Source organism: Rhamphochromis sp. 'chilingali' (assembly GCF_963969265.1).
Source record: "Rhamphochromis sp. 'chilingali' genome assembly, chromosome: 2".
Classification (NCBI taxonomy): domain Eukaryota; kingdom Metazoa; phylum Chordata; class Actinopteri; order Cichliformes; family Cichlidae; genus Rhamphochromis; species Rhamphochromis sp. 'chilingali'.
Window position 1 is genome coordinate 30,889,117 of NC_137930.1, and position 72,089 is coordinate 30,961,205.

The following is a 72,089-nucleotide window of genomic DNA, read 5'->3' on the forward strand; positions in this document are numbered from 1 at the left end:
ATATCGTATGATATTTTAGTTGTGATGTGTTCAGGATCTCTGTTACAATATTTTTAGGTTTTAGCTTCTGTGAAGGACTTTGTGATTTTTATCTTGAAAGGTGCTATATAAATAAAGTTTTACTTACTTACTTTTACTTATTCTTTTGGTTGTACTTCATGAAAGACATTGAGTGTGTATTAGGGAAGGTTAGTTACCGGAGCTGGAGAGTGAGTTATTTAGGCGAACTCTCAACAGTATTAACTGCCCTGTTACTGTAAAACCTTAATAAACCTCGGTGAAGCAAAATGTCTTGTGCTTAAGACTCTACATGAAAGTTAAAATATGTATGTTCAGTGCACATAGATATATAGTGTATATAGTTACCTAGTTATACATATCACACAAAAATCTACCACACACCTCTGTGTATATGAAACACAACCAGGTTGCCTGAGACATTTACAGACAGAGATGAGGACTGATATATTTGTCTTCTCATCTGATGACCAGATTTATTAAATACCATCTGACCATTGAGTATTTACAATAAAGGATTTGGAGTGTCAAGCTTGAGATTTCACTCATCTTGTGTTTAGCATTGGAGCATCATGGCAAAGGCACTTTTTATGGATTCAATACCATTGCAATGAAATATTAAATGTCATTTCACAATTCTATTATGAATAAGGCAGCCAAGATCAAATATTGACAGCTACTGTTTATATGCCAGTCGTCCTCTCATTGCCTTGATTAAATACACAGTATAGAGAGAAATAAGCAAAACACACTTCTATTAAGTTCAAAGACATTTATTTCTTTTGGCACCGTCAGTTTCATTCTTAACCCCGAGTAAATTGCACATCTGGTACAGTATTACAATTCATCTGAGAATGCACTGCTACTGATGCTGCTTCTAATTAACATCAGTTAGAGTAGTAACAGCACATTTTCACTAGACTAGAAACCCTACATAGCTCTTAGTAAGTTCAGCCATTAGCCTGAAAATAAGGCTGTTTTACATGAAAAGATACAAACTGAGAACACAATCAGCAGCAGTGTAAAACACCACAATTACATTTATCCACAGTGCTACAATAGGATGTAGATATTTAGCCCTCCCAGTCGGCCAGTGCAAAATTCAAGACCAGGAACGGAAGTTGCAGATACTGAAGCCAAGTAGCTTGGTCAGAGTCCAGTATTATTCAAGTTAATTTATAGGCTATTTGAGCTCAGAACATTTTTGACAAAAAAAAAAAAGTAATCAAGTTTACATAATTAAACCATTCTGTAAAATTAGAAAATGACAGAATTACAGGTAAACCTAGCAGAAGTCTGTAGTATGATACAACCGTGTTTTCCCATTTTCTTACCTTAAATGACTTGCACAAACATTTTAAAGAGTTTCTCCAAATAACATCATTGGTGTCCTACCACAGTATGTACAGTATGTGATGTAAATGTTTTGCTTTATTGTTTGAAAGGATTTCAGTTTTCCACCTTAACCTCCACAGTTCTGAGATAAAAAAAAAAAAAAAAAAAAAAAAAAAAAAATAGTCAAAACCACACACATCTAGTCAGAAAATTTGGTGGTTGCCACAATGATGTAGCTCTGAAGATGAGCTCGAGCAGAGACAGGTTAAAATAAAAATAAAACCACCAAGGTTCGCACAGCTGACAAGACGAGAGCTTTCATTAGCATATCCTCCCAGGTTTTTAACACCTTCAAAAGACACACGGTACACAAAAGGTGAGCTTTGAATCGGTAAATGGTGGCCAATGCCAAGAGAAGCTTTAAAAGCAAAGAACAGAATTTCTCTTTTTTGCATCTTCTCACCGAGAGTAGCTTAGAGAGCCCGAATCCTAATGCAGCTACATTTACAATAGACCTCATCTGCAGAGAATCTGCACAAAGTGGAAATTGGCATCTAATAAGAAAATAGTGACTTTAGCTGTGCATTATATACATTACTGTAGGTTTTACAATCCAGATTAAACATTGCATATTTGTTTTGAAAGATTGGCCTGCAAAAAAACCACTTTGAATATCAGTATTTATTTGTAAAAATCATTGGTTATGAAGAAGTAAACACAACCAAACCTGGTTGCATATATTGCCTTATTTTTATCAAAAGAATGATAAATTTGGCAAAATAAGCTTTAAGGCTTTCATCTTTAAATTGGATCCTAATAATATGGATTTTCTTTCCTTTTATTAGTCATTCTGACTCTGGAGGCAGTCTGAGCTCTCAGTGGAATGTTTAATGACCTGATGCTTAGTTTCACTGTTAAAATCGAGGTAAAGTAAGGAAGGCTGCCATTCAGAATGCAATGTTTGTTTGGGTGATTTGGCTCAGTTTGAAATCTCATGCCAAATGTTACGGTGAAATGGAGTAAGACATTTTCTTTTGCATAGCCTTTATGAGGGTCAAGAGAGTCAATGAAGATGATCAACTGTACCAATGTAAATTTGGATTGTCTACAATTTCATATAAAAATATTAAATGTCAGCACTCTGAATTATCAGCAAGTCTCTCCTCTACCAGATTTTAGTGGTTGGGAAGAAAATGTCACAGCACAAGATTTGATGGTAATGTCCATGTGCAATCATCTAGGACTCTATTTTGCCTTAGACAACTCCAGCTTCTGTAAGTAGTGTACCAGCCTCAAGTAGCAAACCCTTCATGTAGGCATTAAAAGTGTAGTACATTGTGAGGAAGTCCTGGGTGCTGAAAAAGGTGTCTGCTAAAGCAAAGCCCAGCGTGGAAGGGATGAATCCTCTGCCATACTCCACCATCCAAGTCCCGGCACTCCACTGGACTGACGTAGCCTCTCCTACAGCATGCACAATAGTGTCACCTGTGGGTAAAGAATATGAAAGAACAGGAAAAAAAAATTACTACTACCCAATAATACTACAGGAGTTTAGCTAATAACATACTGTGCTGTGAAAACTTATTTACCAACAGCCTGATTTTTTTCTCTTTTGCATATTGTTACACCTACATGTTTCAGGTACTCAAATTTTAACATTAGACAAAGATAATTAAAGTAAATTAAAATGTGGTTTAAATTATTTTATTTAAAATGGGAAGCTATCCAGAGCTACCTGGCCCGATGTGACAAAAATAAATACCCCCTCTTTAGGGCTGCACGATTAATCGTTAGAAAATCGCGATCTCGATTCATACTTATGTGCGATCTCATTTCCAAATGACAACGATTTAAAAAAAAAAAAAAAAAAAAAAAAAAAAAAGAAGGACGACGCCGATTGTGCCGCATTTTGATCCGGGACGTACTCTGCATGAAAACAAGCGCTCACTCTTCGTGCTCAACAAATGACAAGGGCGGAGCCTTATACCACGTGATACAGAAGCTGCGCCGTGTGATGCTAAAATTAGCAGGGAAAAAACAACGGAGAGCACGTCAGGGATGACGAGAAAGTGACAGGAGAAAATCCGTCCCGGTCAACCACCCAAACATCAATAACGAGAACCTTATACAGCGCTTCCCTATACCCGTCGAACTCTCGCAGGCACAAAGAAATTACGGAGGCTATTACTTATCACCTGACCAAAGATATGGCTCCCATCAACACTGTGCAAAACGAGGGATTTAGGAAAATGATCAACACCCTAGACAAACCTCTCTTATGGCGAGAACCTCTCGCCATAAGAACAGTTTCTTCCCCTCCGCTGTTGGACACATGAGCAATAAACGTACGACTGTTCCCACCACTAACACATGACCCTACGCTGTGTTCACTGCATCATTCCATGTTTTGGCACTGATCACCACTTGCACTCATGTATATATCTTTCTACGTAGCACTTTTAATTCTTATTCTTACTTTTATTTTTTCATGTCTATTTAAGCGCAATTTATGACAGTATGTTTGCACTGAAGCACCGCAGCAATTTCCTAATGTTGTAAACCTGCTCAACATTTGGCAATAAAACCCTTTCTGATTCTGATACGCTACACAGTGCCGTCCCGCAACTATTTTTCTATTGTTGCACTACCTGCTCTATACACGCAGCATCGAGCAACGGTGGAGACGGAATTTCAAGCAGTACAACATTTTGCGGCAACAACAAAACGTGAGACATTTGTTGTTTTTATGTTTATTTATTGTTTTTATGTTCAGTCTCAACTGTTATGAAGAGCAGTTAATAAGTGCAATAAATATTTATACTGGAAAAGAAAATCGTGAGAGAATCGTGATCTCAATTCTAAGCCAAAAAAAAAAAAAAAAAAAAAAAAAAAAAAAATCGTGATTCTCATTTTATGCAAAATCATGCAGCCCTACCCCTCTTGTTAAATCATAAGAGGGTAATTAACCAGTTTAATTTCAGTAGTCACACGCAGGCCTGATTTCTGCCAGACCTGATGAATCAAGAAATCACTTAAACAGAATCTGTTTCACAAAGTGAAGTCCTCTAAAAGATCTCAAAAAGCAACATATCATGCCACAATCTAAAGAAATTCAAGAACAGATGAGAAACAAAGTCATTGACATCTATTAGTGTGGAAAGGGTACAAAGCCGTTTTTAAGACTTTGGAACTCCAAAGAACGAGCCATTATCCATGAATGGAGAAAAATTGAAATCGGAATTTTCCAAGAGTAGGCAGGTTACCAAAATTACTGCAAGATGACTCGTGCCTCAATGACTATTCCCGGAGGTCACAAAAGAACCCAGAACAACATTTGGCAAAAACATCTTGATCCTCAAGCCTTTTGGGAAAATATTTTAGTGAAGTATTGAAGAAGTTTAACATTTTGGAGGGTTTACGTCCCATTACATCTGTTTAAAAAAATAAAATAACATACTGTTTCATAAAAAGAACATCATCCTAACAGTCAAACATGGTGGTGGTACTGTGATGGTCTGGGGCTGCTTTAGGAACTGAACAACTTGCCATATTTAAAATCATCATTCCTGCTCTCTATCAAAAAATCTTGAAAGAAAATGTCCAGCCAATTTGTGCAAAAACAAAACAAAAAACAAACAAACGAAAAAAAATATTATAGTTATTGAGATACATTAAAGTTTCCATTGTGTATAAATGCAAAATTGAATATTGTAATGAGTTAATGCATTACCAGGATAGTATATTTCACTCTTGGTTGTCCCCTCTTTCCACTGTCTGAAGGTTCCAGAAATGATGGTATCAGAAATCTCAGCCCAATAACGACCTGAGAGAAACAGCAAGATGCAAAGAGTCAAAATGATACAATTCAGAGTATTTATAGTTTTCTAAACATACAATTCCAATAGTCTTCTGTAAATCATGTCACAAATCAAATATTATTGTTGGGACTAAGAATGGGACTATATATCAGCATCTCCTAGATTGCAAGGATCAAGTTGTAGCCCACTGTGCAACATTGTAAGGACTTGGACTGGAATGGGGGTGCTTCAGACTGACTTCACTTTAGAGCATAAGAAGGGCAATTCATCCCTTCATATCTGACACCATACTGTAAATAACTCCAGCAGATTTCAACTTTGAGGTCAGAGTATCCTGCTCTAGAGTAACTTGTTCCCCAAAACCATTATGTCTGCAGATGTTTACGTCAACTTACACAAAAAAAACTTTTTTTGGAGCTGATCCATCTATGTACCGTAAATGTCGGGCTATAAGCCGCTACTTTTTGCACAAGCTTTGAACCCTGCGGCTTTTAGTCAGGTGCGGCTTTTCTATGGATTGTCCGTGATTTTTGTCATATCGTAAGACGATTTGTTTTGTTTGTTCCGCTGTTGTACGGCACTACGTTGCCTGGCGGAAGGATCGGGGTTCAAGAGTGGTATGTTAGTCACATGTCCGTCCGCCAGGCAACGTAGTGCCGTACGAAGTAGCGCGAAAAACAAACTTCAAAGTAGCGCTACGCGTTCAGCGGGAGTCGTGGATGATGAGCGGCGATAAACTTGCAAGTTATGCCCAAAAAGCAAGTTATGCCCAACTCCACCGGTGGATTCTGACAGCGTGGAAAAGTGTGAAAACATCCACGATCACCAACGGATTTTGAAGGGCTGGACTGCTGCATGATGGAGAGGAGGACACCGCCACGGCCCTTCTGAGGGTGTTCGACTCTGAAACTGACAATGAGGATTTCTTTGGTTTTGAAAGTGACAACGAAGGAGAGAAGAAGAGTGGATGACGAAGCCATCCCGAGCCTGTTTGTATCTGACACTGGAGAAGAGGACTTTGGTGGTTTTAGTGCGTAGGAAGAAGAGAAAGATGGTGGTGAATGACTGACTTTTCTTCTTGTTAAAGCTGTGTCACTGCACCTCAGCCTAAAAGGTAGGCCGAATCTATTTTTCTGGTGTGCTGTAGGCTACTGTTATGTACTACATGTGCAAATATGTACCCATAACTTGTTTTTCAAAATATTAATAAAAGTGATGTCTCCAAACAGCCATCTCTTTCCTGACAATTCCCTTTGTGCATATTCTCTTACATATGATAAGTCAACATTGAAACACCTGCGGCTTTTGGTCAGGTGCGGCTAATGTATGTACAAAACAGGATTTTCCCCTGATTTTAGCTTGTGCGGCTAATATTTAGGTGCGCTTTGTAGTCCGGGAAATACGGTATCTCTCTTTAACTGCTCTCCTTCCTCACCTGAGTGTCCTCCAGTGTCCACCGCAGTGCCAAACAGTATCAAGTACTCTGTGAGAGAGGCATGGAGGACACACATGGAGCCCATCCAGCCTCCAGCATTCACAAACACCCACTGCAAGTCCTCATCAGGGAGGATGTGTCCAGGATACCTAGTTCAAATATACTTTGTTAGCCATTTATTTAACGTTAAAAAACTGATTAATAATCTGAATACCAAGTGAGAGTTTTCTGTGCAAATTTACCAGTTTTGAGTTTTAGTAGGAAAATCGGAGGAAAGTACCTCAAGGTCAAAGAAATCATTATGGACAACTTTCACTTTGGCTTTATTTTAGACTACACCAATTTTTCATACAGTATTAAAAAATGAAAGTGAATAAGACATCCATACTATACCAAGAAAGAATGAAGTGAAATGAGCACATGCTGAAGAGATAAGTTGCATCATGTTGCAGCTAATAAGTAGCTTAAACAACCTAATAGTGATGGAAATTGTACAGAAGCAACCACAAGCTGCCTGATACATGCAAGCCTGCGTGTAACGGTATCGTTACCTTTTTCTCAGCTCCACCACCACTTTGGAGAAAGCTTGCTCATGGTCCTGTCCTGAGAACAGACACATTTAAAATGCACAGGACATGCAGATATGGCAGTTCAGGCAACCAAAATTAGCTTCGCTTTAAATATAAACGAAATGAAGTGGCAACTTTTTTCACATGCAAACCCAAACTCACCTGCATACTGTTTGGCCAATTTGGCGACGTCTTCTTTGTTGAACACATACTGCTTGCTGGCCAACCAATACCGCAACAACAGCACGGTCAGGACGGTGACTCCGGCGAACACCAGAAGTCTTAAAATGATTTTGAGCAGGGACATGGCTGAACAAAACGCACAGACACACACAGACAGGTTTGGCTACATGCATATAGGGAGGCGGACTGGCGTGGTGCTCCGCTCACAGCCTCTTCCTGGTCAGGTGAGGGAGGGAACTTTACGCTTAGCCAATCATGGGCCGAGTCAGTAGCGTAGGCAGCGCGCGACTCCAGGGTTGCCAGCACAATGCAAAACCGTCTTTTTCTAAAGACATTAAAATATCATATTTAAAAAAAAAACCAGTTGACCAAAGCTAAACATTTCAGGCTGCTGTATTGGGTGGTAACAGTCTAATGACCAATTATCCTTAGTTTGACGTTTTCAGTCTTATTTACTTACTTATTTGTTTAGATTTTTAGAAGTGTGCCATTGCATACCGGCTTGTGCACAGTAGCAACCTTTCGCTTGTCAACAAAACAGGAAGTAGGCCAAGGTTTGTTGTGGACCGTGTTGATTTAGCGTCATACGCTAAAGTCCAGAGAAAGCTCATGGTTCAAAAAAAGAACACCGGGGAGGAGACAGCTGTGAAACAGTGAGTTACCGACATGAGCGGGAAGCAAGACGTCAGTTTTGACCCAAAAGGTACGCATTTTTTTGTGAATTTACAAACGTTAAAAAGCTAATTTCAATCACTCACTATATCCAATGACAGACACTGGATAATGAGTAGGACTTCTTAAATTTGTCAGTTTGCCTTAATGTTTAAGCGTCAAAATGACTTCTATAATTTCCCGAGTTCTTCATTATTGTTTACCAAAAAGGTACTGCACTGGAAACAGTTAAAGCTAAAATGCATTCAGTCATGCTTCGGGGCTTGTTCACTACTCGAATTCACTGGTAGGTTATAGGAGTTTACACAAAGTCTTTAGTTATGTTGTACCCTGCACTTTTTCCCCTGTCGGCCTGACAGACATGCTGACTCTGCCAGCTGTCTTGTGACTGTAGTTCCTGTAGTTCCTGTAGTTCATGTTGTAGCTACAAAACCTGCTCCTGAATGCTTTTTGAGGTGTTTCTTATAAGTAATAGTAAATGTTTAAATCGGGAATGTCAAACTCATTGTACATCGTGGGTAAGATGCACCCAACTTTGATCTGTCACTGTAAAAAAGTTTGATACACAAATTAAACCTTGAGATATTTTAATATAAGAAAAAAGTGCAGTTTCAAATTCAAATTTTATTTGTCACACACACAACCATACACAGTATGACATGAGGTGAAATGCTTGTAGCTGTGCAATGCAATGCCCGACCATTAAATGACAGTGGTTTTACAGTATTTACAATTTACAGGTTATTACAAAATTTACAGATTTAACTTAGAAATTTACAGTAAAAAAATGTGCAAGTAGCAGAAAGAGATTATAAATTATAGGAAGTGTGCATGAAGAAAAACCAGAGTGCGTGTGGTGATGTGATGTGTGTGAGAGTCCAGTCTTATAGTGATGTGATGTGTGTGGGAGAGTCCAGTCCTACACCTGGTTCAGGGCCCGAATAGCCTGGGGGAAGAAGCTCCTCCTCATTCTCTCTGTTTTGGCCTTAAGGGAGCGGAAGCGCTTCCCAGACCTCAACAGTGAGAAGAGTCCATTGTTGGGATAGGAGAGGTCCATCATAATCTTCCTAGCTTTGGTCTTGCACCGCTTGGTGTAGATGGACAGCAGGTCAGGGAGCTCTGGTTGAATGATGCGTTCGGCTGAGCGCACCACTCTTTGCAGATCTCGTCTGTCCTGCTTGGTGCTGTTCCCAAACCAGGTGCAGATGTTTCCCGTCAGGATGCTCTCGATGGTGCAGGAGTAAAAGTTCTTGAGCACCTTCAGTGGCAGATGGAAGTCTCTAAGTCTTCTGAGGAAGAAGAGACGCTGACGGGCTTTCTTAACCAGGGTGTTGATGTGACAGGACCATGACAGGTCCTGAGTGATGTGGACACCCAGGTATCGGAAACTGTCTACTCTCTCTACTGGCGTGCCACTGATGACGAGGGGCTTGTAATTCCTCGCCTGCTTTGTAGTGAAGTCCACGATCAGCTCCTTAGTCTTGCTGACGTTTAGGAGGAGGTTATTCTCCTGGCAAAGGAAATCACCGTTTTTCTACATGGTAAATAACCTTTTCTGTAGTGATTTAAAGAAATTGTAAGAAATAAATGTGTAAAATTACTGAAAAAGTATAAAACACAAAGATTTTTGTTTTGTTTTGTTTTTTTATGGAAAATGTCCTTTTTTGTGTACCCACTGTAAAAAATACCCAGACATTTCTATTGAACAAAAAGGAACTTCCTGTTGTTTAATTTAATTTTCTATCTGTTACCTAATTCCTTTGGTGTAGCATGGCCCATAGGGGAGGTTTTTTGTTATTAAAGCTGTGAAACGTATGAAAATAAAGTTAAAAGTCCAAGATTTATGCCTTCCTTCACACTTTCCAAAACTGTCCAGTAGGTCTGCTCGATTATGGCAAAAATGATAATCACGATTATTTTCACTGAAATTGAGATCTCGATTATTTGACGATATTTATTTAACAACAACAATGTATTGAATAATGACTTTAAAGATTGTCAAAAAATAATAAAATAGTGTGCAAATACTGATAACAGTGCAAATGTTTGCAATATAAAAAATAAATGAAAAATGTAAACATCTATGTTTAGTGAACTTTGCAGTGTTGCTTTGTGGTGCCGCTACAACATTGTAGCAAAGTTTACACACTATGTCTACTTGATCCACGTCTGACTCCGCGAACCCATAATGTTTCCACACCACTGAAGTTTTTATACCTCTCTTTTCAACCAGCGGCAGTCACTCTCCTCTCCAAATAACTTCTGCTTAGCTTTCCGAGCTTCCCTCGGGTCCTCTTAATCAGTGGTCTCCAACCCCCGGGCCTCGGACCGGTACCGGTCCGTGAGTCGTTTGGTACCGGGCCGCGAGAGTTGAGGCTCAGGTGTGAAATGTATAGTTTTCAGGGTTTTTATCGGTTTTCAGCGTTATTTTGTTATCGTTTTTATCGTTTACTCTGTTTTCCTGGGTCTTTTCATGTGTGTTATGAATAATTTTTTTTTTTCTTTAGTTTTATTCTGTTGTATTTATCCGCGACACCTTAAAGGCCGGTCCATGACAATAGTGTCGGGCATAAACTGGTCCGTGGCGCAAAAAGGTTGGAGACCTATGGGCTCAAAATGTGGTCATAAATATTTTGTACTTGTAAATCAGTTTTGTACTTGTAAATCAGGATTTGTGTGTGTAAAAAAAGATTTGTGCGTGCGTAAAAAAGATTTGTGTGTGCGTAAAAAAGATTTGTGTGTGGACTTAGCCAAAAAAACCCTGCAAGTTACAAGTATGAATTTTGACCCTATTTTTCTTCCTTTCATCTGATTGGTGAATTGGTGGTCAATCACAAATGTAACAATCCAATCAGAGAACAGATGGGTTTGGCTGTCGGAGGGGCGCTTTTTTTGAACTGCAGGTCTTTGAAGGGAATAAATGCCCTTTTACATGCCAACCCAGCGTTTTCCTTCATCACCACGAAGGAAAACAGTCTGTGGTCGTCCGAGTTTGGTGATTTTTGTGTCACAGGACTACGTGTTTAATACAGGGACTTCCACAGCCTTTTCAACAGCGCTGCAGACGCAGGGGGGGGGGGCAGTGCTTTGGAAATGACAGTCTTCATTACAAAGCTTTCTTCGTTATGAATTAGCATACATGTTTTTTTTGAACATTTGAAGAACTAGCAAAAAAACCCCACAAACTCTTGTAGTTCACATAAAGTCAGAGGTAAAAACGACAAGGAGCAGGTGCATCTAGTACAGGTAGAGCTGCTGCAAAAACCCACAGAGCTCAGCAGCCAGCAACAAATTCTGGATCCTTTGCTTTTAGTTAGCAATTAGCATTAGCAGCACATCCTGCGTCCGATGTGAAAGGACTTTTATGCTGCGCACTGTGACTCACAGCAATGGTCCCGGGTCAGCCCTGACGTTGTGTTAAACTAATCCTAAAGTAATAATGTATTTCTAACCACTGACATACCACAACATTATCCTTTCAACAGCTGCTGAAAGTAAGGGGACCTAACTGCTATCGGATATTTATATAGAGATTACCCTTCAAGGACCTGCAGTTCAAAAAAGTGCCCCTCCGACAGCCAAACCCATCTGTTCTCTGATTGGATTGTTTAATTTGTGATTGACATGACATTGACCAATCAGCTTAAAGGAAGAAAAATAGGGTCAAAATTCGTACTTGTAACTTGCAGGGTTTTTTTTGGGCTAAGTCCACACACAAATCTTTTTTACACATACAAATCTTTTTTACGCACGCACAAATCTTTTTTACACATACAAATCTTTTTTACAAGTACAAAACCGATTTACAAGTACAAAATATTTATGACCACATTTTGAGCCCATAGAGACTGCTGCTCTTAATTGTTGTGACACGTGTTCGAAATGCAGAGAGGTGCGCTCGATTTGCCACACGGAGCAGCGCGAGAGTAAAGCACGAGGGAGGGGCTAATAATCGGCTCAGTCATTTTTAATGATCGTTGAAAGCCCAGATCGTAATCGTGATTAAAATCCGATTAATTGATCAGCCCCACTGTCCAGTGGGGCCAGATTGGAGTCTTTGCCAGGCCAATTTTTGCCCCCGGGCCTTATGTTTGAAGCCTGTGGTTTCAATAATGTATGTGTGTTATTACATTGTCTTGTTACATTTTATCACTTGTCTTGTGTAACTTTAGAGCACCAGCACTTGCGTTACAACCCTCTTAGGGACAGCTGGGTTCTTGTGTCCGCCCACCGCATGAAGAGACCTTGGGCAGGTCAAGTTGAAAGACCACCTGAGGAGCACATACCAAGATATGACCCAAATAACCCACTTTGTCCTGGGAACAAAAGGGCAAATGGAAAGGTGAGAAGAGGCATTGAACAGCATTCTTTGGTTCTGATCACAACAAGTAGTAAATCCACAAACAAGGCATCCATTGGAAAACATATTGATAATGTCGTGGATAGTTCATCTATTCTTCTCTCCATTTATTATTGATGTTGTAGACATTAACAATCATACATAATGCTAAATTGCGCTGTAACATTGCCAGCAGTTCCAAATAAGAGGTTTCTTCACTCCTCATTCTGCTTGGGTTTTGAAAGAAAATGTTTTTTGTCTGCTGTTTTCTAATATCTCTCCAACTGTCTGCTTTTCTCCAGGGGAATCCAGATTATGACAGTACCTTTGTGTTTGAGAATGACTTCCCCGCTCTTCAGCCTGACGCTCCAGACCCTGGTGAGTTCTAGTGCAGTCTAAATACTGTAAGGAAAAGGAGAAGTAACTGCAGTACCTTTTTAATAAAATATTTAAGCAAGTAACTGCAATTCTTTCTTTCTTGCAAACTCGACTTTCGTGTAGCTCTTTAGCTATTTGGTTATAATACTTAAATATGATAAAGTATATATTGTTGTTTTGTTCTTCAGGTTCAGACCAAGATCCATTATTTCAGTCTAAAGCTGCAAGAGGTGTCTGGTAAGAACAAATCTTAATATCTCAATCTATATGTGTATGAAATGCAGTGCTCATAATGAAATGTATAATACATAGTATAAATTAATATGCAGTTGGTAAGTTATAATTTAATCTAGGACACGATGCATCTTAATCAGTGTTCCTTTTCAAAATTATGATGCATTCAAATGTATGACTAATTAAATCTAAGCTGATGACTGCAATCAGAGCAGTCATGCTGAGGCAACTCTTAATTCGTTGTTGTCATCATCTTCATCATAATCAGCTATTAGATGACGCTAATTTTGTTCATCAACGCACTGCATGCTTCCTGTTTTCAGGACATCTTGAACTTGAGCAAAACAAAATCACCAAGCCACCGTACATACATTAGAAAGTGATGTTATTTTGTGCAACCAGCAGATGGAGATGTTTTATCAGTACTCTAGTTTGTAGCTCCTTGGTGCATGAGTGATATTTTCCTAAATCCATCCACACTGATAAATAACATGTCCTTTGGTAGCTCAAAATGCCTATTCCTGGGTGTATCTTGTATTCTACAAAGTTCAACTGAAGAATGTTTTACAACAGGAGTCAGCTCAATAAACACTGGCTGCTGGATTTATACATCTCCAGAGAAGCTTAAAAAAGACCTAAATCCTTTGTTAGTGCACACTTCTATAATACAATACACAGCATTTTCTATTTCAAAAATTCACAGATTACATTTTTCCCTCTCTGGGTACTTGGCCACACATGATTCTTGCTATGCTATGAATCAAAGATATATAATTGTCAAATTGGTTTAAGGAGCGCTTTCAGGGTAAAATATTCAAAGATGAACCTAAAACTCCAACAGGTTGTGGCATATAGGCCTTTATAAGAGACAAAATGAGTGGTTGAAAATTTTTAAGTGGTGTTTTACTAGTAGCAAACTTCAAGGTGAAAGTGGAAAATTCCACAAGTAAAACTCAACCAATAAGAGTGGACAGATGTAAGAGCCCAGAAATCAACAAAATCACCAAAAATTCACCAAAGTCAATTCAAATCAGACAAAAAAGACCACACAGATAATATAAATACATCTTCAAAGGCAAATTAAGTCTATAAGAACAAAGTAAAATTTTTCTTAAAAAATGCATTTTACTACTTTGTTATAAACTTTATTTGCCTTCGAAGGTTAAATCTAACAAGAATAAAGGGATTTAAATTTTATATGAATAGAGAGTGCTTTGGAGTTTTTTGATATTTTTGCATAAATAATATTCAGTCTGAAGGTAACATTCCCAAACAATCCTGTGCTCTGGGAATTCTTGCTTGATTCTGTCTGACAGCAGAGTTGCATAACTACTGAATAATAGATTTAATCAAAAAATATTGTGCTGGTTGAAAACTGAAGACTCTGCTTTTTTTTTTTTTTTTTTCTAAATCCCATGTGCTGGCAGATGTAGAGGCCGTCAGGTGTTGCTTACCACACTCGCAATGTGATGAAGCACAGAAACAGCAGTGACTGACTTAAAAAATATAGTACATTTTAGGGTACTTTTCTTCCTCTGTCTCAATTTAGGTGAGAGTGTGTGATTTTGCTCGCAGTGTGAGGTTGTATTCATATTTGTTCACACATCCAGCATGCTGCTGCTTTCCTTTTAGTGTATCTGTGATCAGTATATGCTTTTGTGGCCATATTAACAGAATAATAAACGTGAAAAATAAAGTAGATCTTTGTACCCTGCAGCAAAGTTCAGTGCCAATTAGAGGGGAGTGCAGAATTGGAAATGTAATTTAGGGGATCTGGGTCACGGAAGGCAATAGAAAGCTGTAGTGCAACAAAAGAAATAAGAACGTTTTTAACACTTTATCATAGTACCCCTCTCAGCACTGTGATGACAAAAAATTGGTCTCACTTTATTTTACAGATCTGACAGTGTCTTGTTTTCCTTTCTAGGAAAACTAAGTATAGCTGCCCAGGAATATTTCTAAGAAGGACTTTGAAATTTGCTAAAACTTTTAGTAAAAGCAATGTCAGTTGACACCTTACAATAATTATAGTTATTTAATGGTGTAATTTGCTGTCAGTACAGGTGTCTTTTTGTCTTAAATTTAACTTCAAGCAAAAGGAAGATTCAAGAGATAATTAGGTGTTCTGGTTTTGTTGTTGTGTCAGATTTAAGGTAACTTAAGATTATATTTCTTGAAAAAAATGTCTCTGGAAATCAACAATTTCCATCTAATTACTCATTTACTTTAAAGCTAGCTTGTGTATACAGTAATAAAACAAAAACAAAAAACCCCTCAATTTAGTTTAAGCACAGCTCTGTTAAGGTCATGCTACAGCATTTCATTTGGGTTTTTACTTTGACTGGACCATTACAACCACCTTGAGTCTTGTCTTTCATTTGCTAATGTCCTGTTATGTGACCCCTTTTCGCCCAAGCTTTAGATGTCCGACATATGCCCTCAGATTGGACTCTAGATTGCTCTGATATACAGAGGAGTTCAAGGTTAGCTCAGTGACTGCCATGTACCCGGGTCCTGTGGCTGGAAAGCAAACCGTGCTTGACAGTTGTTGTGTTGATTGTTGGTTTTTACACTTCTATATATTCCTGCTATACTGCTATATTTTTTAAAGAGAAGAGGCTTTCTCATAGCAACCCTTTCTAACAAGCCAGACTTGTTCAGTCTTTTTGTAATTCTGCTGTAATGAACATTTAACATGTAGAGTAGTCTGATAAGTACCCCTTAGGTTTTTTTTTTGCAATTTGTCTCAACATTGCACGGTCTGACCTTAGGGTGAACTTGCTGGAACATCCACTGCTGGGAACATTATTGCATTGTGTTAACAAACACCTGAATGCTTCAGGCCAGCAATCTGCCCAAACATCTGCTTTTACAGAGGTGATTACATTTGCGGAAGATCAATTAATCAAGCGTGTTTTATTAGCAGCACCTGGCTGTTACTCACCCCCTTAATTCCTATAGAAGCAATACGGATGTATTTAATTTTTCACAGGACCTCATGCATTAAAAAAAGTATTTTTGACATTTTACAACAGAGCCCAAAGTAAACTGTTTTAAAAGAGAAAGCTCACAGTTGCTTGATGTTGTGTTAGCTGCGCTACATGGTTTGATGAGCTGGTCAAACTGGTGCACAGTAAAAACTGCTGTTGGAAATATAAATAAAATAGCAAGTGCTGATATCTTCAGTGATCCTCTGACTTTTTGCTTTCTATCAGCTTCATTGTGTCAGATGTTTAATTTGTGCTGTTTGTTTACAAAAGTTGGTTAAAATGCCTAAACAACCCCCCACCCACGACCTGCTTTTTGTTTTTTTTGTTTTTTCTTTTTTTTCTTAGCTGAATAAACCTTTATTATCGTTAGGAGTCTGGCTCATTAAATGTAACATACGATGTTATAGTTGTGACAGCTATTTTGGTTGCTTAAAAAGGTTGTTTTGTTTGGTTGCACAAAGGAAGACTCTCTAAAAATAACGCAAATAGTTGTTCACAGCTGTCATAGAATTCACATTTTTATATATATATATATTTATTTATTTATTTATTTAGAACCGTAGTTTAAATCTAGACTTTAGACTTTATTGCCAGGTGAGGTAGTTTAACTTATATAGTGAACATGAAGAATACACAATTCATTAATGGCACCTTCACTTTCTCACATATCCATCAGCATTTATTTCCATTCTCTTTTTTCCTGCAGACATTTTTTAGGGTTATTACTCTGTGTTCAGTTATTTGGCTCTGTTTTTCATAGACCAATTCCATTCTGTTTCCACTGACTATTTGACTTCACTTTTTTATAATATTACCTCTTAAAAACAAGATTGAACTCAACCAGTAGTTGTAATCCATGTCTGTTTGTGACATTCATCTAAATCTAAAAGGAGCAAAATGTCAGCTTTGCTTTTATGTGCAGTAATTTTTCAACTGAACCCCAGGGCCCTGCCAATGTGAGAGTCAACAGAAAATCTAAAGTAAAGGCTATGTAGCTGTATTTGACAGGCAGTTTATGGGAAGTGCATAGCAATGACTTTTACCTTCCCCCAGATTATCACTTTGCTTTAATTAACCAGGAAATTCAAAAACAGAGCAAGGGTCTGTTTTATACTAAAACAATGACATCATTCAATTCTTATTATTCACAAGAAGAGCAACAGCAACAATGTAATGTGTCTTAAATGAATCTCTAACAACAAAAGGAACACATCACCCCAAATCCCTATAAAAAACTAGTGACATTTCCACCGTCTTATCTGCATTTAATGCTACTGTAAGTGCGTAGACTGTTGCCTGGATAGAAGATCGATTAAGCCACTATGACATTACCCTCTGGTGTGCAGGCTAAAATTTCTGAAGGCTCAAATTTGCTGTTATTATAGGCATCGTAATAGGTTTTCTTGTTTTTGTTTTTGTTTTGTTTTTCTTTTTGGTAGTGCAGTGTTAAGTTATTAATGTTAATTAATTTTGAGAAGCTGATCCTGGTTAATTAATTCAGCAAGTGTTAGATTCTGTTTCAGTCTTTTAACACCAATAACCACCTTTCCTTCCTCTTTTTCTCTCTTTTTTCATTTTTAAATGCCTTCCTCAGTAAGGTCATGTGTTTCCATCCCTGGTCAGACGTCACGCTCCCTCTCATGAAAAAAGAAGAGGTTGTAAACGTGATAGACAAGTGGGCGGAGCTTGTTGAGGAACTAGGCACTATTTACCCATGGGTTCAGGTATGCAATATTCTCACTTTCTCTGACACGCACACACACACAAACACAGTCACATTATTGATTTTATTTTTCCCAGGGCTGGATACATCTAAAATTGTAACTGCTAACCTTTTTACCCTGTCACAAATCCTTCAATTTTCTGCCGTCTCTAGTTTTTCACGTTAATATGTATTTTATTGGATCACATAAAATTTTAATGACGCCTCCGGTCAAATTCACAAATTCAAACAGCTGTTTCAAATAAAGCAGGACATGGGCAAGATGTCTAACTTCAAATGTGCCACATGCCAAATATTAAATAATATTTTTGGAAGCTTTTTTTTGTTCATTTGTAGGATGTACACTTATTTGGACCCAACTAAAAAATACACCTTTTGTTTCAGTTCAGCATTTTGTCATAATTCCTTAGATATAGAAATTCATATAACACCTAATACTCAGATACTCATACTTGGTGTCAACCAATCCAGCCCAGAAAATGCATGCTGTTTAGATAAGAACAGCTATCTAAATCCTGTGTTAACTTCTGCTGCTTTGTTGTTGTTGTTGTTGTTGTTGTTGCTGCTGTTGTTTTTAGATCTTCGAGAATAAGGGTGCTATGATGGGTTGTTCAAATCCACATCCTCACTGCCAGGTAAGCGATGCACACATTACCTGATTTGGCATATGCACTGCAGTCATGGTGATGCTTGTTAGAATGCAAATGTCATAATGAGTTGAATCGACCATTAAACTGTCTTTAACCTGCCAGCTTCCTAGCAGAAAGTCTGTGTGATGTCTGATTGTGGCCATGTGAGAATAGTCTGTCCTTCCTTCTGCATGCTCTGCGTTGGCAGCGACCTCACATTTCAGTAGTAATCTCCTCTTGTGTGCGACATGTGAGAAAGGGCAATTAAAACAATGCTGGATCTAATTTCCCACAAACTTTTCATCTTCATTGATAAATGAAATGTCCTCACAGTGAGAATAAGTGCAAGAATATATACATACACTCATTCCAGCTACTTTCATGTTGCAGCATCAAAACCTTAAATTCTCTTATCACACATTTGCAATACAAATCTGTCTCGTTGGTCCAATTTGCACATCTGAGCGACCAGTTTATGACAATGAAGATGAGAAGTGATTTAAAAAAAAAAAACCCAACAGCAAAGCTTTCATATAAAAGTTTTTGAGCCAGACAAGCCTCAGCACAGAAGCTGTTAATTGACTTTTCATCCAGAAATTATCAACAATTCTGTATTTGTGTGTCGGTCATTTCTTCCTTTATTACTTTTTCTAAAGACAAATCACACCTTACAGCTTTGCTATTTTCTTGTGCTCATATTTTCCTGCCTTTTAATAAGGCAGAACTAAAACTTGAAATAGGGAGGCATTTCCTGTCAAACTGTCACCTTACTGTGTGATGTTGAGCAAACAACAGAGACAAAATCATAGAGATGTTTTAGCTCTGATAAACACCGCTGGGTTGATTTTCCTATGTTTTTTTAAAAGCATAGTTAAAATAATGTGTTGAAAACAAAGCTGATGTCACCCTCTTAACTCTTAAGCTTTATTAAAAGGATTTCTATTGGCTTAGTTGATTAGTTTCTTCCCTTTTGGCAATCAATGAAAAATAATAAATAAAATCAATAATATGCTCATCACTACACAGATAGAAGCAAAACCATAATAGAATCTGAATCAGCTGCTATTTTCTGAAATATAGAAATGACCAACAGATGGCAGTACGCAACCTCAAAATAACAGGGTTGTAATAGAAATAATCCAAGTTTGTTGAAGATACGTATACTTTCTATACACCAAATTTCTATAATACACTTCCATTACTGTAAATAGATAAAAAGGACACATATGTATTTAGTTTTTCATGTCTGTTATAAAGATCAAGAATCAAACCTGGATCCAGTCTTTGGTGGGGCTTTTTGAAAATGTTTATTATTTATTTATTTAGGATTTTCCTGCAGACTAGATTTCCCTTGCTTTAGACATCAAAGTCCAAGAAAAGAGTGGTTTAAACGTGTGTTCGTCTATGTGTACAGCCAGGCAACCCCTCCAGGCCAACACATACGAAGGGTAGATCTAAGACTTTGAAGAATAATCAACAGAAAATGTTAATCATGTTCTGGAGGCAGCATTGCTTCTGATAACTTTGGTCTCAAAGGAAAAGAGCTTTATGTATTTTTATGTAAGTGGAGGAAGGAAAACATATGCCTCTGGAATAGTGATATAATTTTTTTTATGTAAGCAGTCCAAAGAATATAGAAAATTAATTTTGCAAAGTGCTACGAATTGACCGTGAGGACCAGATATTCATTGAGTTAATATTTATTTCCAGAGTATATATTTTATTTCAGATGTTATACTTGGAAGCTGAAGTAAAAGCCATGATGATGTTGTTATTTGCAGTAAAAGATAATACCTTTTTTTTCAGAAGTTTTATCTTGCCAGAGTAATTACATTCTTTGTTTTTCTTGTCTGTGTTCTCTTTAATTTTCTCTCTTTGAGAATTAGCAGTCTCCTGTTGGCCATTAATTAATGTACACAAAACACAGGTGTACAAATAGACCCAAAACTGCAGATGTTGGCAGGCATGTATGTATCTACACGTACCGGGAAGTATGAAGATAAACAGCATGTGCACATTTAATAAAAACACAACAAAGTCTGTTTCTTTCTGCCTTCCCAGGGTCATGCTTGAAAAAGCATGGTGCAGCCTTTAGCCAAAAGCCATTAATATGAACATAAATCTAGTTTCTACAGCAGTGATTGTGGAAAGGGTCTTATCGCAGCTTGAGGCAACATGCCAGGAAACATTAATAACTTCCAGCTGCTTAAAAGTATTACTTTATTGCATTTGTTTTATTACATGCTAAGTATTATTCATAAATCCAAACCCATGTTAATATGACAACTATTGGGCAAGGTCAGCAGAACTGACTGAAAGGGAAGAAGAAAATCTTGATTATCATCCATCTATTTCCTTCCACATACCCAATTCAGAGTTGTGAGGGCTATGGAGCCTATCCCAGGATCCTATCCAGTCTGTTGCAGGTCTAACACAGAGAGACAGACAAGCATTTGTGCTCACATTCATCCCTACAGTTAATTTAAATCACCAGTTAACCTAACATGCATGTCTTTGAACTGTGGGAGGAAGCTGGAATACTCAGAGAGAAGCCACGTAGGCACCGTGAGAACATGAAAGCTCCAGCCTGCACTCAGTAGGAACCATTTTGCATTTCCACCTAAAATTTCTGTATTCAAAGCAGGAAAGGTTGACAGGTTCAAATCTGTCACTGTGTTATCCCTGCACTACATTATGGGTAAAAAAAGAAAAAAAGTCTGAAATCAGAAAGGAATCTCCAACACAGTGTAAAGCGGTGGTGTTTAAATCACGCTGCTGTTATTTTGTATATATTTATTTATATTTCTTCATACATTCTTATATAGTTCTATATTGTGTATTTTGTTGTACAGTTATTTTATTTTCAACTTTAATTTATATATTTTATCTTATTCTCCCAGTTAAATTTACCCTTCATTCTAATTTGTGTTGTACAGTTATTTCATTTTTAACCTTAATTTATATTTTATTCCTTCCTAGTTAAATTGACCCTTTTTAATTTTTCATATTTATTTCCTATCTTATTCATAGCCTTTTCCTTTTTTGTTTTCTTTAGGTCACGAGCAGTTGTCCAAGCATTTCACTACATATCGTACTGTGTATGACTGTGTACGTGACAAATAAAATTTGAATTTGAATTGATTTTGATTTAAAGTATCAGAGGATGCCTCCGGTTATTACTCTGTTCATCATATAGTGGAATGATTTAACTGGAAAATCTACTCCTGATGCCTGACACAAATATGCTATTTTCGATTTCAGAACACTATGGAAGACCTAAAAGATTCCAATAAAATTGACAAATATTAAAAAAGACATCCCACTAGAAAGCAAGATCACCGTAGTAGAAAGAAATACCTTAAAAGAACAGACGTATGCACACAAAGCAGCCACATACCTAATCAATATTCTGGTGAAGTTTTCAGTCTTTAGAGGATGAATATACAATGCATTGTCTACTCTGCATCCACACTAATGAGCACAAGTATATGTAGGGAGGCAGTGATGTTCTTAACAAACCCCAAATTAAATACAGTGCCTCATTCAAAACCTCAGTAACAGTTGTCTTAGGCAATCATTTAACGTGCACTGTCAAGTTGAGTTATTTGGCACTGCTTTTACAGCCATTAAAATCCTATATTTTGCATGGGTAATGGAAATGTCTGGTCTGATGCTCACTATTATCCATATAAAGCTTCCCAGAATGCAGCTGAACTATAGTGTGAAACCAAAAAAATAAATTTGCATGAATATGTTGCAGCATCATTTTCTCCAGGGATGCTCACTTTCTCAATCAGAGATAATACCATTGTTTCATTTAGAGTAAACATAGCCTGGTGGGGAATGCCAGTTGGTGGTTGATGAGAGCAAAGTTTGAACAATTTGTTTGTCTCTGTTAACGATCAAGACAGTTGTTTTATTTTATTTTTCTTGCCAGGTGCAATTATCACAAGAATTTAATTTTGTGTGTACAAAGCAAAAAAAAAAAAGGTTTCACAGGACTGTGAAACCTTACTGCAAGTACACCCTTACTGCTTCCATAGGAATTAACAGGGTTATCAGCCTCCAAGTACAGATAATCAAATACTCTTGATTAATTGATCATCAGCAAGTGTGATCATGTCTATAAAATTAAATTATTATATTCAGTATTATTTATGTAGCACCAAATCACAATAACAGTCAGCTCATTGTGCTTTGTATTGCAAGGTAAACACCCCACAAAAATAGAAAGAAACCCCAACAATCAAATGATCCTCTATGAGCAAGCACTTGGAAACATTGGAAAGGAAAACTCCCTTTGAATAGGAAGACACCTCTGGGAGAACCAGTATTGGGTTTGGCTGGTCTGGAACATTAAAACAATGCCTCAATTTTCCCAGGAATGGATGTCAGATGTCAGACTGTGCAGTGCCCAGTGAAAAATTAAAAGCTACATTTCAAACTCATCTACAGGCTTCAGTTAGCATGTTAAATATTAAAATTCCCAAGGGCACAAATAGAAAAGTACCAAGCAAGCATGGCTTGTTTGGAAGACAAACAAGCCATGCTTGTTCTTAAAATAACATGACAGCACATCTTAGATTTGCAAAGTTGCATTTGTACAAACCACAAAACTTTAGATTTTTCAGTCATTGAGTTGACCACAAACTCTTCTGTATTCCAAAATATTCATGAGTCAAATGTGAGGCTGTCTGAGAGCTAAGGCTTGCCCAAAACTGGGTAATGTAACAGGGCAGTGATCCCAAGCACAGTAGAGTAGACAAAAAAAAAAATGCAGGTGTCGCAATGACAGAGATTTGTCATTTTTGCTAACTTTAAATTATTTTCCTGGAGTATTTTCACTATGTGTTTCCTTATAATTCACTTTCTTATTTACTTCCTTACTCACTAGAGAGTTTATTCACATACGTCTTAAACCTTAGAGCTCCAATTCTTGATTGGTAGTTGTCGACAAATTAAGCAAAAAGCCCAACAAATGTCAATAGATTATAATTATAAGCATTTGGCACCATATTTGAAACACAGCCTTGGTCCATTTGATTAGTGTGTGATGAGCTTAGACAGTAGCAGAACAGCAGATTTCTAATGTGTAACAACTGTTTCAACTGCAGTAGATAATTTTGAGCCCATGTGCAATAGGATCTTATGACTTGCAAGTAATTCTTTTCCAACAGAAACTTTCTAGACCCACTGAGTGCCTCAGATGAAGACCCAGGTGTCGGCCAGATTTCATTAAGAATAGACAAGAACTTTATTGGAGGCAGAGAGAAGGGTGTCACAATAGTCCAAATCTATTTTTGTGAACCAAACCGGGTTCACAAAAGGTTCTGACTGGGGAGCACATCGAGAAAATACATTCTCAGGGCCAGTCAGTGCTTTTCACATTGATAAAGCACTCAGTACCTGTCTTAATTAAGTTTTAGTGTATGGGAACTGATTTTTACTTTGTATTGAAATAAATGAAAGCCTGTGGCTGCAGGGGAAAACCCATTTATCAATATGAGAAGCCTGAAAGAAAAGAAAGTGTTTTGAAAGCTTGAATTCTGCATCTGTAAAACATTTATTGATTGAGTGATATTGATAAATCACCCTATTAAATAGCAAATGTAATGTGGTCATTTGGAATCAGGGCAGTGGGGAAAAAGTGGGTAGATTCACTTAATAACCCTTTGATTATCTAAACACACTGTAGTGTAACCGCATGCGCGCGCACACACACACACACACACACACACACACACACACACACATATATATATATTAAGTTATTCTATATTCTATGTTTTTCCATCTGTCATCTCCATCATCATCATCATGATCATAATCAGCGTTCTGCTTTCATATAGGTGTGGGCCAGCAACTTTCTTCCTAATGAGCCGGCCCTGTCAGACCGCTGTCAGAGAGCATACTATCAGAAACACGGAGAGCCAATGCTGCTGCAATATGCCAAACGGGAGGCTGAGAAAAAGGTACGGCTCACACATAAACACATTGTTTTGGTAACCTTTAAAACACGTGAACATTTTTGAAATAGTAATTTGTAATCTGTAATTTAATACATTTTAATTCACAAAATAAACAAACAAAATATATAATAATTAATTAATGATAATTAATAATGTTTCTGAATGATTAGTTACGCCATCAGTTGTTTATTCAATAATTACATTTGGGTAATTTAAAATAATTATATTATTTATTGTATATGGAATTATAACAGCAAGACTTTCTTTTGCCGTGTGTCTAAAACTGTTGGACACAGAGATGGATGAAGGTGTACTGTGGTATCTGTGCCATGGCAGGACCCCATTTTAATACAGTATGCACCCTTTAAGCAAAATTTTCCATTGTCCAGTTTTAAGGTTGTGGATGAGTAGATTTTAAGCATGGTTTGTTAAATCCTACACTGTAGTTTTGGTGCATAAACCGAACTCATTCCATTGTGTAATTTTGTAATTATCTTTTAAGAGAAGTTTAATTACCTGTCAAGTTCCTATTTAATAACAGTAGCTATTATAAAGTGTTCCCAAAGCTTGTATTTTACTCTTCCTGTGAGGTCAGGTTATTATCAGATTCAAAATTTCTAAAGTCATGAATTATGGAAAGTGTATCCAGTGTATTATCCAGAAATTGATGTCTAATGTGTGCTCCACAAGGAGACGTACAAGAGATGTGGTCTCCCAGGTCAAATATGCAACTCAAACCATAATACATGATTCCGAAGGCCTGTTTAATCAAATGATTTTCTTAATATATTACTTCAGTTATTTTTTTGATATAATGTTGATGGAAATTCCTCTGCCGTAGTGTTTTTCTCACCATGACTGCTCTCTTTATCTGTCTACTTTACTACACTTTTCTGCCATGCTGCTCTTTTTCTCTCTCTTACTTATACCTCACCATTCTCTTTTGATTTCCCATCCACATCATCTGCCTGTCTCTTGGTCAGTGAAGCGTGTGATTGGACAGCAGAGATGCTCATTAACATAATGCTGCAGCATCAATCTTCAACCTGCCAGAAGAACAGGAAAACTCAGTGTGGGTGTATTTGAGTGATCTTTCAGTCATGTGTACAGCATCAGCAGCAGTAACCACTGAAGACAGCACTGAGTACATTTAGCAGGTTGGCAAATGTCTTATTAGTGAGCATACACTTAGCAGAAACCCAGAACGAATTGGGAGTGAATTTTTACATCTCTATCTGAAACCATGGAGAACTGGCTTACTTATGCCACTTTTAATATACTTAACCTCAGGTTATATTCACAGCTAAAACCCTTTTTTTGTAAACCTGCTTCACTTTTGTTTATCCACCCATAAGCTACCCAAATACCGTATTTTTTGGACCATAAGGCACACCGGATTATAAGGCGCATTAAACGAAAAAAAAAAAATCAGATCAAATTTTACTCAACTCATTCTTCTTGCTTCCTCCACTTCCGTACCATTGATTAATCAATGTTGAATTCTCTCGCAGCTCCTCCATTCCTGTGTTGTTGCAGTATATTAATGACTAACCTTGTATTGTGGATTAATTATCTCAATTCTCCTGACTGAAGTTTGGTCTGTTTACAGCATTGGGAACTTTTATCGAGTGGAAAAAAGTTAGCGTTCGTCCTCCAGCTTCACTGTTTATGTTATGCTAACATAGCTGTGTCGCTAGCAATCACGTAGTACATCATTATATACCAGCTAGCCGAACTTCAGTAACCCTACAAACGTCACTGCTGTTTACTTTCCTTTCTACATTTATGTTGGAAGTGATAGCTGAGCTGTACGTTTTAATTTTTTCAGAAATCTCTCAGTCAGAACATGCTATATAATGTTTAGGTAGAAACTAGTGAGCTAACTTCCTGCTAACTTAATTCCGTTAAATTTAATAAATTCTGTTTTCATGGATGCCTGGATGTTAAATTTAGTTGTTACACCTGGTAAAGCAGCAACGCTGATCATTTTATTAAAGATGAAAGAATTTAGACAGTGTTTAACTCTGAGTGATGCCGCAGTGTTCGTTTGACTTTGGGACCTGAAGTTGACGGAGTTTTGGACCCAGATTACTCCACGAGGCTCCTGACTACGGTAGCCGTAATGCTCTGACAATCCATTAAGCGGTGCAGCTTCGTAGCTTACCAAAGTCATACTAAAACATTTCTTGACAGATTTTTGAGCGCCGTGTACCACATAAAATCGGTTCGAGGTCAGTAAGCACAACCAGAATTCATACATAAGGCACACCGGATTATAAGGCGCACTGTTGATTTTTGACAAAATTAAGGGATTTTAAGTGCGCCTTATAGTGCGGAAAATACAGTATGCTACCAGTTGATCTTGTTGTAATGATATTACCTAGCTGTGCCTTCAGTTTTAGACTTCCACCTGTAAGATGTTCTTGTAGTTTGATGTAAATTTACTGGGGCAACTATTCCCAATTAAAGTAATGATATCACATTACTAATATCACAAACTATATTTTCTACCAAGATGACAAGAATGACTACATTTTCATGTCTACATTAAACCTGATATTAAAACCTACAGACAATAAAGTCAGAATTCTGACTTTTTTCATAATTCTGAGAAAGAAGACAGAAAATCAGGACTTTCTAAATAAATGTCTTTCTTTGGTTAATTCCTGCCTGCATCCTGTGTAAGGATCTTGGGCCCTCTTCATCACATTTCTCACACTATGTATAACCTACACACCATGACAGTTAATTGCCTTGACTTCACTTTTTTCTATATATTAAAGAGGGGAAGCGCACAACAATAAATATACAACATTATTAAATAGTGATGATCATGGTAGTTAGTTTTTGTTTTTGTTTTTTTTGTTTGTTTTTTTACCAGAGAGTAGCCAGAGTAGCTCTTCCTTTTAAAAAGCAATGTTTGGGCAAAGTCAGACTGATGAGCACCACCTGCATACTTAATGTAAAGGCCTTGAAAGACTGATACCAATCATTTTATATAAATATTTGCAAGAAAGGAAATCATTTTTTATCCATAATGTTGAACTTTTTTATTTTACTTTTTAGTTAGGATGATTCATCAGTTAACATTTATGAACACACACATACACACGTGCACATGCACGCATAGACTCAAATAAGCCTTTTAAATATAAAAAGACCCTTAACTTCTTTTCTGTTAGTTGCTAAAGTTTCACTTTTGGTTTGTAAACTGTTCATTTTCCTGCTCATTTACCGTAAATTGTGGTCATTATTATTTTGATTAGATATTAAAAATGCAGCTGAAAATCACATACAACTAGACAGTGATATTTTTCTACTTGTAGCCTACTCTTGAATTGAAAGCGTTTTTGGTTTTTTTGTAGTTGTTTTTTTTTTTATGCCAAAAAGTATTTCAAGTTTAAGAATGGGTGAAGAGCGTTTCAGATTAACTGCAAGGAGTAAAGTAAGACGAAGGCAGACAAGCAAGTAGATGGAACGAGAGACAGAAAGAACAAAAGAAGCTTGCAGGAGTCGAGTGGAGATAGAGAGAGAGGAGTGAAGGCACAAACAGAGATGCAAAGTCACAAAGAGAGAAAGACATGCAGGTGAGAGGAAAAAAGAAAAAATCAGACAGCCTCTGATTCATTCAGGGAATGAGCTGACCTGTTCTACTGGGAGTGTGTGTCTGTGTGTGAGGGAGATAGAGAGGATAGCATTAAGGCTTTGAGAAGAGCAGAGTAGACACTTGAATCTCCTAGACAGGTACTCATGGGGACTGACCTTTATAAAATCAGTGTGAAAGTAGAAGTGTGTGTGTGCAAAAAAGCCTTGTCATCTTCTAACGTCTCTCTCCTTCTCTCCCTCTCGCTGGCTCCTTGCTCCTGTCTCTCTGACCTCGTGGTTAGGACCTTAAATTGGCACACTGCCGTGTTTAGAGGACTCTGAATTGGTCTTCGGCTCCCAGGCTCCCTCTTGACTTTGAAACAAAAACTTTCTAAGCTAATTGAATAAAACTCCTTGGGATTTGCTGTCCGTGAAGTGTCTGTTTTACGCCACCCTTCGCTTCCTCTCTGTCATTTAATAGCACCTCCTCTTCAATCTTTCCTCACCATTCTGGCTCTCAGTTTTCCATCTTCATTGTGTTTCTCTGTAATTCTGTTGAAAGTACTGAAGACAAAAGAACTTGAGTAGGCTTGAGGATAAAGAATAAAAAAACTGAGTGTTAATAGAACAAAAATAGAAGAAACTATGTAGATATATGTAGCGTAAGTGCTTTTAGGTTAAAAAAATTTTTATGGTTAAAAGCATAAAATGTGAGTCATGGTGATTTGATTAAATAATTTGCATTAAAATATTATACAGTTTTCTTTACAGTGTTGCGCTACATCATCCCTTTTAAAAGATAAATAAATAAAGCGTATGTGGTGAAACAGAAGCCATGGTCTCTGTGGTATTACTCCAGGCACTAAGTAGAATTCTATACAGCAAATTCACTTGATTAGGAGAACTGAACATTTTGTGATTCTGTTAGATTACTTTGTGTTTTCCCCCCACAGTTATTTAACAGCACATTATTCCCTGTAGATCCATTAATTATGCACTAATGCCTTTCTGGGCAAGCTTGTTCAAACCTGTGGAAGAATTATAGCTCCGACTCTTATCTGGCTAGAAGTGTGATTACTGATAATTAGGTTTATAGTAGTATTGTACAACAACTCTAGTTCTGGGGTTAGAAACACAGTGATGGGAAATGACAGAATGAGTCACAATACATTATTTTCTGTTGGTGTGGGGGATGTCTTGAATACCTGGAGGAAATCCAGGGTCCAAAATTCGGCAATCACCGCACAGAAGGTGCAACAAGGGTGAACAACATGCTGGTAGAAACATGTTCAGTATTTAAACCTTTGAACTATTGTTAATTGTTTTCTGTTAGTCTAACTCCCTTTGCTCAGGTTGGATTGTAGGTATGTTGCTAGACTCTGATAAGTTATGATTTCTGATGTGCAAATGGTTGCAAATAAAAAGAGTGAAGGAAATCAAAAATCAGGCAAACTAGGTGTACACTGAATAATTAAAGCACCTTTCAAAAACAGAATTTGCACAGTGCTTTCAGAGGCAAGTACAAGTAGAAATTTGAAAAGAAAGCCAGAGGTTATGGCCAGAAATAAAACTGTAAAATTAAACTGAGGTTAAGAGACAGAAAAACACTGCATACAAAATACACAAGACAGTCAAAAAAGATACACAAATAACAACAAAATAAAGAACAAGAAAGAGAGCGCAAACATCACATAAAAGCAAGTTTATGAAAATGTGTTTTTTGGAATTAATTTGAGACAAGTCACAGATTTTCCAAGACTTATATACTCAGGTGGGTTATTCAAAAGGATATTCTAAGCCTTGACTTTGGAAACACCAGGAGGGCAGCACTTGAGGATCTAAGGCTGTAAGATGGCTGATATCGGGGTAACACATCTGCTATGTAGCCTGGAGCCAGATCAAAACATGCTTTAAAAGTGATAAGTAAAATTTAAAAACAATCTCAAAATTACAAGAAGCCAGTATAGAGAAGGTATGTGTATTTATTTCCTTTGACAATGCATTGTGTTGAGTTGTTGATCTGTGTATTATTTTATTCTTGTCTCTTACAAACCTTATGATTATACACAGCACACTATAAAATCATTTTAGTACCATTTTGAGAGATGTGATTCACTGAGTGCTCCATTCAGCATTATCAATTTAACACAAACTTTACTTTTGCAGTTAGGCTCTGGTAAATCCTTTCTTCTATCAGTGATCCTTGGATTGTTTCTGCTCGTTGACTTGAATTCAACTTGTTCTTTTTAGGCAAGCGAAATCACACATCATACAAGCCTGTGTGCAGTGTGTCAATTAGGTGCTATGGATGATGGAAACCAAGAAGTGCAGTTGTATAGCTGATGATTTTGGCTTTCTGCCACAGTTCTTTTCAGTCTCAATACACTCACAGATCAGATTTCAGCTTTTATAAATTCACTCTTCACCTGGCAGTACTAAGCAACAGACAGGCATCTTAGCTTCATATCTTTGGTTAAAGAACCCTTTGAGGTGTTAATTTATCAGGTCTGTGCTTTGATAACAATAAGCAGTGAGTTCTGTTAGGAAATACATGCAAACAAACAGAACCTGGAAGTAAAATGCAAAGAGGAAAAACGATTGCATGTATTCTGTTGGGATTACTAGCCAAGTTGCATCAGATTCATGCTAGTGATTTAACACACACACAAGCATGTGCACACACTTATCTATTTTTGATGGATTATAATAGCAAGGTCAGGGCTTGTTTGTGCCCATTCATCAGCTTGTTAATTCTTGGCTTCAGACACATTTTGCATATAAACAATTTATGATAATTAGGCTACTTGCTGCGAACAGCCAAACCTGACTGACTCATTATATTACCATTTTGAACCCACTTTGTTACAACATGCTCTTTTCTTTTTTTTAACTTTATGGCTCCTTTTTCTAGTGTAATAAGCTAAAGGGATCAAATTACTACTTTCAACATGTGTAGGGTAATTTTAGTTTAGCAAACATAAGTGTGAATGTTCCTGTGTAGCATCGGGTATATCTTTATGTATCATGGAAATTTTCTTTTCTCTTTTTTTTCTGTTTGCATAATATAAGACAGCAAAACCCTATACAGGTATACAGTATCTGTATGACACATACCATAAAAGGTATAATTACAGTATACAATAATGTGGAAAGTTTTTTTTTGTTAGGAAAATGGGAAATGGGTGCGGCGCAAAACATGAAACAAATGGAGATGCACAATACAAGGCAAAAACTAAGTTTGTACAATTTAATGGGCTTGAAAAATCAACATTTGGTATGATCTCCTTTTATTATCCAACATAGCATGAACTGTCTTCATAGCTTCTTGAAGGACTATTGCCTGAAATGCAGCCCCAAACCATGACAGAGCCTCTATTGTATTTTACAGTCAGCTGCAGACTTTTACTGTTTACCTTTCTCAAATTTCAAATTTGGATTTATCACTCCATAAGACCTGTTGCCACTGATCTTTCTTGTCAGTTCTTGTGTAATTTGGCAAACCTCAATTTTTGTCTCCTTGTTTTTCTTGCTTACAAATAGCTTCTTGACAACCAATCTTCCAATGAGACCATTTCGATGAGGTATCAGTAGATGGGTCAGATGCACCTCTCAGGTCCTGTGTCAGGTCTTTGCTGCACGTTTTCCTATTTCTTAAGGAAATGACTTTCAGATACTGTTTATCTGTTGTAGGTCAATTTTGTAGCCCTGTTCCTTTTTTTGTCGTCTATTTGTTTGATTTCCTCAAAATTCTTAAGGACACACTTAACATCCTGGTGAGATATCCCAAGCTTTTTGATAACAGCTCTTTGGGAATCACCTTGTTGATATGAAAATACTATGTTATGCCTGTCAAAGTGTTATCTTTGGCTTTTTCATAAATTCAAGGAAAGCACGTGACCAAAAATGCCTAAAGATACAATTAAATGTTGCTTCTTTGCTTTGTTCTCTGTTAGGTGTACACGGGACACTGTTGAGTCATCCCTTGAGTCAGGTGTCTTTTTTATGCTTGAATGATTCATAGGTTAGTGTTAGGTGTCTCAATAAATAAACACACATTCCTATGAAAATGGTCGGGTACAAGGACTGGAGTGAAAATGAATGTAAATCAGCCAATGTACAAAGAAAAGCTTTGGAAGTTATTCAGAAAGGCTGAAGAAACTATTGCTAAGGCAACTTTAAAAATATAAAAAAAAGTCTGGCTTATTAGAACTGAGATTTAAATAAAACCTTGGAGGCTAAAGACTTTTGCACAGCAGAAGTAATTTTGGTTTGTAAAAATGGTAATGTGATGACCTCATGAAGTATCTGGGAAGCCACTTTAGCTTTGTATCAGCAATTTAGGCTTTATATTATTGATATTTACCATTTACCATTTTCTTTGCACACTTTAAAACATGTTAATGTGTATCCTCTTAGGAACGTGTTGTGGTGGAGAGTTCTGATTGGCTGGCAGTGGTTCCATATTGGGCAACTTGGCCCTATCAGACATTGTTGTTACCAAGACGACATGTCCTCCGAATCAGTGACTTGACAACAGAGGAAAGAGAGGGTAAGTGTGTGTTTTAAGACTGTCTGTGTGTAAGGATACTTACAGAGTTAGTGACTGAGAGAGTGATACGGCAATTTAGAGTTCTCTGAGGTGAAACTGTGATTGAGTGAAGAACCTGCAGCTTTGATTTCTGATATGTATCATCTTCAAAGTAGAAAAAGTATATAATTTTAGACCCTTTTACACACTTTAAGTTCAAAAAGTGTTTTCTAAGCTGTTTAAGTACTATGTAACTACAGAAGAGTATTACCTTTTAATACATTTGTCAAATCCTCCACTATGTGAAATTGTTGTAACTGATTACTTAATTTTTTGTTATTGTTTTGTTTTTGCAATTTCTTTTTGTAAAATAATGATTAACTTTATCTTTCGGTTTTCGTGTTAACACTATTCCAAATAATTAATCACTGTTAAAGTATGGTTTAGTGGTTTACATGCATTTAAGGTTAAAGACATTATAGACATTATATACTTGATTAAAATTGCAAATACATCACCTTTTCTCCAACATATACAGTGGGGCAAAAAAGTATTTAGTCAGCCACCGATTGTGCAAGTTCCCCCACCTAAAATGATGACAGAGGTCATTAATTTGCACCAGAGGTACACTTCAACTGTGAGAGACAGAATGTGAAAAAAAAATCCATGAATTCACATGGTAGGATTTGTAAAGAATTTATTCATAAATTAGGGTGGAAAATAAGTATTTGGTCACCTCAAACAAGGAAAATCTCTGGCTCTCACAGACCTGTAACGTCTTCTGTAAGAAGCTTTTCTGTCCCCCACTCGTTACCTGTATGAATGGCACCTGTTTGAACTCATCATCTGTATAAAAGACACCTGTCCACAGCCTCAAACAGTCAGACTCCAAACTCTGCCATGGCCAAGACCAAAGAGGTTTCGAAGTACACCAGGAAAAGTATTGTAGACCTGCACCAGACTGGGAAGAGTGAATCTACAATAGGCAAGCAGCTTGGTGTGAAAAAATCAACTGTGGGAGCAATCATCAGAAAATGGAAGACATACAAGACCACTGATAATCTCCCTCGATCTGGGGCTCCATGCAAGATCTCATCCCGTGGGGTCAAAATGATCATGAGAACGGTGAGCAAAGATCCCAGAACCACACGGGGGGACCTGGTGAATGACCTGCAGAGAGCTGGGGCCAAAGTAACAAAGGTCACCATCAGTAACACACTACAACGGCAGGGAATCAAATCCCGCAGTGCCAGACGTGTTCTGCTGCTGAAGCCAGTGCATGTCCAGGCCCGTCTGAAGTTTGCCAGAGAGCACATGGATGATACAGCAGAGGATTGGGAGAATGTCATGTGGTCAGATGAAACCAAAGTAGAACTTTTTGGTATAAACTCAACTCGTCGTGTTTGGAGGAAGAAGAATACTGAGTTGCATCCCAAGAACACCATACCTACTGTGAAGCATGGGGGTGGAAACATCATGCTATGGGGCTGTTTTTCTGCCAAGGGGACAGGACGACTGATCCGTGTTAAGGACAGAATGAATGGGGCCATGTATCGTGAGATTTTGAGCCAAAACCTCCTTCCATCAGTGAGAACTTTGAAGATGAAACGAGGCTGGGTCTCCCAACATGACAATGATCCAAAACACACCGCCCGGGCAACAAAGGAGTGGCTCCGTAAGAAGCATTTGAAAGTCCTGGAGTGGCCTAGCCAGTCTCCAGACCTCAACCCCATAGAAAATCTGTGGCGGGAGTTGAAAGTCCGTGTTGCTCGGCGACAGCCCCAAAACATCACTGCTCTCGAGAAGATCTGCATGGAGGAATGGGCCAAAATACCAGCTACTGTGTGTGCAAACCTGGTAAAGACCTATAGTAAACGTTTGACCTCTGTTATTGCCAACAAAGGTTATGTTACAAAGTATTGAGTTGTATTTTTGTTATTGACCAAATACTTATTTTCCACCCTGATTTACGAATAAATTCTTTACAAATCCTACCATGTGGATTCATGGATTTTTTTTTCACATTCTGTCTCTCACAGTTGAAGTGTACCTCTGGTGCAAATTACTGACCTCTGTCATCATTTTAAGTGGGGGAACTTGCACAATCGGTGGCTGACTAAATACTTTTTTGCCCCACTGTAAGCCAATGACAGAATGTTTTTGAACTGTGTGTTACAAATATTTTAGCTCTCAAAGATAAAGATAGATAAAGATAAAATTAAAGAAGAGATCATATTTTAGATATTAGAAGTGAAACTACTGATTAATTGTGACAGATTACTTTGAATATTTTTTTATTTATCTGTCGTGTGTGTGTGTGTGTGTGTGTGTGTGTGTGTGTGTGTGTGTGTGTGTGTGTGTGTGTGTGTGTGTGTGTGTGTGTGTGTGTGTGTAATTGTTTGTATACTAATAATTCTGGACTTTTTTCTTTTATATTCCAGTTTCCCTCCAAAATACTGATTTTTTTATTTTTAAATTTTTCAGTTCAAAGCTTTTTTGCTTGCATTTGTTTCTCATTTCACATTTAAAGTTTTTTTTTTCACTCTTACACCCTTGCTTCAGCTTCCCTTCCTCATGTAGTTAATTTTTAACTATGCGCACAGGTATATAAGTATATGTAAATGTGTTCATGCTCCCTATTTCCCACACTATTTGCCTTTAGTCATTATATCTATGTCTGTGTTACTGTTTGTCAGGTCTGGCTGCCATTATGAAGCGACTACTGACCAAATATGACAATCTGTTCGAAGTCTCTTTTCCATACTCCATGGGCTGGCATGGTAAGACAAAAAGTGGCATGGTCGGGGGGGGAATTAAAAAGAAACAGTCATATTTTTATGATATTTTAAGAGAGTGAAAGAAATATGAGAGACAGGTGGCAGAAAACTTTCAAGATACTTTTAGTTTAAATAAATAGATGGATGTATCACATGTAGACTACTACAAAATATTGTAATATATCCATATAATAATATAAAATGACACAGATTGTATATCTTTTCTTCTGTGAACTGTCACAGTGGATTTTAAATCAGTCAATCAAGGTGTGATTGAAGTGCAGACTCTCAGTTTTAAATCAAGAGGTTTACTAAACGTATTGCCTTAACTGTTCAGCAATTATAGCCATTTTTATACAATGCCTCATTTTCAAAATTAACTGAACAAACTAACAATTTTAAATATTAGGAGGTTTTCACTACTTTGCATTCAGTTACTGCCTGACATCTAGAACCCCAAATGATGCATTTTCTCCTTTGAGATGCTTTGCTAGGCCTTTACTGCAATCACTTGGCTTTTGCTTTGTCCATCTCTAGTTCTTTGGTTTTGTCTTTAGCAACTGAAGTGCATGCTCTATTGGTTGAGATCAGGTGAGTGACTTGGCCGTTGAAGGATGTCCAATTCCTTTTCCTTGAGAACCTCTTTGTTCGCTTTTGCACTGTGCTTTGGGTCATTATCAGTTTATACTGTAAAGTTCCATCTAATCAATTTTGCATGATTTGACTGAATCTGAGTGATCAGCTAGTGCAGTTATTATAGAATAATCTATAAAAATGTGTGTTTTCAAGTGTTTTCATAGTCAGTATTTAAATGATTTCTCATACCACACCAAATTGGCACCAATGAGAAGTCATATGGAAGGAGGGTGATTAAAATTCTGTCACACCTTATGTTTTTGACAGCCCCGCAGATTTTTAATACTGAAAATCCACCCCACTTTGACCTCATATGCATTATATTTTCTGCAACACAAGATTAAAGATGCCACTTCTTGCCTTTTTCCTTACATCCTCTGGTTTTTCTTTGAGCTTTCAATTGCTTTTCTCCACCTCTTGTTATATTTAATTATTTGTGCCACCCTTTCTCCATTAAGTCAACGTTCACCCTGTGACATGCTTTTTAATAATGGCAGATCGGCATAATTAACATGCAGAGGACTTCTCATCCCCAGTCTTCCACCTATCTCCTTGATCGGTCTTTTCTCCCCAACATAATTTTGCAAAGGCACTTCATCATACACAACACAAAATGAACATATGAATATTGATCAGCTCGTCCAATGTCACTGGAAAGATATATGTTCGTTAAGGTGCAACACACGTTTTCTGATGTTTAGATAGCTCTTGCTGCAATTGCATCATCTCTGCCGTAATAAATTGGTTGATAAAGTCTCAGCTTTGACATCAGCCACTTACTGTGTTACCACTTTAGTGTGCACTCAGACACATTGAAATATTTACATTTTTAAAACTTCTACAAAAGATACAACCTTTTTGTCTCTTATGTAAAACAGGAGATCTTAGGCTACGTTCACACTGCAGGTCTTAATGCTTAATTCCGATTTTTTGATCAAATCCATTTTTTTTGTCTGCTCATTCACACTACAAATAAATTGTGACAGCAAACGCGCTCTAGTGTGAACCCTCAAAGCGGCCCGCATGCGCAAAAGAAGACATCACACACAACGCGCTCTGTTTAGACCCAGACCAAACAGTATTATTTGACTGTTTCAGACTTTACGTTTCCCAATTTTGCCTTAAGTTATAAAGTTATTTTGTTATTTACATATGGAGTAATAATGATCCTTATTGCTGTTTTAGAGAGGAGCCATGCTTCAAAGGATGCAGATTTCTGTCAGAATCTGCAGATTATACAGTACAAATAAAAATGTTCCTCTACACCGGATGGCCAGGAAGCGTTAACGATGTCTTCTCGGGCGCTTCTCCGGCGCTGATAATTGGTGTCTGTTTTGTGTCAGTGACGTAAAAGACGGATTTAATGCGACATGACCGTTCAAACAGCAGACACTTTCTAAAACAGATATGTATCGGATTCAGTACCACATATGAAAGTGACCCAGATCGGACTTGAAAATGTCGGATTTGTGCTGTTCACACTGTCATACCATAATTGGATATGGGTCGAAGTGTTCTCTTTGAATTAATTGTGCATCTAGGGCTGCAGTTTTAATCTTAATCATGATTTTGGCTTCTTACAATTAAATGACGATGATCGAGTGATGTTTAAATTGCCCACTCCACCAACAGAACATGAAGCAAAAGCAAATAAAGTGTCCTCTAAATATTCACTGCCTGATTATTTCCCTGAGTATACCAGCCAGTTTTTTTCTGTGCCATGCAGCTTGAAGTTTCCTGCACCAGTCTAGAAAAGTAACAACACATTAAAAAGAAAAAGATGTACAACAAAGTTCAAATGTCTGCCACAGCAGAAGTTTAAGAACTTTCCCTTGAAGTGGATCAACATCCATTATTTATAAGTGCTTTGGATTGAGCAAAAGTGATGTTAACCAAGAGCGAATCATATGCAAAGAGTTCACTGCAAAGTTACACAACTGCCTGGAAACACAAATGACAAAACTACAGTATAACTAATGCTTGAAGGCCAAGAAAAGCAAAGCAGCTGCTGCTAATATAAATTGTCCAGCATTAACAATCCATCCAAATCAAAAAGATCCACTGAAGATGTGAAAATAGTGTTCTGTTTACAGATGCAATGAACAAATTCTGTCAGTAAAATCAATGAATAGTCATGACAAATAATCATGATCTCAATATTGATCAAAAATAATCACGACAATCCTTGACTAAGCAACCCTTGTGTCAGCTATAACGTTTGGCAGAGGAGGGATGCTATTTTGTTTGGGTTTTTTGTTTTTTTTTATGTTCTGGGTTGGGCTGTGCTCCTAAATTCCAGTGAAGGTAAATCTCTAAACTTTAGTTTACAATTTTAGACAATTCTGTGCTTCCAAATTTGGATGAAACATGGTTGAATGTCTTTGGTGAGAAAGAACTTTGCTGGCTTACAAAGAGCCCTGACCTTAACCACACAGAACACCTTTGGGATAAATTGGAACAGAGATTGTTGTTGGACGGTAGGATCTCGCTTGCAGTGACTGACCTCATCAGTTGTTTTCCTGGATGAATGGGCAAAGATTCCCATAAACATACTCTAAAATATTGTGTAATTCCTTCCCAAAAGAGTGGAAGCAGTCAAATCAATAGACTTAGAATGAGATATCATAAGAGCCCCTTTAGGTGTAGGAGGCCCATTACTTATTTATTTATTTTTTCATCCATGTAATGTCTTTATAGCATTTTTTGCTAAAAAAAAAAAAGAAAGAAAAAAAATGCGTGAAGTCAGAAAAGGTATTTGAATTTACATTTCAGGTTGAACCGATCAAGTCATATCCTCTGAGGAAAGCTGAATTTGTTGTTGAGTTACAAGTCATTGCGAATTGAATATATGACAGTGGTTTGGCATGGAACTGAAGACACGTTTTGCCTTTGTGATGAAATAAATTTACATATTTATAAAATGCTGCAGGTGGCTCTTCTAAATGTTTTGCTGCTCTTTTGTATTTTCAGTTTAACAAATGTTTATTTGCCGTCATGTATTTCAATGCTGCGCCCATTTTTCTTGTACCTCCCCATAATTTATAACTCATAAGGGAAATGAAAGAACAGCAAAGTGAAAAAGCAAATAAACTTGTGGGAACTGTAGAAAAATATCACTTTTGCAATTTATATTGGATATCAAATATCAGCCCAAAATAAGTTTTCTGAGGTGAAGAAGCAACTTGTACACAAAAGCAAGATTTCAAACTTTATCCAGAAAGTTCTCTGCTTTTTACAGAGGTGCTTCGTGAATGTACTGGCTGATAGTAACCTGTGCTTTAGAAAGTAAAGGAAATACATTACATACTGTGAGTCAAGCCACAGAAATGTCCTTGCATTGTGTTCAAGCTGGGGCAGAGGTTAGCAGAGTGCAGTGATGCGATGAGGTGATGAATGGCAGAAAGGACTGTAGTGCTATCATGGCTGAGTGGACAGAGTGATCCTTGTATAAGCTAAAGGTTGTTGGTTCAATCCTTGCAGCACCTGTGCCCTGTGAGTTGTTTTACTGAAAGGAAATCTCACTGCTCACTGACTGTATGTAAGAAGGCAAAATCAATATTTTATTAATGATGACCAAAACTACTGTATTCCCATCAGTCTCATCTGGTCTTTGCATTTAGTAAGTAACCAAGTAACACATTAAATTAATACTGAGACACAGTACCTGTCAGACATCAGTTTTCCTTTCTCAATACATGAAATTATAAAGTTAGCATTGTCCTTGTGAGCATATCAGTATGCTAAATTTATCATTTAGCTTAAAGGTCAACTCTACTGCTATTTGGTCTGTTGTAATTCCCCATTTTTAAAATTTTTGTTGTGACTTGTGTCTTCTTCCATTAGCATCCTCAGACCAGGGAAGGGTTTGATAGCAATCTGACTGGAAATAATAAACACAAGGTTAAAATGTATTATTTTGATTAGTCAAGAAAGAATTCAGAAATCTGTTATGTTCCAGAGAGCCAGTTTTTGGTCCATAAATATCTCTTGACAGATCAGTTTCAGAAAATGAAATCCTGTATTTTTAAGACCTACCACCTGAGTTGTCATGTTATCATTTTTTTCTAAAGGAGATCACTAGGAACAAGGCAGCCCACATGAAAGATAGTTTTAAAAGGCGAGATGAAACACTCCCACCCAAACTGCAGTGTGGTGAAAAGGACAGAGGGCACCAGAGGACACAGTCATCGAATCACTTTCTTCTTTTTATTTTATTTGATATCAAATCTTTGAAGCACTCTAAAGTTGCCTATGGTGAAAGATCCCACAGATCTTGTGTTAAGTTTTGACTTTAATCTTCTAGTCTGTTTCATTTCTTAGAGTCTAAAAGACTCAGGTCAAGTTAAAGCAATGTGTTGAAGGTTGTAAGCAGGGACTCAGTAGCTGCACCTTTATTTTTTAGCAAACAGAATGACTTTGATACATTGGAGAGTTGTCTCAGTTTAACAATTAAGACACAGTATTTCAAAATTAGGCCTTTAAATATTAGAATATTAAGCTAATACATATTTTGTTCGGTTTTGTAGTGTGCACTTAGCCAAAAACCTATAGCCAGGTTTTTATTTACATATTCTGTACTTGCAGACAATTAGGGGATTAAATGCCTGCCTGTTTCCTGCTATGTTTTGTATCTCTTGAAAGATTTCAGAGAGTTATGAATGCTTTATCAACATGGTGCATTGTACTTTTTTCCACATGGCATTCACATCAGCATACTTTTAACTTTTGTTCTATGCAAAATTGCTTCAGTTTACACATATTTAAAATAGACAGCTCATTTCAGATCAATGACATTTCAATTGAATTTAAACCTGGACTTTCTCCCCCCCCCCCCCTTACCCTCAATTTTTTATGTTTGTGCAGTTCTTTGGTGGATTATTTTAAGCATTATATGATTTTAAACATATAGTTAAATCACTGACCCCAAGCTTTCTAGTCCCGTAGGCAACAACTTTACTTTAAACTTTGTTTACTTTAAACACACTGACCTCTCACTCTATATATACAGCACATAGCTTACAGTATATCAGTTTATAGCTGTTTCTTTATTTTAGTTAATTTGGCAGAAGCCAGCTCTTATTATTTAGTGCTGGGCTTATTAGTGTCAGAGTGGTGACACAGAAAGATGGAGGACTGGGTGGATTCTGTTTGATTCACCTGGGAAATAATACATTATATTAAACTACCTTTCTGTTCCTTCAGGAGGCTTGCAGAGAGATGTGCAGCGCATCACAGACAATATTACCAGGCTGAGTAAAGGACTTGAACACAGATTGAGGCAGACACAGTATGCAGGGTAACAGTGATGTATGGTAGTCGTAAAACATCTGTCAGATATATAGTGTTATTGCTTGTCTTTGAAAATTACACTGCTAACTGTTCTGATTTGTGGCCCCATATCCAGGAATATCTGTAACTTTGTTAACTGTGAAATAATGCACCCAGTAATATACTGAAACGCATGCCAGCAGAGCAAACACACCCAAAGACGATTTAAAACTAGGTAATTGTCTTCTAATAGGAACATCTGTCTCTATTCATTCTTTATCTGACTGCTTCAGGCTTTTCTTTGTTCCTCCTTTTTTTTCTCCCCCATCCATTAGTTTTCTTTATGTCGCCCTCCTGTCATCTGTATCTGTGTCTGATCAGACCCCGTTGTCAGGAAACTCACTCAAAAGGAGAAGCTTTCCTTGCGAATACAATGTCCCAAGGGATATTTCATACTTCTTTTGCAAAGATATGTGCCACTGCATTTTTTTCTTCCCTGATCACTTAATTAGCTTGCAGTAAGATACAAAAAATTATTTAAATGCTTCACTCATAAATCAGTGAGTATGTATTGTTGGTCTTGGCACTTAGGGGATTTAGAGACTCGATGTAATAACCCAAATGTTTTTGGAATTTTCTGCAAGTTTTATGAATTTACATATGCGGATGGTAGCAAATTAAAGGCAAAAGGCAGAATTAAATGGCAGACAAACATGATGAGTGCAAATGATTGAATGATCATGAAAGTTATGGTAATTACAGGCTATTGCTTTTGTGAGTCACCAGATCTCAAGCCAGCTGAACAGCAACAGGAGGCACATTTGCACACTTTTTTCTTTAAATCAGAAAGCATGTCCTCACAAAAGCCCAAGTTGGAGGGAAGTTTTTGTTTCTGTTACACTACATCATGGGTTATTCTTTAATTTACCATGTTAGTTAACTGATTGTTAAGCTTGTTGTGAGCTGGCTGTGCATATTTTTACCTTTTAGTGTTCTTGATTGTGCTCTTGTCAATTTGTGAGTGTGCTTGTGTATTTATTTGTTTCGTAGTTTCACAGGCACACTGAGGAAATAAATAATACGGTACACATGATCCACTGGTGGTCTGTTTCAGAAACTCATGATCTCCTGGGATTTTTCCACACAACCATCTCTAGAGGTTACAGAGAATGGTATGAAATAGAGAAAATATCTAAACAAAAACGCTAAATGAAATGACCAAACTGGCTGCTCATCCGGTCGGCTAAGAACAGAACACTAATGCTACATTTTGCACAGGCTCATTAAATTAGATGGTGGGAAATTGGAAAAATGGTCACTGGTCAAATGAGTCTCGATTTCTGCTGCACCATTTGTATATTAGGGTCTTAGGAATTTGGTATGAACAACATGAAAGCATAGATCCACCCATCTTGTATCAATTGTTCAGGCTGTTGGTGTTGATAGACTGCTTTCAATAACACATCATGTCACAAAGCTCATCGTTACTGGTTTTTATGACAACAACAATGAGTTCAGTGTACTCACATGGCCTCCACAGTCACCAAATCTGAAACCAATGCAGTACTTTTGGTACGTCCTGGACTCAGACATTCACATAACGGACCAAAATACTTGAGGATCGTGTGGAATCAGTGCCACAGAGGCAGTCCTGAAGGGAGGGGGTCCAACCCCTACTAACAAGTTGTACATAACAAAGAGGCCAGTGAATGTATTTTAACATGCAGTGTCATACTGTCCTTTGAAAATTACAGTTCTTAGACTTGAAACATGGTGTCTTAACATGAAAATATGAAGGAGCAGGCATTCATGACTCTTCCACCAAGCCCTTGATGTGATATGTCAGATATATTTTTCATGGCTGCTTAGCATAGGCATCCTTTTTGTACTTTGATTTGCCTTCTTGATTTTCCATGCCACTGCTAGACCAGACTGGCTCTCACAGAAACGAGCATAAACAATTTCACCACAACAGACCAACAGTTTAACATTATATTGTCACTGAAAACTCAGCTCCCATTTGTAGCTTTTATTCTTATTCTTCAGATTGATCCTACACAAGGTTCTTCAGGATCTGTGGACCTATCAATATGAAAGCATCAGTATGCATATATAGAAAGTCTCGGGTCTCTAGGGTTGTGGAAAAAGTTGAACATTATCAACCTTAATCTTTCTGAATAATCTGTAGTCTCAATCTGTAGCAGGGGTGTGGTCTCTGGCTCCGCTGCTGTGGAGGGGTGGTGCAGTGGGCTCGAGGGTCAGTGCCACTGTGGTTGGCAGGGCAGCTGCTGCCACTCTGTAATCAGTTTTTCCCTATTTCAGTGATGCAGGGGCTCGAGAGGGGAGCTGAGTCTGGAGTGGAGAAGCAGCTGAAAAGCTGAGCTCCCACCTGAGGCTGCGCGGGGTCCATTCATTTCACACAATGCAACTCAAGATTCTCTTCTGTCTTCTTTTTTTCCAGGAGCGCCTACTGGCCCATATTTAAAAGAAGATAACTCCCATTGGCAGCTTCATGCTCACTACTACCCACCTCTGCTGCGTTCAGCAACAGTTAAGAAGTTTATGGTGGGTTATGAGATGCTTGCCCAGGAGCAAAGAGATCTCACCCCTGAACAGGTGATACATTTATGCACATGCGTTCATACCGAGCAGAGAACATGAACTTTTGATTTTTCTCATCTCCATTGAGTTTATCCAGACTACAGTCAAATGTCATAGTAACTATTTTTTACTCAAAGCTTCCTATAGTGAGTAACTACTGCAAGGAGAAGCTCAGCATCATAAACTGAATGATATTCAATTAAAAGTCAAAGTTGTGACTGCTAATATGGGACTGACACCTTAATTTTTGATTTACAAATGTTTACAAATATTAATTTTGGAGATAAAAAGCTAATGTCTTTAAATCAAAAGAAGAAAAAACATGAGTACAGGATTCCACTGATTCATGCTGTTGCTTTGAAAATGCATAGAACTCCATAAAATCGCATAAAAACTATGTCAAACTGCATAATAACTTTGTGTTTGTTGCCCTAGGCTGCCGAGAAGCTAAGAAACCTGCCAGAAGAGCACTATAAAACCAGATAGATCCATGAAAACCAGAGCAAGAAAGGCACTGAATTGTAACAAACTGTGTGAAGGTTGGAAGAGGTGTATTTAAAAGATTTGTTATTTAAAAAAAACAAAAGGCATTTGCAAGAGACAAAAACCCCGTCTCAGAGTTACATGTTTAAGTACCATTTCCGACACAGGGCCGAAAGCTTTTTCTACATGCACCGATCAAAGGAATATGTGAATATTTTCTATTTTCAGTACATATGCACAAAATTTGGTACTGGATTTCTGACTGTAATAAAGGACTTTAAATAAAATGTGTGTGAAACCTCTCCAAACAGTATTCTCCCCTTCCTCACATCCCTTCTGTTAAATACTTACAAACATTTGTTTGGTTATTTTGGAAAGTGTTCAGCCACAAAGGCATTTCCAATATAACCAAACACAGTGTTTTGTTAGTAGTATTGAAAAACTGGGCTAGGTCTAAGACTGTGCTACTCTTATTTTCATTATAATTATTATTTTTATTTTTTCAAATCATAACGTCTTAACATTCAACACTGAAAAGTTATCCTTTTTTCTGATACTAAATCTATGGTCAGTGGTGATGTGGGACAAATTTCCATTGAGCTATTAGAGGACTCGTGAAATAAAATGTTCTACCTGCTACTGAATGAAACACAACAGTAAGTACTGTACTCTTCACATGTTAAATGAGGTGTGCTCTCACTATGATAACAGTAGATGGTACTGTTGTTTAAAAAGTAAGGGGGGTGATTTGGTTTAGGCTGAGACTTTGACAAGGCTTTAGTTAAAAACCATTACCTTCCCAGTCTCTTTTTCTGGTTTTGATGTAGCCAAAACCTTTACAGTAGTGAACATTGCCATTCTCCTTAGAGAATTTATCAACAGTGAGTATGACTTTGCTAAAGTCCTTCTTTGATCCCGTTTTATTATTAATGATTGATTGAAAATGGGGGCTGTAGGTCTTTTTCAGTTGTGGAGAAAAATGAATGGCACAGTGTGTAGCTACAGAACATTAGAGCAGGGTATTTGTATTCATACCATAGTGCTGCACACGATAATTCCCATTGCAGACATTCATTATTCAGCTTCTTAAAAAATTACTGCAGTGTCACAACGGGACTTGCTCATCTTTACTTCCTAAACACGTTTCTTTTTATTGGGATAATCAGCGTTGCCTTAAAACAGAGCCAAATAGCTGATAATTAGCAGAAAACCACACAAATTGCCACATGCTGTGTTCTGGGGAAAGTGTTGTTTCATGATCATGCCGCGTTCCCCCTTCATTATGCAGTAAGCAAGCGGAGTTTGTCTGTGCCTGCAAATCCACAAGAGGTTGAACCCAACAGTGTCAGAAAGCATTGCCGGTACTCATAGGAGTTTAAATAATTGTTTTTCCCTAGTAAATGTAAATCTTTTTAGGTGTTATCTGGTGCTTAGAACTGATTAGATATTAAACTAGTGTGGTGGAAAATCAGTATATTTTAATTAAGATATTTAGCATCATAGATAAAACAATTCTTTATCTGTTTAAAGTCACTTTAGCAAATGTATCAGTTTCACTAAAACTTAGCATGCAATCATGTTGTATTCCTCGACAGCAACTATGAAAATCCAACAGCATGAAACTGTAACAGCATGAAAATCCAAGAAAAATATGGTTTGACAGAATGAATCTTTCAAAGCAAGACAAAAGGGGTCATACTTGCTTAACAAGTTGCACAAACATTTAAAACCTGCAGAAGCACAGCAAACTGCAACACATGGTGGATCGCTGTTTTCCTTTGTTTTTTAAGCTCCTCAAACTCATTTACTTTAATTAGAATGTACCATGTACCTAGGTGAGCACACGTTGTACTAAACACATAGGGGAACATTAGCCAAGAGTTCTCAAAGCCTGCTGGAATCCAAATTTGGCTACAGAAACACAAACATACACTTTAAAGCATCAACACAGGAGTAAATAAACTTGCTTCAAAACAGTTTTCCTTCCTTCCCCCACTTGTCAGCAGTCAACAAGTGACTTCCTGTCACTTGCTGCTAAGAAAAACTGATGATGTGCAACTGTTTTCATCATGGCTGAGTGAAGCAAAAGCAAATATCATCACACATTACCAGAGTGGTACCTTTAAGGACATCATAACCTGTTAATGTTATGTTAATGAGTTACTTATCTCCTTTTCCACACACTGTGCAGCATTTTTGTCTGTAGGCTGGCAGCCGGAATATGCTGTTGCATTTAAGAGGAAACATCAAACATGAATCCAGCAATGTCAGTGTCAATTAGATAAAATAAAATCATCTTTCCATCAGCTTTTCTTTCCATCCATACAGCAGCTACTTCCCCCTCAATCAAGCATAGAAGTGGATTTCAGGCATGCACAAAAACATTGGCTATATTTGCACACGCAATGTCAAATAAGCAATATCAGCTACAGACACACATCACTTTCATTATTTGTACTGCTTCCACTCAACCTCAGCTTCAGTTTTTCTATAAATATTAATGTCGATTCCAGGTTTTCTTAAATTTTATGGTTGAGCAGTAGAGATGTAGGTGTAGTTTATAAACAGAGAGGTTCTTTGGAGTCATGGTTGCTGGTGAGCTTGTGTGTGAGTGTATAACCCTTTTTATGTACTGTGACAGACCTCATTCATTCAGGTCAATATTTATCCAGTCCTCCAGGCTCACCATGGATCCCCTTCTCATCTCTTTCATCACTCCTATGAGACTCTCTGAGTGTGTGTGTGTGTTTGTTGACAATATATATTTTCTATCTCCACACACAAAGAGGAGTCTGTGTTTGTGTCTTACCCTTGTGAATCTCCTTACTGGCAGAGGAAAGAGGATAGGTTGGCTTCTGTGCCAAATTGTTGTCGCTTGTCTTTTGCAGGCGTTCTGGTAGAGAATTGTTCTCCCAGTGCTAGCTATTGATGCCAAACGAAATCTGGTTAGTAGGCTGTAATTTGCATGGCCCTGTTGTAACAACAATTTTGTGTGTTTTTAAAAAATTAAGCAGTTGGCAAAATAATTATTGATTAAAAGACTGGATGTGATATCAGGAAGATGTGCATGACTTCCCAGTAGAATACAGTGAAACGGCATTCATAGTTTACACAGAACTGTGTTGATTTGGTTTAAGGTTCAAGGTTCTTTATTCGTCACATGCATGTCAAGTTTGTGATGCTTGCAGTCAATCGGGTGCATGTCTTTACCAGATTTTTAGGAAAATTACAAAAATGTCAAGCCGTTAGCACTAAAGGGGTCACCAACTCAACAAAATTCATCTCATGGAAATAAAAAATGTGTGTGCAACTGGTCACAGGTTGATAGTCCAACAAAAAGAGCTCGTGAACAGATCCAGCTATCATATTTGGCATTCTAATGTGATCCCGCTTTCCTTTGGCTAAAGCACCAGTCAATTTAGGATGCAAATTCAGGTTGGCAAAAGAGTTTATTTCAAAAGATTTTATTGAAGAATTTGGAACCCACTCCCCACTCATCTGCTGGCTGACCAGAGAGAGTGAAATAAATCCAGACATCGCTAACAGCTCAGCAGACTCCAATTAGAGGGCAGCGTGAGCAGGTCTCTCACCTGCTAATCTGTCACCTCACTGGGTGCTGTAGATCCTGAGATGAAACAGAAGAAGGGGATGCAGGGGGATAGAAAGGTAAGGAGGAGAGCACACACACACAAAACATATGAAGGATGAGGAGGAGGTTGTGGCAACAGTTTCTGAGGACACCGCAGAGTCACTTAATTAGATTTTGAAAAAATAAAACTAAAAATTCACTTCCCACAGGCCGCAGCCTAAAAAAAATATCACAATTTCAATTTATTGTTACATAAGGTTGTTCATTTTTATTGGCTATTGAATTTGATTTTGTTATATTGCAGGATGTTCCTGCAATTTGTTCCATTTTATAGTCTGAGTCCCTTTTTTTCTTTTATGGGGCTCTGACATGTCACCCTCCCACTCATCTGTGCCTGACCACATCAGCTGTGTTTCCTTTGCACTTAGCTCAGCACAGCTCTGACATATTATTGCCTTATAAATGTGCTTTCATTATAACAAACAGTTTCCTGCATGACCAGCAAACACTGGGATTCATTTGGAGTGATGTTTCTGCAAGCAGTTTCTACGTTCCTGTGGGATGCTTGTTGCTAACATGGTCTCAGCTGGGTTGTGGAGCTCAAGGAGTACAATGTAAAGGTTATTAAACCAAAAATGATAGTACTACCTACAGTATGTATCACCACTGATGGGAGGGAGGGGGGGTCTACACTGTTTTTTGATTCACTGGTAGTTGTATGAGTTGAACTTAAGTCATGTGGAAATTATTTGTTGATGCCTTTGCACAGCTTTTTATTCTTGCGGCTTGTGGCAGCAGCAGCAGCTTGTGGCGTTTCTGACTGACCGTGCAAATTAATTTTGAGAATTAACACCAGTGACACTTGTTAGTTATCCTTTTTTAAAGCTCCTGCAGTGCCAGAGGAGACAAATGATAAAACGTGGTAGTCTTTTGCGCCCATAAACTACAAGAATAAAAGATAAATCTCTCAAAGACAAAATGGACTTTGGTTTTAGCAGTTTTGACAAAGCTGGGAAAGTGGTCAAACTTGGGCACCTTGGATAAATATGGATCCTCTTTTTCATGCTTTTCATCACTTTGTTGAGTCTTTTGTTGTGCATATTTCTGTATTACAGATGTATTAAAAGGTCGCCCTTACTGCACTACCGAGAAGCTTTTGTTTTAGATAAAGGAAAGTCAAGACATAAGGGACATGTCTGTTAACTGAAAAGGAATTTCTTATAATTACATTTTTCATTGTATTTTCACCTTTATTTATTTATTTATTTATTGTTCCTTAAAGCTTAATTTTAAATCAGGTCAACAACAAAGCTGAGAACTCTCACGGTTCCTAAACCCATGCAGTTCTTCTTTATTTATTGCCTAAGATTTGCAGTGTTAAAAAAAAATGCTATTTGAATAAATATGATGAAAAGAAACATGGGAAAGATCACAACAGAAAGACTGTTGTGTGTCCATCTCATTTAAGTTTCTTAATATTAATTCTGAATTAATAATTCTAGCTAATTCTGCTCTGTCAAAGTTTTTCAGACATACAGTGACTTATCTCTGCCTTAGAGGTCTTAAAAATACAGAAATGAATAAATAAATAAACGATTAACTAAATGAAATAAATACATAGATCAGACCAGCAACAGAATTCGAACAGAGCTGAAAACTTTCACAGTTGGGTCCCGGAGCCATGCAGAGCTGCCATAATGAAAATGAACAAAAAGTGATGGCTTCTACAGCATGCAGGGAGTTTTTAGTGTGACAATGAAAACACTGCTTTGAAAAGATGCAGCAGAATCAGTGTACAAAAGTACATAAATAAATAAAATAAACAAACAAGAGACGGGAGTTGTGACAGAAAAGTCAATCAGCTGATCGTTGATCAGTTTCATGATTGAAGTAGCAACAGGAGAGGGAGGGAGAGAGAAGAAGCAGTCGCTCCATATATTGGTTGTTAAGCTTAATGTGGAAATGCTTTACGAACATTCAGAGATGAACTTACACACTTGCTTTACTTCTCTTGGATAGCTTTCTCCGAGATGAAATGCTGGTTTGGAAGCACGTAGCGAGATCACAGCTGCTTATCTCAGATTAGATCTGAGACTTTTTGAATGGAAAAATGTTGTTATAACTCTGGATGATACCCAGTGTGGTCTTCTGCTGCTGTAGCCCAACCTCAGGAAATCACATGATAGGGTGGGGCTTTGGCTGATTGTGACCTACACCCATTTTAACACCTTGGCTCGTCTGATTAGGTAGAGGATCATTAGGGGGTCCATGGCCCTCTTGGGAGGGCACTCCACCATTTGACCCTAGAACTGAAGAAGTTTCTCAGATGAGAGGTGAAACGTCTTCAAGCAACTTAAAGAAGTCCAGACGTTTTTCTTTCCAATCCAAGCTCCTTTGACTCCTTAGACCAGCGGTCCCCAACTTTTTTTGCGCCACGGACCGGTTGATGCCTGACAACATTTTCACGGACCGGCTTTTAAGGTGTCGTGGATAAATACAACAAAATAAAACTAGTACCGGTACAGAAAAAAATACGATTTATTCATAACACACGTGAAAAGACAGAGGAAAACTGAGTTAACGATAAAAACGATAACAAAATAACGCTAAAAACCCTGAAAACCATACATTTCACACCCGGTACCGGTCCGTGGCCCGGGGGTTGGAGACCGCTGCCTTAGACTACCTGGATGACTGAGAACCTTCACAGACTGCAGCCCATCTGCTTAAAGGTTTGACATGTTGTGCATTCAGAGATGCTCTTCCACATTCTTGCTTGTAACAAGAGGTTATTTAAGTTGCTGTAGCCTTCCTATCAGCAATCTGTCCATTCTCCTCTGACCTCAACAAGGTGTTATTTTCCCCAGAAAACTGGCTCTGACTGACTGTGTAGGAAAATCCCAAATGATCAAAAGTGTCTGAAGTACTCAGACAAACCCCCTTAACAACCATGCCACATTCAAAAGGACTTTCCATTGCACGAAGTAATTTTGGGCAGTCCAAATTGTATAGACATTGTATAGATATACAGAATTGGTCGTGGACCAGCGGACCCAACGGTCTGATCTGCACGTCTATCCGACATCCAGTGTTTAGTGGGTTACATCACCTTTCTTGTTTGGTTTAAACTTTAGCTTTCCCCTGTCTATATGCCTAAATATGGCCATTTGGCTGATTATATATATGAATTAACAAGCACTTGAACAGTTGCACCTAATAAAGTAACCAGTGAGTGCACTTGCACTTTATTTTTTTAGCTTTATTGGACAGTGGAGAGAAGATAGGAAAACAGGGAAGAAGAAGATACACCAAGAGGCCTTGGAGAAGATTCCAATTACAGGCTCTGCATTAGCTTTTTTGGCATTTGGTGAGCTACCTGCACCCAGTTACTTTGCATTTTATTTTACAAACTGATGATGATTCAGCCTTTGGTTGCATTCACAATAGTAAACTACTGGAAAACACCATTAATTACTTTTTAGGCTGAATCTAAAGGTGTTACATAACGTTTTAATTTTTATTTTACTTATTCATATATTGATTTTTTTTAATATATGACCACAATACGGGGCAACATTAGCACTGTTGCCTCATAGGAAGAAAGTCCAGAGTCCACTCCTGAGCACTTCTGGCTGGAGTTTGCATGTTCATGTCGCGTCTGCATGGGTTCTCTCTGGGTGCTCCGGCTTCCTTCCACAGTGTTAGCTTTGTAATAGACTGGTGGCCTGTTCAGTTCAATTAAGTTTAATTTATATAGCACCAAATAATCACAACAACAGTTGCGTCAAGGATCTAGGAGTACTCTGCCTCTCGCCCACTGGCATCTGGGATAGGCTCTAGTACCCCCTTGGACCCTGAATTTGATAAGTGGAACGAAATGGATGGATGGATGTCAACGATATACTATAGCCTTATTATTAAAGGTTATTGTGGGTGGTGTTATAAAAGTCACAAGTCTCATTTGTTCTCTTTCCAGTTAGTTTTGCTTTTTCTTCCCTAACTTTAGACTTTTCACTTTCTTTCTTTCATTTTCCTTGATCATCACCTTCATCCTTTTATCCTCCTTTTCTTTATACTTGCCTTTGTCCTTTCCTCCCACACACATAGATAATTCATCTGTATGAGAGCTGACTAAGCAGCTGTTTGTGTTATTGTTGGTTTTTTTTTTTTTTTTCTTTCTTTCTTTCTAAATGACATCAGAAACAGCAGTATGCGACATTACGTGATGGCAGAGCTTCAGTTCATCCTTTGTCATTTTTTTTTTTTTTTTTTTTTTTTTAAATAAATAGGACAGGGGGAATGAATGAGAGAAAGAGGGGGAGAGAAAGAAAGAAAACCAAAGGGGAGAAGAGACGGTGAGAAGGGGGGGGAAGAGAGAGAGAAAAAAAAAAAAAAGAACTCCTGGGTCACCTGTATGGAGAAAAAAAAAAAAAACAAACAAAAAAAACAAACAGAGGAGACAGCAAACAACAAAGAGCAACATAATAATAGAGAAAACAAAGCACCATCACAATAAACTAGCTAGTCATAGATATCAATATTTACTAAATAATAAACAATATTGTGCAGCACGCAAGATAGACAGCGCACAGTGTGCTTTGAGGCAGCAGCCAAGAAAGCTTTAGTCCGCGTCTGTGAATACCCATGTGTGCATACCTGTGTGGATCAGCATGCTTGCATTCCAAAGGTTTCTCCATGTAATGATCTGCTAGGGAGTGTGGGGGGGCCACAGCCCCGTCCTCCAGGGTGTGAAGCGGGTATGGAGGAGATCAAAACTCCAGACATCCAGAGGCCCCCAGAACACAAGAGACCATGGAAGACCAACAGAGGGGCAGCCGCGCCACTGTTCCAGTAAGAGCTGAGGAGAGTCCCAGATGAGGGCTCGCCCAGCAGCCGCGGAGCAGAAGTCAGGGGGAGTTGCAGTGACGCGCCCGTGAGCTCCGCCGGCAGCCAGCTGTGCCTGAGTGACCGAGCCCCAGGCCGAGAGGCCGGGGGCACCCCACCTCCAAAGGGGCCCGAGCGAGCCCCAGGCCCCAGGCCCCGACAAGCGGCCGCCAAGGAGTGAGCCGGTGTGTACCCGGACGCCCACCCCCAGACACAAAGAACCACCAACACACCGACACCTGAGGGAGTCCGCCACCGGCAGGGGAAGTGGTGGTGGGTGGAGATAGGCCTCCAAACCTTGGAGGGCCTGAGGTGTCCCCAGAGAGGTGGCGTCTGATACCCAACCTGACATATAGACACAGACATACAGGCACACACAGACACAAACATCCATTCCCACCCTCATGCTCTCATATGCACTCACTCCACACTCAACCAACGTGGAGACAGACATAAAGAGACGCTGTACACACGATCACACTCCCCAAGCGTACTCTACAAACCGGGTCTAGGTACCCTTGCCCCTGGAGGGGGGAATTGCACCCAGACCCAGGTGGTGTTACCCTTTTCCCTGCGGTGGGGAGAGGCAGACCACCCCGACTCCGCAGCAGCAGGGAGGCCCCACACCCCAGACCGCAGTCGGACGGCCAACTCCTCCTACTAGCCCTCCCGCTCCAGCAGGCCGCAGAGAATGGGGGTGGGAGAAGACTCCAAACCTCCCTCCACCCGCTCATTGTAGTGTTGATGCATATGTGTTCTAAGGTGCAATTAAAACCCAGGAGGGCATGGAGCTACCTGCCAAGGAGCAGCAGGTAAGCGCATAGTCCCTCCTGCTAGCCCTCAATGACTAAGTGTATTTAAAATTGAGAGGTGGGCAACGACGTCAGGGGTGAGGTATACACCCTGATGGTGATTTGGACTCCGTGATTGTGCCCACCCCCAAGATCCTATATGTATGTGTAATGAGAGTGTGAATAATGTGAATGTCTAAGTTGTGGGATAAAATTGAGGCAGAGGCAGCCAGAAGGGGACGGGGGGGGGGTAGCCTCCTCTGCACCCTGGTGACATACCCCCACTCCAAGGCCCTGCATGTGTGGGTGGTTGTGGAGGAGCGGGAAGAGGGAGGCAGCTGGAGATGGGGAGGGAAGGAAGGGAGGGGCAGGTAACCCCTCCCTGGGGCCAGCTCCCCCGCTGACCCCAGTAGGCACTCCCACCCTCCGCGACCCGCCAGGGAAGGGGGGCCCAGGCCCATCAGACCGGGGCCCAGTGCAGTAGCGCCCCCCGGCTCCACAGAGCCCTGGACAGTCCACCCAACCCCACCACAGAGAAAACTGCACCCACCCCACCATCCACACATCTTCCAGACTACATAAGACGGTAAACGCCCAGGCTGAGATCTTCCTCCACCTCTCCTGTATCTCCCCCTCCTGCAGAGAGTTCCTGAAGAGAAGAAAGCTCCTGCAAGATGTGACCATCCCCCCCACCAGTTGAAGAGCCCCCCAGGCGGCTCGACGCACCGGCGGCACCCTGCTCCAGGGCCGGGCCCCCATGCACCCACCCGCCCACAACCCCGGCAACACACCAACCAGGACCCAAGCCCCCGAGGCCCGGCCCGGGCCCCAGCCCAGAGACGGAGCGCCCCCAGAACCTCACGCCCATCCCGGACCCACCCAGGGGCAGCCAGGTTGCCAGGTCAGTAACCCACGTCCGTCAGCACAGACCCTCCCCTAGCCCCGCTGCACGCAGCCGCGAGGAAACAGTCACCTGAGAGCCAACAGAGCCCCCAACCGGACGTGACCGCTACCCCGGGTTGAGCTCCCCAAGGAAGATGCCTCCGGGGAACCCCCCGACGCCCTAAGCCTGTCCCTACCCCCTCACCAATCACAACAGTGAAGGCGGGACCAAACTATGACCCCCCACCCCCACTAGGTGATGGAGCTGATAAAAGGGGCCCAGAGCAATTGATCTAATGTGGTGGCAGAGGCTGTGTCAAGACTAATGTAATCTAATAGATAATTTCTATATTGGTTAGAATTAAGATTATTTTTATTTTTCCAGTTCATGAGGACTGTTTTCTTGGCTATGCATAGGGCAGTGAAGATCATATGGGCTATATTCTTTTCTGAAGTGACATTATCTAAGCTGCCCAGTAGACACACTAAGGGGGAAGTTGGGATGTTACATTTCAGACACTTTGATTTTTGGTTTTTTTATTTTAACATTGACAAGAGAAACAGATACGATCAATAGCCCCACTTGGCTCTGGAGGAGTTTCATAGCTGCCATGAGAATTAACAAGCAGATGGATTTCAGAAACTGAATATTAGCTGCTGCAGCTCAGCACAGACCCAGTCTCCCTTAACTCCACTTCATAAAGCCATAGAGATGGGCGTTGGATTATAAAGTTCATTTGTGTGTTTGCAAGATTAACTGGATTAATCCACTACTATATTCCTAAATCTTTACACTCACTTTAAATATGTGGGTAGAATAAGGACTAATGTACACAGACTTTCTGACCATCTCTAGGGACCCCAAAACATGAAGCAGAAAAAACAATGTGGCATTATTAAGAACAAATTGATCGACGAAGTGATAAATAAAACTGGAACGATAGATAAAACAAACAAAAAAAAAAAAACACCTGTGAGATATGGCAAAAACATATACCACTAGGGGGGTAGGAGGTGGGCAATGGAGGGTTGGTTAGATCTAAAGAGGAGGCAGATATGCCTCCTCCAACATCAGATCCTACAAAAAAGTTACTTTAATAGATAATGAAACACAAACACACTGAGAGGCTGCAAGTAATAACCTGAGCTCTAGTTAAATCAAGATAGGAAATATTGAACGCTGTATGACTTCCTGTATCCGCCTCTGTGCCTCTGAGCTACAAGAAAACAAAACAAACTAAGTATTTTATCCTGGTGTTTCAAGCACTGTTAAACAAATACTTGTTGACCTGTGTTGCCCACTGCTGCTACAGTTTGTGGATGTTATCTCACTGGCCACTCCATGTTGTTTATTGTCTCGTTTATTGTCTTGTAGAGTTTGTTTTATTACCAAAGCGAGTTACTGAAATCTAATTTAAGCCTCTCTAGGGGGCTGATTTACTTCCTAAATACAAATCAGTTCTCACTATCAGCTCTGGAAAGTTTGTGAAAAGATCTGACCTTCTTACATTGTAGGAGGATGGGCTGTCCTGTGTCTCTATGTTGCTCACACTTTAATCTTTGAAGTGTAGTGAAGCATGTTTCCACCTAATATCTAGCCTTCACTATGTGAAATTGTCACTGGGATATTAGGCAAACATTTGACCTGCTGAATAATGTCAACACAGTATTTTCACACAGCCACAGATGGTGTTAGAGAGAAAAACACATCTGTGCACATGGTGATCTTCACCTTGATACCTTCCTAATGTTATTATTTTTCATAACTTATCAGAGATGTACAAGATAGAGAGATGAAGTATGATGGTCTTGTGAAGTGAAAAAGTGAAGAAGATTCACCCTGAAACAATTTAACACCCCTGTTTATTGCCGGTATTTTGATATTCCAGTGATCCCAGTCAAATTCAGAATGTGTGACATTATGTCGCCAATTACTGATTTTAATAGAACTACCTATTTCTGCTTTATACAACAGCATTAAATGTCAAATTCTCGTGTGACTTGCATTAAAATCAAATAATTGTTGTTTTCTGTCTAGACAGACCAACACCAGTACAGGGTGACACTAATTGGAGGAGAGGCAAGTATATTTCATCTAAAAGCTTTACAGGACTAATTCTGATTGTTTTTTGAGTGTATTTAAGAAAAAAAAAATGAAAGTAATGCAATAACTGATCTACCTGCAGGTATGAAGGACATTTATTTAAAATGTAAGAGATTTATATATCTTAATATATAGTAAATATTATACTTATTATAGTATAGTATGAAGAAGAAACAGATACAACTTTGTGTACTTTATTTAGAGGCTGTTTGAAAGATGGTCCATATGTGAGCCCCCCCCCCCAAACAGAGAAAACAGAGCAGGCAATTACAACAAGGTGAAGCTTTATATGCCAGAGAATGTGGAGGAGAACAGACAGAAGAACAAAGGGACGGAAACTAAAAAGAAAATTAGGAGAACAGAGAAGGAAGAGCAGGAAGAAGGACAGAAAGGGAACTACAGCAACAAAGAGGGTGAATAGACATCAGTGATTAGTACAGGACAGAGTGGCAGACCTTGGGGACTGTGTATGCCTGTGCATTCGCCTCCGAACAAAGCATCAACACAGCTGCAGCATTAGAAACATCCAATGCTGCCACAAAGATGCACGCATACACACTTTTACAATAACATTTTACCATTGTTGTAAATTGCCAGTTCTTTTCATGCTTTCAGCTTTTTTTTTCTTCCTTTCAGCTTCTCCATTTAGGGGTCGCCACAGTGGATCATCTGCCTCCATCTCATGTCTTGCATCCTTTTCTGTTACACCAACCTTCTGCATGCTAGCAGATAATTATTTAAGCTAAATTCTGACACTAATAATGTATAATAGTTAACATTTTCACATCTTAATAGTATTTGAAAACATTTCCATTTGCTGAAAATAAAGCAAAGCTGAGTCTGATTAAAATGTGATTAGGTTTGTTTGATCATAACCCAAAAAAGCCTTAGATCAACTGACGTTTTGACCAGACGATGGCTCTGTGACACATCAAGGAAAAAATGACTGCCAAATGATTTTTAGCATCATCTGCCTCAGCATTGACCAGGCCCTTCTTTTTCAAGCACATTTCATATGCAAACTGTTGTTGGAATCCAGATCCACAGCATCTTCATCTGCTCGCTTCATATCACTGACTACTGGCAGACTTTGAGTGTGTACTTGCCTTAAAACCTAAAGACTACTCTGAGTATGCAAGTTATCCTTAGCCAAATTGTGATTTCACTTCACAGAAGAGAAACTAAGTTGCCCGACAGAGTGAAGCTGCAGCTTCCAGTGATTCAGCCAGGTGCTGCTCTAGTTGCCGTGGATGCTGCTGCTACTTTAGCTGGCTCAAGTCCAATCTCTCTGCCCCAGCACTCTTCTGTTTGTTTTCTGGTGTCATTGTCATTGCCCATTGGATGGATATGATCACAAATATACTGAAAACTGAGGTAACCATGTCCTGTACTCTGCAGTAATTACAACAGACAGACTGTGGTCAATAGATACAGTTAATGTTAACATTTTCAACCTCTGAAGTCTGGATTGGACTTCTTTATGTTAATGTTTCTGGCTTATCAAACATTAACATCAGCACTGCAACAGCTACTTTTTTGCCACAAATGCACAGCAGCTCATTCAGAATATGATTTGCTGAATTATTTAATAATAAAAATTCCTATGTTTACTGTGTGTGTTACCATGGGAAATTAATGGAGATATTTAGTAAACATCTACAGGATAATTTAGCGTGTCCTCATCAATCTTGTAGTAAAAGTTATGATAATGTTGCCTTCATGTCTGCAGTTTATCTCTACTATTATTTTTCTGCTTCTCATCAAATGTAACTTAATGCTATGACACCTGAATGTAATTATTTTTTTTGTTAAAAATGAGCCTTGAGTGAACATAGTTTCTATATTTTGTATTGACACAATCCCAACAAGTTAGTGTGCAGAGGTGGCCATGAAACAACTTATTTTCCAGGGTCTGACTCTGACTTTTGCACAACCAGTACAATCCCTCAACAGAAGAACAAGCCAATCAATGTTCTAGGAGCAAGTCTGCGTCCACAGCAGCCTGGCAACAGCAGGTAACTAGCCACATAGTCAGACAGTAGCTGATGGCTGCACAGAGAGTCAGCCAACAGCCAGTTAGCAGCCATCTGGCCTGCCAGCAGCTTGTAACTAACTATTGAACTCCATCAGGCTGTTACCAATCAATCACAAGCCAACTGGAAAAAGCCATAAGATAAGGTTCACAAAAACAACCTCACTGAGTCAGAGGTGAGGAAAATTGAAGCATTACAGTAGCTAAGTAGTTTAAGTCACCGTATGTTGTTCATAACTGATCATGATCTTCATCTGGCTCATTCTTTGAGCCTATTTATGGTCTCACCAAAAAGCCAGAGGCTGAGAACAACATGCATAAAGAGAGAATTTGCTAAGATTTCAAACTGTAAATCATTGTTACTTGGGAAAGTTTGCATATACGGCTGTTCGATATAACGATATATATCGGATGACGATATAAAAACATCTACCGTTTCATTTTACGCTATCGTTTGTTTCGTGGTGTCGCAAAATAAACGTTTCCAGTAATATTTTTTCATTGTTTTGATGGTCACTGTAGTGGTTATATTCATTTCTTAAAGTTCTTTCTTTCTCTTATATTTAATATAACCACACTTCGGACAGACAAGCGCCTGTTTTTATGCATTGTGGTTAGCAACAACGACGGTAAAACCATCGCTGTTCGCTTGTTTATTTTCCACATAAACCTTTCACAATAAAACTCAAGAACCTGTTGAGACTTTTCAAAATAAACTGAATCACATGAAATAGTATGCAGTATTTACGGATGAGAAGCAAAAAAGAGCCGTCAGGTGCTAAAAAAATAAATCTTAGACTCAAATGTTAGAACAGGCTTTTCCCCGCAGCACGCCATGTAATAAATACTCAAAAAGAAAACGGTGGCCTTTACAACTTATGTCTAAAAATATATAGTTTCATGCATCGGTTAAAGCACTCGACTCCAGCTACATGACGCACAGCTGGAAACACTTCATGCAAGTCGAGCTGGCCGAGATTCACAGAATTTACAGAAAATGTTACATTTTTGTGATTTATAACGTTATCGGACAATAGATGTCTTATATCGGGATATGAGATTTTGGTCATATCGCACAGCCCTATTTGCATATGTGCAAGCGTGTTATGTAATATGGGGCTGGAGTTTGGTGTTCTAGATACAATTTCATGGAAGCAAAAATAAGTTCATAAATATGTTCCTTTCAGTGGCCAAAATGAAGCAAAAAAAAAAAAAAAATCATACAAATGACAAAAGAAAAACAAAAAACAACTAAGCAATGGCCAGTGAATTAATCCTTAATGTGAATAGTTTGTTAGACTGATCTGACTTCAAAAGAAGTTACTGGACTCAACTTTGATGCATGCATTAATCATATCCTTAAGTACATCATATTCATTGCACAGATACAATTTTGTACATGTTTCACGGTACAATCACAGACATAACCCCCACATCCAATGCATCCAGCACAGTTAACAGGTTATTGCCTGTAAAATGACAAATATCACCTAAATGCTGAATGAGCTAAAAGAAAAATAAATAAATAAACAGGCTACAGTTTTACATTACTGATATTTTACTGCATATTTTTATGGTTTCACATTGCAACTTCACCTTTGTTGGAGGTTAAGTGCTGTGCAAAGTCCAAACAGAAATTAAAATTTAGATGCCTTGTAAAAAACACGTTTTTATATATCAGTAAAAAGTGGTTGAAAAACCAAAACAGACAAACATGACCTTTAGTCTGTTCAGTAGTGTCTCACACCAGACTTCACATTGTATCTTTGTGGACTGTATATGACACCGCTAGCTAACATTTATCCCAGACAGCTGAAAAAAAAAATGGCAGCCTGTATATCTTTTTTCATATCAATAGTGGACTGTGCCAGGGAAAATGTCCACAGATAATAGGCATGCTTGGTAGTAGTGATACTGTACATGGCACATAGCACAGAAATACTAAGTAATATTGCCTGGCACAGCACTCTAAATCTCCATGCAGTGCATGTCTGAATTTTCTCTTTGACAATATAATCCAATCATAGACCAGCCATCTGTTGACAATGCTGTAAAAATTAGCACTTGAGTTTACATGTAATTTAATCTTGGCAGTAAGATTGAACATTTCAACAGAAATAAAAGAATAGCTTAATAAAACTGATTAACATCAATAAAAATGATTTCCCCCCCACAGAGAAACTGTTAATGTTATTCCTTCTGGTACAACACATGTAAACACACTGTGGACCTCTTTGATTTGGTCTTCAGCAGTATTCCTTTAGATTTTTGTTTAAAACACCGAGGAAGAATCACTTACAGTATATAAAAGCAGCCCATACTCTGTCACCTGATGCCCCGGTTCCACTTTTATAGACCTCTAGAGAGCTTGTTACTATATTTCTCAGTCTGTGGGAAAATGGGTTTTATCTAATAAAACTGTTCACCTAAGAAAGCATGACTGCAAACCACTTACTGCACATGCTACACATGGATTTAAAGAACAAGAAAAACACAGAGGAAACACAGGTATCATTTGCTGAAACAGCTTCCTGCTGCAAAACTAATATGGTTAGTGAGAGTGTTTAAAAGCCACATTTCCCATTTTGTAATATTTTGTACGGTAAGTTCAGTTATTCAAGTGCAGCTGTGCTGCACTTCTATCTATCTATCTATCTATCTATCTATCTATCTATCTATCTATCTATCTATCTATCTGTCTATCTGTCTGTCTATCTATGCATTAGTTTTTTTTTTAAAGCTTTTAAAGCTCAACAAATACATCTGTGTTTTATTTTTTTATATGATATGTCTGGATTTACATGATATAGCGGATGGCCCATGACATATAGTGTGAGAGTTATATGTCAATGTGACTGGAGACACTAATGTCAACTCAAAACTGAAAAGTTTTGAGATCTGCTTACATCTATCTATGATAAGCTCTTTGTCTTTCAGATGACAGAAGCAACTTTTGAGTTTATCACCACCTTTTTTCTGGAATAAATTCCAAATATCGAGCTGTCAGCCCTAAAACGCTCAATCTTTACAGTAGCGGTTAAGGGATTTTGAAGCCGGGATATTACCACCCTGATGTCCAAGATAATCAACCACCAACTGCTGGTAACCACAATCTTCCATAGATTTCATAGGCAATTTTAAAGGTGCCTTTGGTAGAGCTGAGGAATAATGCACACCAGAAACCCAGTAAGATCTGTATTAATATTCTCAAAGTAAGAGAATATTACTATAAACTGTTAAAGTGCTCTATATAAGATACAAGCAACGCTTTGTAAAATATTTATTATTTGACTGAATTAATCTAATACATAGTGATAATAATAGCTCAGAAAGAAGGACAATTAAAAGCTATGCACATTGTAATATAGTACCCACAAGTTACCCCATTTACTTTAACTTCACAGTAATGGCACTTCACAGAATGTGCTATGAGTGTACATGTCTTACAACAATGTAAATCATACAAATCAGTTTTTACCTGGTATTTTCAAGAATTACTCATTTACAGTAGCTACTGATGCTGATACCAATTTACAAATTTACAGTAAAATTTACAATAATATTTAAAATATTAAAAATATCAAAATATTATTTAGAGTAACTTCATATAGCCTACCAAAAACTGATAGGTGGAACTTTTAGTTGAAATAACATTTCTCAGTTTGATCTTCTGTACACAGCACAGGACCATGTTAAGTATCTTTAAAAAACCTTAAAAAAAAACGTGTTACTTTACAGATATGTGCATACATAGTCCTGCTAGTGTGACCACCTATATAAAAACATGCTGGTCAATAACACTGCCAAGGAGGAAAGACATCACCACTGGTCTTGAAGCTCATTATTCTACATTGAGAAAGACTATTCGCAAGTGGAAAACAGTTGCTAACCTTTCCATCCTAAGGTCAGACTATGCATTGCTTACAAAAACTGGAAAACAAACAGACAAAAAAACATCTCAGATGCTACAGTCCTCATTCAATGCATATTCAATGCTGAAGTTCGTGACAGTGCAATTAGAAAACGACTGAACAAGTGTGGCTTGTTTGGAAGGGTTGCCAGGAAAAAACAGCATGGCTTAGGTATGCAAAGTTGCATCTGAACAAACAACAAGACTTTTGGAACAATGTCCTTTGGACAGACTAGGCTAAAGGCTTTAGCAGTCTAGCTGCTGTTGTTTTGAAATTCTAGCACCGATGTCATTCTTTTCCTTCATGGCCCACCAGTATTGTGGAGCTGTTGTACTAAGTTTGCAGGTGTGTATGATCAAATCTGAAGTGGGGCTCCTGGCAGCTGACAGATACCTCTTATTAGCAAGACGCAATTTACATTGAACTGCTTTTTTTCTGTTCTATTTTGTGTTGTTTTGTTACTGCAAACTGTAGAGGGTAATAAAGAAGAATAAAAAAAATCTAAATAAAATGCAGAACAAAACAACAAGTACCCTGCGATGCATACCATATTTCGATGACTTACAGTTTATGGTGTTTGATTCCTTTTTAATTACTCCAGTAATAAAATGCTGAAATGAAGAATGTGGTGGGTCAAAAATGTAAAAAAGAAAAAGAAAGAGTTAAGCTTGAAGTTTACATTAGATTTGTTGTGCTTCAGTGTGTAAGCATCAGCGCTGTTAGACACAATAGACCCAAAAGGTAATACACTGCCTGAAAACATGGCTATCAATCATTGGCTCTGTGGAAAACAAGACCATAGTTGCTTATAATAAGCAGACAGGGGAAATATAAGGATGGGAGCAAAACAAAAGTAGCAGCTTGAGGTGAAAAAAATGATGGAGTGGATACGAGGGGTGAAGGCAGAGGAGAGTGGAAAACTGACAGAAAGAGTGGTGAGAAGAGAATTATAACTACTGTATGTAATTACTGCAATAACAACCTATTTACCCTGTGTGACCAATTTTAGTTGGTCGATATGACAAGGGGGAAAGACGGTAATTGGTGTCCTAAGAACAAAGCAGATTGAAAAAAAAGAAGATGAGCCCATCAACTTAGATGAAGGCAAAGCGCGTGTATGTGTTTCTGTTTAATTGGGTGCTCATTACAAAGACTCTGCAGAGAGTCAAGGAAAAGGTGTGTGTATTCATAACAAGCTATATTAGCGTGTTCTAGAAAGTTAAGTTCTGTGTGTTTAGAGTGGCAGTATTTTGTTTATATATTTAGGTTCTTTTGTGTGTGTGTGTGTGTGTGTGTGTGTGTGTGTGTGTGTGTGTGTGTGTGTGTGTGTGTCTTGTAGATGACAGAAAATGACAGCTGCTGGGTTATATTGGATCTCACAGCTTGGTGAACACTGACCGAGGATAATGAAGTAAGGCTGCTTGCTGTTCATACTGTCTCACTTTATGAACACTCACTATGCCAGCTTCTGTTAGAATTTCTAATCATTTCTACTCCACTTATTTTCAGGCTTTTGTCCAAAGTTGTTTTATTGGTGCTGATCATCACAAGTTGAAACCATGGGCAAGTGTTTGTGTGTGAGTAAGTACCAGCTCTTGTACGTTTATTTTTGTGCAGACCAATTTGAATTTTTATCAGTTTTAGAAAGACAAACCCCCCCCAAAACATTTTGCTTATAACACTGTTAGATAAGGGGAGGTGGAGAAATTAGGTTTATGACTAGATTTAGGTTATCTTAGGGTTATATGGCGTTCAAGTGGATAAACACAGTAAATGAACAAAATCTGAAAAAGGCTGTAATTAAATGTAATTAATTAATTTCATTCTGAATTATGTTGTTTGTGGCAACAAGGACAATTAAAAAATGCATATTGAATGAATATGGCCCCGCATGTGGTTATTCCAAAAAGTCATTAGCAGTGTTGGGTAAGTTACTTTAAAATAGTAACTTAGTTAGATTACTAGTTACTTCTCTCAAAAGTAACTCAGTTACTTCAAGTTACTCGTTACTTTCAAAGTAACTAGTTACTAGGGAAAGTAACTTTGGTTTTACTCAGAATTCTCTTGTTAATGTGTTTCTTCCATAACTTTGCCGGTCTTCTAGCTTGCTTACTTGCCACAAGTGCACTGTGCCACCTACCAATAGAAAGGAAAATATAATGTATAATGCATATTTCCACGAGAGAAATCCCACGCCTGGACCGTCATTGACTGCTGCCATGATTCTAGCCTACGTCACAGAGTCATGTGCGCCTTTTACATCCAACACAAAAACTGCAGTCGTGGTGCTTTCGATTGTACTCAGAACTCAGAAATTCTGTCTTCTGAATAGGAAGATGTAGGCAACACCAGACTGCAGATGAGCTGCATACAGGGCTGGACTGGGACAGAAAATTGGCCCGGGCATTTTGACTAGAGACCGGCCCGCCATTATAGGAAAAATCATAAAGCCTTTGAATGAAAATAAACACTGTTGTGACAGTGATGTACACTGTTTTGATGGTATATATGCATCAATCTATCAATCGTTTGTCGTAAGATTCAGATAATTATTTTTTAAAAGCGAGACACTTTAAATGAGAATAAGAAAGAAAAGTATTTCTTTGTGCCCCCCATTCCCTGTTAATGCCCTACCTGCCCCCCTGGCAACACTTTGCTAGATTCACACCTGCACAGTTACCAGCTGTCAGCTACCTAAAAAAGGATCCTGGTGTTATTTGTCTCTCAGAAACAGTTCATAACTTCCCTTCAACTCATTCATGTCACCTAAAAGGTAAACCTGTTTCTCCATCACCTGCTCAGCTCTCATGATCCAGTAAGGACATCTCCTGGTTTCATCTTCAGAATCAGAATCAGAAACTTTATTGTCATTGTCATGAGAACAACGAAATTAAGAATGGTCCCCGATCATTGCATCATCCCTAGCAATATCAAAATATAAATAAAACAATAAAATTCAATAAATAAAATAGATAGAATACTTAAAATACTAATAAGATATAACAGTAAAACATTCACATACATTCCCACACACATGCTTCAGACCGTGCATAGATTAACACAAGAGTGGCGTGATGGACATTTTTTTGTAGTATTCAGATGTGTTATTGCAGTTGGATAACAGCTGTGTTTGAGTCTATTAGTCCTTGCTCTGATTGCCCTGTACCGTCTGCCTGAGGGCAACAGTTCGAACAGGGAGTGGCCAGGATGTGAGGTGTCTTTTATGATGTTTTGGGCCTTTTTAAAACAGTGGGCGTTGTGTAGAACTTCCAGTGTGGGGAGAGGGCAGCCAGTGATCTTTTGGGCGGTGTTAATGATCCCTTGGAGTGCTTTCCTCTGAGCCCCTGTGCAGCTAGTGTACCAGATGCATATGCAGTAAGTTAGAACACTCTCAATGGTGGCTCTGTAGAAGGACACCAGCAGTCTCTGTGTGATGTTATTCCTCCTGAGAATTCTCAGGAAGTACAGTCTCTGTTGGGCCTTTTTCAGCAGCTCGGAGGTGTTCACACTCCAGGAAAGGTTCTCCTCTATATTGACTCCCAGGAAGCGGAAGCTTGCCACCCTTTCTACACAGTCCCCATTTATGAATAGTGGTTGGATCTCTGCCTTTTTCCTTCTGAAGTCTATTATGAGTTCTTTGGTTTTTGAAGTGTTGAGGAGGAGGTTATTGGCCTTACACCATGACGTCAGCTGCTCCACCTCGTCTCTGTACGTAGACTCGTCTCCCTTGGAAATGAGCCCCACCACTGTGGTGTCATCTGCAAATTTCACAAAGATGTTGCTGTGGTGGCGAGGAGTGCAGTCGTGTGTGTAGAGAGAGTAGAGCAGTGGACTGAGCACACAGCCCTGGGGTGAGCCAGTGCTGAGACTCAGGGCTGAGGATGTGTGATGGCCAACTCTGACTCTCTGTCTACGGCCCGAGAGGAAGCTATTGATCCACATGCAGGTGCTGTATGGAAGCCCCAGGTCTTGTAGCTTGGCCACCAGTTTGTGTGGAAGGATGGTGTTAAAAGCTGAGCAGTAATCCACGAAGAGCATCCGCACATAGCTACCATGCTCTTCCAGGTGAGTTAATGCAGCATGGAGTGCTGTGGCTACAGCGTCTTCCGTGGATCGGTTCGCTCTGTAGGCAAACTGGTGTGGATCCAGGCTGCGGGGCAGGGCTGCTGTGATGTGTCTGCGGACCAGCTTCTCAAAGCATTTCATTACCACTGGGGTGAGTGCCACCGGTCTGTAGTCATTCAGGCCGGTGATGTGGGGCTTCTTAGGCAAGGGGACTATGGTGGAGGACTTCAGGCAGAGTGGGACAGTCGCCTGTGCGAGGGATTTGTTGAAAATCCTGGTGAAGATCCCAGCCAGCTGTCCTGCACAATCCCTCAATATTCGACCTGGCACACCATCAGGACCCGCCGCCTTCCTCGGGTTAACAGCCTGCAGCATGCGCCTCACCTCGTGCTCTTCCAGGGTGAGGGTGGTGCTGCTATGGGTGGCGTGTTGCTGCTGTGGCTCCAATACCTCCGGTACCCTGGTCTCAAAGCGGGCAAAGAAGATATTCAGCTCCTCTGCCAGCTCCAGGTCACCGTCCGCAGCTCCGAGATTGATCTTATAGTTGGTTAGGTGCTGGATGCCTTGCCACACCTGCCGGCTGGTATTACTCTTCAAATGGTCCTCGATCCTCCTCCTATAGTCCCCCTTTGCCTCTCTGATGCCTCTCTTCAGGTTGGATCGGGCTGTGGTGTAGTAATCCCTGTTGCCAGACCTGAACGCAATGTTCCTCTCCTTCAGCAGCTGCCTGACCTCCCGGGTCATCCAGGGCTTTTGGTTGGGATAAGCCCGGATCCGTTTGACTGCTGTAACAGTGTCTATGCAGTGTTTTATATAGCAGAGGACACCGTCTGTGAACATTTCCAAGTCCTGATGTTCAAAGATATCCCAGTTAGTCCTGTCAAAACAGTCCTGCAGCTGCTGAGAGGCACCCTCTGGCCATATGGTAATATTCTTTGTGATGGTAAGAGCAGTTTTCTTGAGGGGGGCATATGCAGGGATTAGAAACAGTGACAAGTGGTCAGACTGACCCAGATGTGGCAAAGGTCTGGCCCTGTAGCCCATTTTGATGTTGGAATAAACTTTGTCCAGAATCTTGTCACCCCTAGTGGCACACTTGACGTGCTGGTGGAATTTGGGGATTGCTCTTTTTAAGTCTGCGTGATTGAAGTCCCCTGCTACGATATGTACAGCGTCAGGGTAAGTGCTCTGTTTATTATTGATGTTTGTATGCAGGAGTGCGATCGCAGAGTTAGCATTAGCATCTGGTGGTATGTAAACAGCTGTTATTATGACAACGGTGAACTCCCTAGGTAGGTAGATGGGCCTGCATTTAACAGTCAGATATTCAATGTCCGGTGAACAGTGACGGTCTATTATCACTGTGTTGGTACACCAGCTGTTGTTCACATACATACAGAGCCCCCCTCCTTTGCGCTTACCGGAGTCCACTGTTCGGTCATGTCGCTGTGTGGTATAGCCTGCTAGCTCAATAGCAGAGTCTGGAATGGATTGATGTAGCCAGGATTCAGTGATAAGAAGGATGCATGAGTCTTTGATGAAGTTATTCGCTGCTATTTGCAATCTCAATTCGTCCAACTTGTTCGCGAGGGATCTGGCATTTGTGATGAATAGGCTGGGGAGCGGTGGTTTGAGTGGCTGCCTCCGTAGCCTGGCTAGCGCGCCGGCCCTGCAGCCTCGCCGTCTCCTTCTCTCTCGACGCCGCCTGCGCCTCCACCCCGAAGGGATAACAATCCATGGGGAGCCCGGACTCCTCGCTATTTCCACCGGTATCTTGTGTAAGCGGACAAATTTGCTAGTCACGCTCTCGCGGTAGCTTACTCCAATCTTGAGGAGATCATGTCGGCTATAGATGTTATTCGCTTGGCTGGTAGAACACAAAAACAAACATAAGGCGTACAAAATTATCCAAACATAGCATCGATCGGTAGAACACTGAGCTGCTGCAACTACGTGCGCCGCCATCTTGTTTCCCTCTCACCAGATAACCAAACCATATCATGACCAGCAGCTTTTTTGCAGCTGTGGCTCCAGCAAACATCAGCTGATACTAGAAATTAATATTAAATAAATTCTAACAACAGCTGATCAAGCTTAAACGTGCTGCTGTTGTTTAGCGCGATATCCCCTGGTTTCCTCTTTCGGAGCAAAGTGAGCGATAAACAAACAAGAGAGCCGATCAGCTGATCACTGATCAGTTTTCATGATTGAAGTAGAAACGGGAGAGGGAGGGGGAGAGGATGAGAGATGAAGAGACAGCTGTGCAGCGTAAACACAGAATAACTCCAGCTTTGTGTCTTTTTCATTGTAGCTGAATTACGGGACAAACTGTTCCTTTTCACCTCAATAAGAAACGCGTAATATTTTCTCTGAATACCAGAAGGGACGGTTGGCAACTCTAATAACTTATGAACAAAATAAAGTTCAACATCATTAGCTTCATAGCACCCACCCAGCTGTATAGAAACTCCGTCATGCTAGCTAGCACGCAGTACGGAAAAAGTCAGAATAACGAAAATAAACTCCACCTAAACTTGGTTCATATCTGACCCAGAGAGACTGCAGGTCATAACTTCTTACCTGAAGTTCAGTTCACACTTGGACCGGCGGCCGCCTCGGGTCTCTTTTCCTTCTGCGTCCCCTTTCCTTCATCCACCTGCTGGCCTCCACCACTTGCTAATGTTACTGAATCTGTGGAAGCTCCGCGATAGCCACCACACGAAGTAACGAGTAACGACCCTATCTAAATCCCAGTAACGACTAACGCGTTCCTGATTTTAGCATAATAACTAGTTACCGTGCTCGTTACCACAATAATAACGTAGTTACTGTAACGCGTTACTTAATAACGCGTTAGTCCCAACACTGGTCATTAGTGAAAAACACACTTACTATAATATCTTCTTGCGATGAAAATATATCATTGTTGTGTTCTGAGGTTGTTTTTGACTACAGTTACAGAAAACATCTCCCAGGTCAGAACTGGTTGTGTCAAAAACTGAACTGCAGATTGAGAGATGTGACACTATTTGAATGCAGAATAAAGGTCTGTGAGGTGTATTATGAAGCAAGGTTAATACCTTAATGAACCGTGTTGAGCTTAAAGTCAGAGTTTAAGACGTACCTTACTAAAACCACTGAATGAAGCGCATACTATGTGTCATATTGTCATGAGAATGGAAATGTATTAATCTGGTGATTAATTTATCTTATCATTAGAAGACATAATATACATTTTTACTGCTATGCAGATGACACCCAGCTCTATCTATCCATGAAGCCAGATAACACACACCATTTAGTTAAACTGCAGGAATGTCTTAAAGACATAAAGACCTGGATGGCCGCTAACTTTCTGCTTCTTAATTCAGATAAAACTGAAGTTATTGTACTCGGCCCTGACAATCTTAGAAATATGGTATCTAACCAGATTCTTACTCTGGATGGCATTACCTTGGCCTCCAGTAACGCTGTGAGGAACCTTGGAGTCATTTTTGACCAGGATATGTCCTTCAACACACATATTAAACAAATATGTAAGACTGCTTTCTTGCATTTGCGGAACATCTCTAAAGTTAGAAATATCATGTCTCAGAGTGACGCTGAAAAACTAGTTCATGCCTTTATTACTTCCAGGCTGGACTACTGTAATTCATTATTATCAGGAAGTCCTAAAAACTCCCTGAAAAGCCTTCAGTTAATCCAAAATGCTGCAGCAAGAGTACTGACAGGGACTAGAAAGAGAGAGCATATTTCTCCTGTTTTGGCTTCCCTTCATTGGCTTCCTGTTAAATCCAGAATTGAATTCAAAATCCTGCTCCTCACATACAAGGTCTTAAATAATCAGGCCCCATCTTATCTTAATGACCTTGTAGTACCATATCACCCTATTAAAGCACTTCGCTCTCGCGCTGCAGGCCTACTTGTTGTTCCTAGAGTATTTAAAAGTAGAATGGGAGGCAGAGCCTCCATATCTGTTATTAATCTCTGTCCCTCTTCCACAGCATGTCTTTATCCTGTCTTCCTTCTCTCACCCCAACCGGTCGCAGCAGTTGGCCGCCCCTCACTGAGCCTGGTTCTGCTGGAGGTTTCTTCCTTTTAAAAGGGAGTTTTTCCTTCCCACTGTCGCTAAAGTGCTTGCTCATAGGGGATCATATGATTGTTGGGTTTTTCTCTTTATCTATTATTGTACGATCTACTGTACAATATAAAGCACCTTGAGGCGACTGTTGTTGTGATTTGCCGCTATATAAATAAAATTGAATTGAATTGATGCAGAACATGTGTAATTGTTGTTATACTTGATTTCAACTTACTGATAAGTCTGTTTTCCTCTGCTGGAACTGCTGAAATGAAATTGCAGTCTAGTAGCTGCAGTTCCAGCAGTGTAAAGAAGACTTAGCAACAGATTAGAATCAAGTATTGAAACATACATTTTGTGAATTACCAAATAAATAATGCACATTTCCATGGCAATGTGATGTACAGTTTGCGCTTTTCATTCAGTGGTTTTAGTAAGGTATGGCTTAACAACTTGCTCATAGAAACTGTAGTCTATGGGCAGAAATCTGTGCCATCAGAAACTGAATTTGAATAAGTTCAATTTGAATTTGAATTGCTCAGATTGAATCTGAATTGTAACTTGAATAAATGCTTTTGAAAACTGAATTTGAATTAGTCTAATTTGAAATTGAATTTATGGTTGGAAAATGATCATCACTAAATTGAAATTGAATTTTATATTTTGAAAATGAATTGATTTGCTTTGAAACTGCATTTTATCCTTTAAAAATTCAGCTCTCGAATAATTTCAGTTTCACTTCTCACCATTCAGTTTCAGTTCTACAATTCAATTTCAGTTCCAAAATTCAGTTTTTTGGAACTTACATCCGGTTCCAGTTCAAGCGCAGATTAATAGAACTACGTTTTACTAGCGGACTGAAAGTGTTACTGACGGGAATCTACAGCGTCTTGAGCTGAATTAAGACTTCAGAAGTCATTCGTCATGTCGAATGACCAGCGGATAAACTCTCAGGTTGGTAATAAATGTATTACATGTATAAGAACAACCGTCATGTTAACAAATGATAGCCGTAAGGTAACTTTTATGCTTATTGTAGCTGCTAGCTAAAAACGGTAATTTAGCGTAGTTTGCCCTGGATTCAGCTTTGACAACAAATATGATCGGCTGTTTCTAGTAGAATTCCAAAGTTGTCATGTTGTATCCTCTCAGAGTACCCCCTCTGTATGCTTGCAGAGACCCCTACAGTAGGGAAACATGCAAAACGGTGCCCAAACCTTTGTATTTTAGCTTTATTTATGCCTTACACAGCATCCAACTCTTTAGCTAACTTAATAACTTTAGCTAAAGTGAATAGTTAGTCTAATTCATTAGTGCAGCATTACTGGATCACCTCTGTTTGAAGTGATATAATGTGATATACAACTATCACTGAAACAGCAAACTTTGTAAATAAACAAACAACACTTCTCATTCTCTAAACGTTTGGCCACAGCTGTAGATTACACTATCAGTGCTTGTTCACTCTTGACAATAATAACATTTCTAAATTTACTTTGTGCATTTACAGGTAAACAATATCTAATATTTTATCTAAATGACTGCTTTGTCTTTGAAAAGGGTGAAGAGCCTGAGGCCAG

The 72,089-nt window shown here is 38.9% G+C and overlaps 2 protein-coding genes across 2 annotated transcripts; one reads left to right on the plus strand and one right to left on the minus strand.

Moving 5' to 3' along the window:
* Positions 1–1,502: 1,502 nt before the first annotated feature.
* Positions 1,503–7,569, minus strand: sigmar1 (sigma non-opioid intracellular receptor 1). The gene is made up of 5 exons (XM_080875929.1): positions 7,338–7,569; positions 7,158–7,209; positions 6,607–6,755; positions 5,084–5,176; positions 1,503–2,838 (listed from the first exon to the last, which is right to left on the minus strand). The coding sequence occupies exons 1-5, from the start codon at positions 7,480–7,482 to the stop codon at positions 2,609–2,611; spliced, it is 669 nt and encodes a 222-aa protein (XP_080732055.1). The 5' UTR covers positions 7,483–7,569; the 3' UTR covers positions 1,503–2,608.
* A 78-nt stretch (positions 7,570–7,647) lies between these two features.
* On the plus strand, positions 7,648–44,471 carry galt (galactose-1-phosphate uridylyltransferase). The gene is made up of 11 exons (XM_080874225.1): positions 7,648–8,061; positions 12,203–12,372; positions 12,672–12,747; positions 12,936–12,984; positions 17,566–17,695; positions 18,273–18,329; positions 24,173–24,295; positions 32,294–32,426; positions 35,102–35,185; positions 43,548–43,702; positions 44,123–44,471. The coding sequence occupies exons 1-11, from the start codon at positions 8,025–8,027 to the stop codon at positions 44,171–44,173; spliced, it is 1,065 nt and encodes a 354-aa protein (XP_080730351.1). The 5' UTR covers positions 7,648–8,024; the 3' UTR covers positions 44,174–44,471.
* The last annotated feature ends 27,618 nt before the right edge of the window (positions 44,472–72,089 follow it).

Excerpts from the sequence above, each read along its gene's own strand:
- sigmar1 (XM_080875929.1), bottom strand. The coding sequence starts at position 7,482 with ATGTCCCTGCTCAAAATCATTTTAAGACTTCTGGTGTTCGCCGGAGTC. Across the intron at positions 7,210-7,337 it reads ATTGGCCAAACAGTATGCAG|GACAGGACCATGAGCAAGCT; the intron begins GTGAGTTTGGGT and ends GTCTGTTCTCAG. Across the intron at positions 6,756-7,157 it reads GTGGTGGAGCTGAGAAAAAG|GTATCCTGGACACATCCTCC; the intron begins GTAACGATACCG and ends TATTTGAACTAG.
- galt (XM_080874225.1), top strand. The coding sequence starts at position 8,025 with ATGAGCGGGAAGCAAGACGTCAGTTTTGACCCAAAAG. Across the intron at positions 12,748-12,935 it reads GCCTGACGCTCCAGACCCTG|GTTCAGACCAAGATCCATTA; the intron begins GTGAGTTCTAGT and ends TTTGTTCTTCAG. Across the intron at positions 35,186-43,547 it reads ATACTCCATGGGCTGGCATG|GAGCGCCTACTGGCCCATAT; the intron begins GTAAGACAAAAA and ends CTTTTTTTCCAG.